General features: G+C 45.6%; 1 protein-coding gene across 1 annotated transcript; it reads left to right on the forward strand.

Moving 5' to 3' along the window:
* The first annotated feature begins 3,391 nt into the window (after positions 1–3,391).
* On the forward strand, positions 3,392–26,291 carry LOC142574793 (techylectin-5A-like). The gene is made up of 6 exons (XM_075683806.1): positions 3,392–3,554; positions 16,308–16,454; positions 17,178–17,320; positions 18,294–18,399; positions 23,151–23,318; positions 25,484–26,291. Exons 1-6 carry the CDS (start codon positions 3,392–3,394, stop codon positions 25,792–25,794), a joined length of 1,038 nt encoding a protein of 345 aa, XP_075539921.1. The 3' UTR covers positions 25,795–26,291.
* Positions 26,292–60,418: the final 34,127 nt, after the last annotated feature.

The raw sequence follows: 60,418 nt of genomic DNA on the forward strand, positions 1-60,418 counted from the left end.
AGCAACTATGATATCTCGAAAGTGAACACACAACATATCGTAATGAGCAGTCACTAAAGTAAACTTTTCGAGCAATACGGCTGGTAAGAAATTGTCAAGTAACATAGTGACACCACCCCCTCGCTGACTTTGCCTAAAAACAAAGAACGTTTTCATATTAGGCAGTTCAAATTCTTCTGAAATATCAGATTGCCAGGTTTCTGTTAGCATAACTACATCAAGACAACCTTTCTCGAGTTCATTTACTTTGTTTCCCATTAATTGTACATTTAAATGGAGGCATCGAAAAAACCTCTTTGTACACTTTCAAACCACTTCACTAACTCACGAAGGGCGATATATTCGAGGTCATCCATTTTAAAGAGCAGTAAAAGAAAGAACTAAGGAACATTTCAAAAACAAACATCAATTGATCAGCGCTGACAAGTCATGCTCACACCTGATGAACTGCGCACGTTCATCACTCTTTCTACGCACCAAGACCTTTCCATTTGAATGCCATGCAAATTCATAGCCAACTCTCCTAGCCCAGGTTTTCGCTGCTACTAAGACAGCCCGGGTACGCTTGGTCATATTCTCAGTTATGTAAACATGATCTCGTTTCTGCCTCAAGGATTTTCTTTCTTCAAGCCACGTATCTCAAAGGTCCTGGTGGACAAAGCGAAAGACCACTCCACGCTCTCTACCTGACCTTGATGCCATCCTGTGAGTAGCGGAAATATCAGCTGGAGGAAGTTCCACCAAATTCAAGGTTTTCGCAAGATCATTTATCTTATTAAGAAGAGTTTCGCCTGTAGTCTCAGGAATTCCATGTACTTCAACATTCAGACGTCGGCTGCGCCACTCGAGGTCATCAAAATCAATTTGAAGCTGGGCGAGACCCTTAGTTGTATCTTCCTTCTCGAGTTTGTCGATCTTGCATTTTATTTCCTTTGTTTCCCTGTCTTGCCGGCTCAAGCGTTCCTGAATTTTATCAAAGTGATCCGACAGCAACTGAATTGACCTATCCATTCCCTCTACCTCTTCATTCAAAGTAAGGAGAGAAGTTAATTTCTTGTCTATGTCCATGATCGTAATCTTAACTGTAGCATCTCCGATTTGATCAGCGGGCCGTGTGGTACTGTTCGATAACCCCAGCCGGCAGGCCTCACACTTCCATGATTTTCTTTTACCCGACTTTTTCTTTTCAGCATACTCCTGTTCACTTATACCTGAGCATATTGCAGCATGAAAACAGAACTCGCACTCACTGCTCAATAGCACTCACGGCATCTTCAATTTCAGCTCTGCAACCGCAGCACTTAGTCATGTTTCATCCCCTAAGTCAATCGTCAGAAAAACAAATCGCTTGGCAGCAGCGGCACCGAATGAAATGTCGTAATGAAAGAGAACGAGAAGTTTAAGCAAACTGCAAAACACTGCAGAAGTTAACCGACGTGCTTTCCTCGCCGTCGCCCCTGCCAACGTGCTCCGCCGAAATCACCCCGCTGTGCGAAGTCTCTTTCTGTCATGGTGTTGCTGCTGTTCGCTGATAATCTGCGCCGCAAAACGACGCAGTTACTTCCAGGCGGACAGGTAGAATGGGTGCGGGAAATTTGAAGTTCAGTGCAGGCGATTGTAGGCAAAGTCTTGGGTCGGGGCGCCACAGGAGATCGAAGTTTTCGAAGTCAGCGCCTGTAAAACAAAGCAGAGGTTAACCAACGTGCTTTCCTCGCCGTCGCCACTGCCAATGTGCTCCGCCGAAATCACGCCCCTTTGCAATGTCTCTCTCTGTCTTGGTGCCGCTGCTGTTCGCTGATAATCTGAGCCGCAAAACGACGCAGTTACTTCCAGGCAGACAGGTAGAATGGGCACGGGAAATACTTTGTAGGCAACAAACAACTAACCCGCACGAAAAAAACTAATGTATCTTGGTACCACCATCTCAAATAACCTCAATTGGAAGGATGATGTAAATAACATATGTGGATCTGCTCAGCGAAAACTTGGATTCTTCAAAAGAAAATTGAGGCGTGCAAAGTCTAAAGTTAAACTTTAGGCGTAATGAGCCGTTGTACGCCCTTCTTTGGAATATGCCAGTGTTATATGGGATTCTCGCCAGCAATATCACATGAAACAAATTGAACGCATTCTGAGGCTTGCCGTACGGTTTATATCTTCAGCGTTTCGCAAAACAGAATCTGTAACCACTTTGCTCGCTAGGGTAAATTTATCGACACTGGCAACACGCAGAAAAACCACAAGAGTGAAGTTTTTGTACAAGCTTTCTACTAATAAATTTAACTTAGATCAGTCACGCTATTTGTTACGTCCTGGCAGAGTCTCTTCCCATGTGAATCACTCTTATGTTTTTATGCCTTACCATGGAGAATTGATGCTTTTAAGTATTCTCCCCTTTTTAAGACAATTGAAGACTGGAATGCCCTTGATGTACAGATTTTTGATGACACAACGACTGTACAATCATTTGAACTGTAGCTGGAAATGTACCTCTCATGATGTATTTATTTTGTTTCATTGCTTGATGTGTTGACAAAATGTGCAAATCCTCTCAGCCTGTACGAGCTCGAAAATGGTGTAACAGTATTCGAAATAAAAAATAAAAGCATTTGTTGCTACGTAACTGCGGCGGTACTGTTGCTCTTTGCGCATAGCTACTGACCGAAGCCGACAGCTCCAAAGCTCGTTTTTTCCTGCCGAGGCGAGACTGCTCGGCACGCGCCATCATAACACCACGGCCTGCCACCCAAAAAGCAACGGTATGGTCGAGCGTCTTCACGGACAACTGAAGGCGTCATTGACCGCCACGCTCGACAGATAGCAGTTGATGGAAAGGCCACCTCCAGCCCTTCTGTGGTTGCGAACAAGAATCAAGGATGACCAGGATGAGAATCAAGGATGAGTAGTCAGTGCCAACTCAGTGTCAACTCAGTGCCAACTCAGTCAGTGTCAGGTCAGCAATGTGCGTTCCAAGCCAGTTTATCGGCACCCAGAAAGGCACTTCCTCAGCGGCCGCACAGCAATTAGAGAGGCTACATTCCTGGCTCGACCAGCTTCGACCTGCACCCCCACGTATCGCCCACACACAGCCTGTGTTTAGTATCCTGACAATGGAAAGAACCACTCGCGTATTTCTGCGGAGTGACCCTATGTAGCCACCACTGACTCCTTCCTATGAAGGCCCCTTTCGCGTGGTTTTGCGTTCAGAGAAAACCTTGAAGGTCAACGTTCCCTACAAAGAAGAGACAGTGTCATGCGACAACACGCAACCATCCTGTCTTGAACCTTAATAATTCATTCTTTCCGCCATTCACACCTAATCCTGTGGCATTCTAAAAGGGGGAACGGGTTAATCCTTGTAGACACCGTCCGTCAGTTCATTGTCTCCGCCATGGGGGCCATGGGGGCCATGGGGGCCACTGGGGCGCTAGCACTGCCCCTCGGCACACCTGCTTTTACTTTGGATAAAGCAAGTGGACTCTCCGTTCGCAAGCTTTCAGAACGTGTATTCCGTGCATCCACCAAGCCGAGCTCCCAACTACCGCACTTGGCCTGTAATTGCTCCCTGTTTGTTATTAGGCTGTTGGAACCAATTGGTTACACTAGCTATTAAGTATGAATATAAATTGACGAAATTCGTAGATACACACACACACACACACATCTATACACATACATACATATATATATATATATATATTTATATACATTTATATATACATATATACATATATACATATATATATATATATATATGTATATATACATATATACTGGCTGCTTTCTAAGTTGGGGGCGTTATGAATACGTTTCTTGAAGAGCTTCGATACGGTGTTCAACAATTACGCACGGCTACTACCGTCTGGCTACACTACTTGTTTCCGCACAGCACTGATCACATGGACGACAACGTGGGGTAACATCGCACGTAATCTTCATCTCATATTCAAGATAAATAGACCCCTGCGATGGAGTAGCCGCTATGGCGTTGGGCTTGTAAGGTCGAAGGGGTAGGATTAAGTGGTTCCGGCTGCGGCGGTAGCGTTTCAACGGGGGTTAAATTGTAAAATGCCCTTCTGCACTCGATTACGTGCATGTTAAAAAAGCCCAGATGGTCAAAACTGTTTCGCAGTCGCGGTTTAAATCGTGGTTCTCGCACGTAAAACCCCATAATTCATTTTGAAGGAATATATAGTACACGAGAATAGATCTAGTCACATTAGAGCAAATCATAACCCCAAGCACAAATTTTAAGGCTACCGTTACGCAGAAAAACTACGTTTCCTTTGTATTTCACCATGAAAATTTTCCATTTCTGCCGCGCCGTGATTGTGATGCCGGTTAGCTCATGCTCACATTAAATACAAAAGCTTAGAACGGCAGACAACAAAGCAATTGGTAGGGATCTATTCTGCGAAAAGACGTCAGGCAAGGCACGGACGCCCGAGGAGAAAAAAATGAAAACATATACGTTGGTTGTTGGCCACCATTAATGTTGTGCGTTTGCTTTACTCTATTTCTCAATAAGGGAATTTTATTGCCGAAGTAGTCTTTCGAATACGCTGCTATGTGTAAGCCACAATTTATTCTTTATTTGACTCCTTCATAAACAATTTTGTAAGTATTTACTAGAGCACGAAGTTTTTTTAGAGCGCGAGTGGCCCTGGTAAGCCGCCGGAGGGCGTAGGTAAAATAAACATTGTATGAGGCTACGCAGGACGCAGAACAGACGCTTCCGAAGACGATAGGCGCACTTCTGGCGTCTCTGCGACGCAGTCATGTATCTCTACAATAGTAAATAAATTAGCGGCTACTGGGAAGGTTCAATGTTTTCCAAATTAATTCTGCTGGTGCATGCTGCGAGATGTTTACTTTTAAAAAAATCTATAAAGCAGGAAGGCGCGCGTTCCTTTGAAACTCGTCATCTTACACAGCCACTCAATGTTACCTGTCTACGATGGAATACGAGGCTGACCAATTGGGAACAGTATTTGGGAAACACAAGTTTTCTCGATGATGCGCAAAATGTGAACGAGGTAAAAGCAGAAGCCAACGTTTCGACAAGTGCCCTTGTCTTCTTCAAGTCTTGTCTGCTTTCACCTTGTTCACGTTTTGCTCCATCGTGTTGAATTTCCATCTCCCGCATTCCCCGTGTTTTCCCAAGTTTTCTCGATGTAACATTTAGGTTAGACGTGCATATTTATTTTCGGGAGAGCTACTGCAGAAGGACAAAACGCCATGAAGTGTAAGCGCTGACCTTTTACGGTCTCACAAAAGTGCAATATGCAGGCTGCGAGAAGATCAGGTGTATTTGTTGCGCTTGAACACAACCAGACGCGCTGTTGAGAGTCGGGTATCTCGGAAGCGTCGAATTCGCGCCTAGCTCGTGCTTGCGCACGGTATGACGCCGACGCTCAAATAAAGAGCCGCTACGTCGATGACCCTATACCGGTGTGTTTAAACACTTGGTACTACCCTGTTCCTAAGCTGTGAACACGATCGCGCTAGTATGCGTTTTGTGCTGAACTGCTGTGAACAGAAGTCAATGATACGCTGTTATTGCGTATCATTGCGTGTTATTGTTTCTCTCTCTCTCAATAATTTCTCCATACTTGTACAAATAGAAATAAAGATAGTATTCGCCTTGCACTGCAGGGGGATGGACGGGTCTTGTGGTTCATTATTTTCGTCCCAGAAAAGCCTTCGGCTTTGTATACTACGCAACAAGTTCAGGGGGCGCAATATAATGATCGACATGTCAAAAAGCTGGAACTTTTTAACCAGAAGAAAATGTCAATTATTGACCTTGGGCCGCCACTTGACTGTTTCTTTTTCTTAAGCAACTCTATTGCACTGGAAGGTCGCTATTGAATACAATATTTTCTTTCCATGATTGTTTCGCCCTTTTTGCTCCAAGGTAGTTTAGCGTGTGAAATCCTCATTCAGCCTGGGCCACTAAGGTGAAAGCAGGCAATGGCAATACGCTATGCAGGGATTTCACGAAGACAAAATATTACTTCGTAAAAAGAGGTCCTAAATTCGCACATGCTCCCGTAAACACCCAGTACTCGTGTGGTACTGCTACTTTGCATAAAGCTGAACAAGAAGAATAGTAAATACTCAATGCTATAGATACAGTAATATTCTATCGCTGAATCAAATTCAACGTGCTACAGTGCAAGTGAAGCAGTGAAATGCTTATAGAATAATCTAGTGCAGATAATAACCAATACGCAGCACAAAATGTCCTGTTCTTTTAAGGGATGTTTGGTCAGTGTATCGAAAACAGTCTATAAGGCTTTGGTTTGCTGACACAACGAAGGGTTCTCGCGAACTGCCCAGCGCAGTGGTGCGAGCGGAAAGGCATATGTCATTTAAATGTTATGTCGAGCGTAAAGGGCACAATTGGGTACATTCACGCAGCATTCACGCAGACCATAGATTAAAAGAAATATTGGTTCGCAGATTCGCTATGGCGGAGTTATTATTGGACAAGGTAAGTTCACCAAAGAGATTTCGATGTCAACCTAGACTATTTTGCTTATCACACTGGAATGCCACCTACTTGTCATTTTCATGTGGAAAGCAGGGAGCTTCCATGTCGTCGACGTTTTCGTGAAATACAATCAGTAGTTCTTACTGAAGTAGACTTGAGTTATATTTCATGTTATGAATAATGACTTACATCATTACGTCACAATTTTCTACTGTAACTTTTCAAAAATTTGTAGCGGACTTAAGATATGCTGCTGGATTTGTAGACTGAACGCTCCCGTTTCCTTTAAGCGCACTGAAGGAACGCTTCCGAGGCGTGGCGTAAATGGCCCAAAGGAAATTCAGCACTCGCTAGTACTGCGGCCGAAATAAGGAAGTCCCGCCATCTGCGGATACCAAAAAAGACAGTAGGGTGAATTAATTGCTCCCATTCAACTCATGGAGTTGTGCCAGTGCGATTCTTCGTAAACTATCACCCTATTATCATTAACTTTTTATGCCGTATAGTCTATCTATATCGCCTTGATCAGGACAACAAATAACTTTTCCATGAAGAATACGTCTTGCCCACAGTGAGCTACATCGACAGCACGGTAGCTGAAAACCATTCCAAGGTGCTGTTGCGCACGGCACCACGAGAACTCTTATGTAAAATCAGTTCTTTGGTTACCTGCTGGAGAGATTAGACACCGATATTAGGCGCAGGCGGACTTTGGGCATTACGTAGAAAGTCGCGCGGTAATCGTTTTGCGGAAGGCACCGCAAAACCACCATCACACCGATATTGGAGGCATGACCACCCGAATGTACATGAACAGGTATAACTTATGAGAAATGCAAATTTGGCGTCGTATTGATTCTTCACGTATAGTTGTATCAGTGAAAAAGTTCTCCTTTAAGACAATTTTTTTGTCCGCACATAAGGCGAAAATGATCATCGCACATTTATTTCCAATGTCCTAGGTAGCACCACATTCAATTTCACAGCAGTCCCCGACAAAGGAATTTATGTGAACTGAATGGAGATTGAGAATTCATATTACCTGTCCCTTTTGATAACCATGAGCCACTAAATGTGATTCCATGTAGTCTGCATGCATTAGTGGCGACCTGAGCTACAGTAGCCAAACATTGAGAGCAATTGAAAATTTATGTTAATTTGGCATAAGCATGATACACAAGAGATAAATGATACATGATACACAAGAGAAAAGGTGCGAACGCTCTCTGTTTCCCTTTATTCATCAGGCGCCGAGAAGCAATGTGATGGCATAAGCCAATGTGTCTGCGATGAATAGATTTCATGAAGAAGACATCCTCGTTAGGCGAACGCCCCTTACACATCAGTCGCAGCACGCCAAACGTCACCTCAGTTGACACACCCGTTGGAATCCGCACCAAGACTGGTTTTTCTACCAACGGCGCACCACAAAATTTGCGCAATGATTACAGAGTTGAAAAGCACGCAACGAGCATCCATGTGCTATGGCCAGCAATGAACACGAGCTTCTAGAGATAGCCTAGCTGAAATCAAGAAGAGTGAAGAACACTGCCAGTATGTCATGTCTGTCTGTTGCGCCTACCTCAATCTGCCGACGCGCGGTAAGTGTAAGAAACTAAAAGAAGCAAGAAAATGTTGCTCAAAGATATGAGGCAGGACTTGTCCGACAAGCGTCTGCCGTCATTTATTGCTTGCCATGGTTCAACTCGGTTACTTGAAACGTAATGTTGCTGCGGAGGCGCGCAACGCGCATTCCCGCATCCAGTTTCAACTTGCTGTCAGTGCTCGTTTCCGTCTCTCTTTGCTTGCGGAAAGCACGCGCAATGTTTATGTTGTCGCTTGCTAACACCCGAGAAGGCTCGTGTTTTCCCTCGGATTGCTAAACACACGCAAGTCTACCTGCACGTTTCCATGCTTAGGAGCAACGTGCGCATGAATGTAAATCAGCACACATCGCCTGTCCAGCGCTAAGGTGTGCGGTGCTGCCCTGACAGCCGTCCTACGTTAAAGCAGATTCGCACGGCATTTCGAAGATTACTCCGTAAGTAGATAACAGTTGCTCTTTCTCAACTGTCATAATTGAAATGTGCTTGAGCATTTCAAACAGTATGTGTCCTTCTAGGCATTTGTCCCGCTGGTACTCTTTGGTTACCGTCTTACGTCGCGATAAAATGCTTTCCTCATATCGGACAAAGGTAAACTTGACGCGAGACCTTTCTATGACTACGATGCTGCTATAAGTTCGCTTGTAATCATTTGGCGCTGAGTGGCCCTTTCCCATGAAGCCAAAGCAGTGAAAAAAAGAGTATATATGGGTAAATTTCTACTGTTCTAATGTTATAAGATGCTGCAGATAAGTGTCGGAAACTTCAAACAGTCAGACCCAGTGAAATACTGATATAACGCGATGTAAACGACGCTTGGCCACCCTGGTGTCGTACTTGGCCACAACCTCCCATATGAATACAACGATCGAACCCGCGCCCTGTCCCCAGCAGCTGCGAAGCAACTGACCACCGCAGCGGTCAGACCTGTGACGCAGAAGGGGGTGCTAAGAATGTCTGCGTCCGGACAGGCCGCCATTGGAATCTGAACCTTACAACGTTTAACGCTAGAACGTTATCTAGTGAGGCGAGTGTAGCAGTGCTATTGCAGGAACTAGAGGGCAGTATATTGGATATAATAGGGCTCAGTGAAGTTAAGAGGACACAAGAAGCATATACAGTGCCAAAAAGCGGGCACGTCCTGTGCTACCGGTGCTTAGTGGAGAGACGAGAACTAGGAGTCGGATTCCTGATTAATAAGGATATAGCTGGTAACATGCAGGAACGCTATAGCATTAACCAGAGGGTGGCAGGTCTTGTGAAACCTAATAAGAGGTACAAAATGAAGACCGAACAAGTCTACGCCCCTACATCCAGTCATGATGACCAGGAAGTCGAAAGATTCTATGTAGACGTGGAATCGGTGATGGGTGAACTCAAAATAAAATACACTGTACTGATGGGCGACTTCAATGCCAGGGTAGGCAAGAAGCAGGCTGGAGACAAGTCACTGGGAGAATAAGGCACAGGTTCTAGGAATAGCAGGGGACAGTTTTTCGTAGAGTTTGCAGAAGTAATATATGCGGATAATGAATACGTTCTTCCGCAACGGGATAGCCGAAAGTGGAGGTGGAGGAGCCCGAATGGTGACACTAGTAATTAAATAGACCTCGTAATCTGCGCAAACTCTCGCATCATACAAGATGTGGACATGCTCGGCAAGGTGCGCTGCAGTGGCCATAGAATGGTCAGAACTCGTATTAGCCTAGACTTGAGGAGGAAACGAAAGAAACTGGTACTTAGAAGCCAATATATGAGTTAGCAATAAGAGGGAAAATAGAGTAATTGTGGATCAAGCTACAGAACAGTTATTCAGCTTTAACTCAGGAAGACGATCTTAATGTGGACGCAATGAACGACAACCTTATGGGCATCATAAGGAGTGTGCAATAGAAGTCGATGGTAACTTCGTAATACAGGATACCGGTAAGCTATCGCAGTAGACGAAAGATGTTATTAAGAAACGTCAATGTATGAAAGCCTCAAACCCTACAGCTAGAATAGAACTGGTAGAACTTTCGAAGGCAATCAACAGGCGTAGGACAGCTGACATAAGGAAGTATATTATGGATAGAATTGAGAATGCTCTCAGGAACGGAGGTAGCCTAAAAACAGTGAAGAATAAACTATGAATAGCCAAGAATGAGATGTATGCGTTAAGAGACAAAGCCGGCAATACCATTACGAATATGGATGAGATGGTTCAAGTGACTGAGGAGTTCAATAGAGACCTATACAGTACCTGTGGCACCCACTACGATAATGGAGGAGAGAATAGTCTAGAGGAATTTGGCATCCCAGAAGTAACGCTGGAAGAAGTAAGGAAAGCCTTGGGAGCTATGCAAAGGGGGGAAACGAATAACATTGCCTACACTGAGCGGCTTCTCTTATCTAATTGGCTCACGAGAGGCGAGGAGCACGCTCAAGTGGAGAGGGATTCTATGGGGCCGAGCCAGCGCACTGAACATCGATAACCGGATGACGAGTATGGTATCGGCGTCTCCAATTGGTCCGCTTTCACTTACTTAGCTTGCGGTGGCTCGTGGACAATCGCGGCGGCATGCAACGGAAGATTAAGGATGATGTTAAACGGTACCACAGCAAAGAAAACTTGGCAGAAGGAGGCGTAAACGTTCCGAAAGTGCTCAAAGACGTTACACGGCCACGCAAAAGCTTTTATTACACGCAAATAAACCCGTGCTCTCCGGCAGGTGCGAGTAGCGAGTGCCTGAGCGATCGGCAGCAGCCATCTTTTATTTCTTTCGGAACGGGGCAGCCTGCGAGGCAGCCTGTCTATTCATAAGAAGATTCAGTTTTGTTCAGCATAATAATGCATCTTTAACGCGTACACGTCCCTTTGACGCGGTGAGTTTTTGCGGTTTTGTGACGTCGCATAAGAGGTAGGTGAAGCGGGTGCGGCCCGAAAACTTTTGACCAATAGCCGAGGGTTATGGTGAAAAACGCGTCGAATCAGAAATAAGCATTTTTTCTATTGCTCGGTAAAATCATCCATAATCAGTGTGTACACGTCATATCAGATGGGGAGCTATCGCGGTTTTCGTGACGTCGCGTGACAGAGAGGTCAAGCGGGGGTGGTCAAAAAATGTTTTTGACCAATCGCGGAGGGCTGATTGCAGAATTGGAATAGAAAAGTTTGGAATAGCTTTACGTTATAGCACCCCACATTCACACTATCAATCAAGTGATAGTGAAATGTGCGCAATATAACCAACCTTTATATACAGCTTTCATTGATTAGGAGAAAGCGTTTGATTCAGTCGAAAGCTCAGCATTCATGGAGGCATTATGGAATCAGGGTGTAGACGAGCCGTATGTAAATATACTGAAAGATATTTATAGCATCTCCACAGCCACCGTAGTCCTCCATAAAGAAAGCAACAAAATCTCAATAAAGAAAGGGGGCAGACAGGGAGATACGCTCTCTCCAATGTTATTGACAGCGTGTTTAGAGGAGGTATTCAGAGACCTGGATTGGGAAGAATTGGGGATAGGAGTTAATGGAGAATGCCTTAGTAACTTACGATTCGCAGATGATAATGCCTTGCTTAGTAACGCAGGGGACCAATTACAATGTATGTTCACTGACCTGGAGAGGCAAAGCAGAAGGGTGGGTCTAAAAATAAATCTGCAGAAAACTAAACGTGTGTTTAACAGTCTCGGAAGAGAACATCGGTTTACGATAGGTAGCGAGGCACTGGAGGTGGTAAGGGAATACATCTACTTAGGGCTGGTTGTCACCGCGGATCCGGACCATGGGACTGAAATAATCAGAAGAATAAGTATGCGCTGGGGTGCGTTTGGCAGGCATTCTCAGATCATGAACAGCAGGTTGCGATTATCCCTCAAGAAAAAAGTGTATAACAGCTGTGCCTTACCAGTACTCACCCCGGGGCAGAAACCTGGAGGTTAATGAAAAGGGCTCTACTTAAATTGAGGACGACGCAACAAGCTAAGTATAGAAGAATGATAGGTGTAACGTTAAGGAATATGAAAAGAGCAGATTGGGTGAGGGAACAAATGCGAGGTAATGACATCTTAGTTGTAATCAAGAAAAACATATAGGGGGGGGAGGCATGGGCAGGACATGTAATGAGGCGGGAAGATAACCAACGGTTTAACGGTTACGGACTGGATTCCAAGGGAAGGCTTGCATAGCAGCAGCCGGCAGAGAGTTAGGTGGGCGGATGAGATTAAGAAGTTTACAGGGACAACATTACCACAATTAGTACATGACCGGGGTAGTTGGAGAAGTATGGGAGAGGCCTTTTCACTGCAGTGGGCGTAATCAGGCTGATGATCTTGATGAAATGACACTTTACCATTCGAAAATGTAATCGAGAAACTCTGTGATTTGTATTAGATTCCACAATTTACCATGGAAAATTGCTGACTGTTTGTAACTGATACAAAACCCTGACTTTTCATAAGTATAGGACAAATCTGCTATGTCATTTCTAGGTTATAAAGTCATGCAAGAAGTAATAATAGCTCATCCAGGTTACAAAGGGCAAGACCAGTGCGATCAGGGACTCTTCCTAACAATTATACTGCAGTGAAGCCGCTAATGTGTGGGCGCGCCAGTTCCTGACAGGTGGCGATGTAAAATTAACTTCTGCATATCTCTTAAGATATGCATATCTGCATATCTTAAGCATGTCTAACTTGATGTAGCGTACAATTGTTAGGTAAATATTACTTGGTCAATTTTTCCGTATCTGTGTTCACTTTAAATGGTTTACTGCGCTGGTAATTTTTTGCTCAGCACTTTTACAATGCTCTATTACGTGCACCGTGTGACATGCTCTTTGTTTCATAACTGTCATCGTTATAGTGCACAAGGTACGATAACTTTTCGGTAGGAACGTGCCGCGGTGGCGTGAAAGCTGCGTTGTTGCGCATCTAAGCTACAGGTCACGGGATCAAATCCCGGCCGCTGCGGCCGCATTCCGATGGGCTCGAAATGTAAAACCACCCGTGTAACGTGTACTGGGGGAACGTTAAAGGTCCACTGGCGGTCATAATTAATCCAGAGTCCCCCACTACGGCGTGCCTCATAGTGAAATCGTGGTTTTAACATGTAAACTTTCAAAATTCCTTCAATTTTCAGTAGCAAATGCTGCACGATGACAAATGTGCATTTGTGCGATAGGAAAGCCTTTTTAGCGGGTAAGACTTTAATGCTCTATCAGCGCACATATCTAGAGAAATCAGTTTTCTTATGTTTTAAAGGTAATGCGTTAAGTTAACAATCAATAAAGACTGGGTTGAACGGTGCGCATACTCGCTGGACGAGGGAACGGAGAAATTTTAGTTTATGAATTAGTACAAGAAGTTGTTGGAAGTCGAGACGTGATCTGTTTTTATTGGGGTGGTGGCCCGATTCTAGGCGAACGCCAGCCCGGTTCACTGATGTCAGGGCGTTTAGTTGTTCTCCTCGCCTGACACCTGGCTCGAGTGCTGGGAGCATGCCGTGGCGCGGGTTCGTCACTTTTAACCTGGATATGAGTGCTCACCACAGGGCCCCTTCTTTCCCGAGAAATCCAGAGGATGCACAAGCTATCGCTAGATATAGTGGGCAGGTGACCACTTCGTCGTGGAAAAGCTTACATGCTCGTTGTTCGTGCATCGATTTTAAATCTAGTGGAAATTGTGTGTGTTACCTTTAGGCAGTCCGTGTTGAGTCTGTTGAAGAGAACGAACTGTTGAAGATGCTCGGGAGGTGAAAGCTGGGAGTAGTGCAGCGGTCTGGTTGCGCTAAGAGCAGGGCGAAAGCAAGTACCTCCATACCAGGTTCGTTACATTGAGCGAATAGAGGGAGGTAAAAAAGTCGCCTGCGGCGGATACGCAATCACTCAGGCTTGTTCGTCGTTTTTGCGTGGGGGTGTCAGAATTCGTGTACGAGGCATGTTCACACTCTTGATTAGAAATCTAGTCCGCCGTAAAAGCGCTGTCGTTAGTTGCCGACATCTGCTTGTGACATGCACGTGTCTCGAAAAGAGGGTCACACGCGCATGGTGTGGTGCTTCGGTGGTGCCATGGTTAAGGCCCAATGACGCGAGTAGCGCTAGGGACAGCAAGTTAGTAAAGTCTGAATGACGCGTCTTCGGACATCGCTCCTCTGTGGCACTAGTGCAGAGTTCTGAAAGGCGGTGCAAGTTGGAGCCGTCCCAATCGAATCATGCTGTTTTGTGAGCTCTGATGGGGGTGCGACACGAAGGATGTTGTGGCTGATCCGAGAGACCATTAGAACTTGTGTGTCGAGGTTGTGATGCCAGCCCATCGTCTTTGTAGGTACAGCGTGAGTGGTGTTGATTGTCGCCAATTTCGGATTGATGAATGCACTCGCCAGAGGGGCTTGATAACAAGTCGACTGAAGGAAAGGATGGGAAGCCTGGGGGAGGGACGGAGAACGCTTCTGAAGCTCCGTCGCTCTCGCCTACAGCATGTTGTTGAATGCCCTCAGCGTCGATGCGGCAGACGGCCCAGGCCAAACAGCGGATTGCAGCTTGGCATGCGGCGTGGTCTGCCGGAGTAGGCACGCATTTAATGTTGGGAGGTGCACGCGTGTCTCAGCAGCAGTGTTGACGAAGTATCAGGCTTTGGTCATGCGTTCCTTGACCTGTTAAAGGCAGCCGGATATTGGGTTTATGGCTCTGGCCACCTTCGGTGGATTACCTGAGCCTTTCCCCCAAAGGCAAAAGGCTGAAGACACTGTTAAATGTGCTCACCGTACCGGCCGTAGCACTCGCAGACTTCGCCCGACGAACGTGCCGATCTTTAGTGACTGAGGCTGTGATAATAAAGTCGTGATTGTGTGCGTTGTCGGTCTGCTTTGAGTGAACTCAGCGCCATGGTCAGCTGGTCCACTTTGGGAGTAATCAGTTTGTTAGCATCAAGGAGCCGTTCCGAGTTGTTGCTGCGCCGCATTGAAACGAATGAAGAAGACGCACATGGTCTCTTGATGGCGTAGACTATGTGTCCGCTGACGTCCATGATCATGTAGGACATTTGATCTCACCAGTCGAGGGATGCGGAGGAGGACACACTCAAGATCATGCGCACCTGCTGCGACAGTGACAGCAAGAAGATTTCGAAAGGTATCGATGTGTCTAGGGATGCAGTACAGTCTCCGATTACATGCATCATACGACGCCGGAAATGCGTAGGTGTTCAGTCAACGAGTTCATTCGCGGTTAACAGCTATTGAAACCGATGCTGTTTTGACTCGGTTGAGAAGCGTACGAGTTGCGGCTTACGATCGCCTAGCAGGCAGAGAGCGGAGAATATTCCTGACTGTTGCAATAACAGCAGATGGCAGCTCGCCGATGAGGTGGTCGTATCTTGGTGTTTGTTACGTCAGACGGAGTCGGCGGAAGAGCAGCTGGACGCTGAGAAACTACAATTAGAAACCAACTGCCAGAAACCTAGGAACCTAAAAGCAGCGAGAACAGCATCGGTTGCTGCTTCGTCCAGCATCCCGGAACTGTCGGGGTCGGTCTCCGTGTCTTTCAGGAGTGGGTAGGCCTGGAGGCATGATGAAGTTGCCGCCGACAAGAAGGCCGGATAATGTCTGGTGTGAGCGCGCGAAGTAACGTGTCGGGTTGCCATCCGCCGTCTGGAAGTCGGCACTTGTGGGTTGCTCGATTCGGGACATTGCGTATCTTGAAGCGTCAGAGGTCACCCTTTGTGGGAAAGTGTGAAGTGCTATGTTTCCAGCACATTTTTGGAGTGGTCGCCCGAATATAGGCGGTCATGAGCCCGGTGCGCCGATGTAAAATGCTCCGATGTTAACCTCGCCTGGTAACTGCTCGAACCCGGGCAGCATGTCACGGCGCAGCTACATCGCCTTCTGCCATGCTAAGACATCTCACCATTCAGAATGCCTTTTAATTGTTTCACATAATGCGCTAGTGGAATGAGTGCACTTGCATCTGCAACAAAGAAATTACTGTAATTGTTCTTAGGTAAGGCAGATGATATTTTCATTGTGTGTGTAGGTAATAACATCTACGGTTTAAATTCATTGTTTTTTTGTTCTTTTGTCTATTCTAACCAAGATTGATTTACGTAAACAAAGACCACATGGAAATCCGTTGACCTGTTGCTTCCTGAATGGTGGTAACACTGGTGAACTCCTGATACTTGCAACACTTTCTTTCACAGTTTCAAAGTGTGACGTGCATCAGTCAAGACGGAAAGATACCTTCCCTTTCTATACGTACTTGTCACCACTTCCGCCGTCGCCGTGCAGTCAACAGTATTTGCGAAGCTATCCCTCAAGCAAGCGGAGGAACGTGGACGGGAGCTCAGCCGGGTCCTGTACGACATTAAAAGTAAAAGTGACTTTTTTATTCTTGCAGCATCGCTCAAATGTGGAGGATTATCGAGGTGTTCATCGCGAAATTGTACTGTATCGCCACATTATCTCTAACGGTGATCACTATTAAGGTGGATTTAATGAGGCTGGCTGACTTCGTCTATAGCGAATAAACGGAAACCACCGCGACTTGACTTATTGTAGCTGTGTGTCCTCATCCTGGGCAAAGCCAACCAAGTGTATTATGACATGCTATGTAAACAAACAGAATCAAGAAATGTGAAGGAAATCGGTGTGTACCGAAAGTTGACTCCACCCTGAATACACGGGCTAAGATGAAAACGGAGCGGTCTGGCATGTAACTATAAGTCAACCGGTAGAACTGCTTACACTAAACGTGCCGCTAAGTTTAATGCAGCTGCAACATTTCTGTGCTTTCATAAATAATTATAAAAAATAATTCATTTCATCCCTAAACAATAAAAAGCTTAGGTGGGAAAAATGTCCAACTCCACAGGACTTTAAGCCAGCACCAGAGAACTGTTTTTATGTCGTTTCATTACTAGATTGCTTTATTTGGTGTGGCGAATACAACTGAGCCGACGATCTGCGGAACTGTTAGGAATAACTGCGTCTAGTTCTCATTTTGTGTGCTACTTAGCAACTTTACTCCTTAAATAGTGAGTCATAGTAAAATGTTTCTCTCTAAGTAATTGACAAAAATATATCTTTCCTTCAGATACCATTGAGCCTCGGCATTGTAGCGACCTTTTGCGTGCTGGTCAGAGGAACAGTGGCGTTTACACAGTATTCCATCAGGCGGCGGGACCGTCGGGACAAAGCGTCTACTGTGACATGAAAACAGACGGCGGTGGTTGGACGGTAAGGCCACTTGCTCTTAATTCGTTTTTTCCGCACACAATACAAATTACACAGCTTCAGGGAGTGTCTCTTTATTTTATTTTTTATCTTAAGTAAATATAGCCCGCATTGGCACATGCTATGCAGGCAGTGGGTTTCAGTGTCAATACAGATATACAATGTGAAAATTATAGCATATTACAACGGAACTGCAAATACGAAAACCCCTGTGTCCCACGACAAGAAAATTGCACTCGATGGTTCTACAATAAATATGTAGGAACAGAAATCCTTGCAATTGCGCACCTTGAATTATATAGACAGTTGGCATTGCTGTTACCAATGGCAAGTTTCACCCTACTTTTTTCATGCGTTTAGGCATTTAGTTTACTAAAGCTAAATGCTGACGTAGATATTTCATTACATGATTAAGTACACCTCGCAAATATCTCCATTGGATGTATCCCATATCCCATAATCAATTACGTGCACATAACAATCGCTCACAAACGTTCACAACAAGAAGGTATACAAAGATATATTTCGCACTCTAACGATTCATATACTCTGTTTGCTACGCCGCAAATATCAATTGGTGAAGCGGTGGCTGTTTTCATTCACTTGTAGACATTTCGTTCTGCCTCTCGTCAAATGTGTTATCTGCTTTATCGCAATCTCCTTGCGTCTGGCGTCTTGGCAAGCGCTATTTGGTGGTTCCGTGTCCTCTGGAAGTATGGCGACTCTTATTTAAATGCCTTATTGGTAATGGGGCTAGAATGACACATCGCACGTATAAAACCATTCGTAATTCTTTAAAAAGTGCACCATTTGAGGTCGACGTGTAATGTAGATGGCAAGGGGTCCTGGTGAATTCGTTCAACCAGCAGCTTTGAATTTGTTTTCAATTTAACGCACATGATAAAGAGAGAATCACCTATTGTTTATGGTGTGGCATGTAGTTTGCGCCAATCTATGAGAGAATTTTTTAACGCAGGTGATCCAAAGGAGAGGACAGTTTGGAAACAGCGTCTACCATTTCTATCGAAACTGGACAGAATATGCCAATGGCTTCGGTGATCCTGCTCAGGAGTACTGGATAGGTAAGTCGGCCCACCTGAGCGCCTGGGAAATTTGACCTTCACCTTCTAGCAACGGTCACCACGGTACTGTGTAGACCGTTTTATTCAGGGCACCGCCATTTTGCGATCACAGTGCCGTCTATCGTCTGGGGCCATGCTTGTATGTGGGATCGGGCTGGAGCGTGCACGGCGAACGTGGTGTTGACGATGAGTGGCAATATTTCGCGCTTGTCCGGGAGGTATCGAGAAGTTGTTTGGATTGGAAAACTTCTTAGCGGGTCGTGACTGAGCTTTTACCTTCGATATATTCGCAATATTGAACGGCGATGGGTCTAGAGACGCTCGCGCAAATCTGCCCACCATAGACATAGGAGGATGGTCAAGTCTGAACATTGTCGATACGCAACGTATACGTGGAACGTGTTGTTATTGTACGTCTAGCCTTGAACTTTATTAAGGTATCATTCAGGAACAACAATTAGAGGTCTCTCCATGTTCCATGCTGTGTGCCGCATCAGCGTACATCCCCATCCATGTAACTGCGAAGCTCCGAGGAAACACGTTTTGCTAGCTTTTGTGTTCCTGAAATTTCTGGTTGTAAGATTTTCTGAACACTGTTTGTGGGGCATCCGGGCATCAAGCTTTACAAAATAAAGAACTGTAAAATACCTCCATCAGAAGCGCTGTTGACATGAATAAAATGAGCTGATAATAATGGTCACAAGAATGTCTCGATCAATCAGACATACTCGTCGCGTTAAAAGATAATACGCACTCCTATGTCTCGATTGGTGCCTGTCCAAGCCAGGGATTCTCGCCTAGTCGAGTGAGCCGAAAACAAACAAATACTCTTTGCAAAAGCAACTTTAATTTCTGCTTTAATACAGCCCGCAATGAGCGGTGTCGCCAGCTTGCCGACGAGATTCAGAAGCATGAGATAGCCCGTATGAACTAGGGTAGACTGGCAACACGGTAGGCATGGCTTTGTTTACAGAATAGAAAAGAACACAATTGCATTTCTGCGCCGGCAGGCACTGTTTTCATAATACGTCCTTGGTGAACTTGCTCCAGAAAATTGGTTGCCAGGCATGATGACCTTAGAACATGTTTGAACAGAACAAGTTAATTGTGGTGCACGAAGTAGTTAACTTCATCCATTCGCAATAGTTGACAGACTCGAATACGCGCCTCTCTTTCATATTCCAATTTGATCATGGATACCGAGTTCCGAGTTCGTCGCCGAGCCCTCACTGGGAACAAAACCTTCCGAACATACTCGCGACGGCATCAAATTCTTTCTGTTTACGCTGGCAATACAAAGCGGACGCTTCTCTGCTACCGTAGTGGCGGTGTCCACGAAGTCGCCGCTTGCTAAATATGCGCTTCACGATTGCTTCCGGAAGTTATTTTTCCAACCGAATACAGCAGAGGGGTAGCCCATCGACCTTGAGTCATCTGGTATAGCATAAATCCCAGACGGAACACGTTAAAATCGCACTGATTCGCAATTCAACCGCTACCTATCCAAGTTGCTGCTGGGAGAAAACGGAATCCGCACATACCAGTGCGAGGAGGAGAGCGGCGCAGCGCGCTGGTTCGAGCCTACTTTCCTCCTCGCCGATAAAACGGTCTATAGTACTAATGAAAATTTTACAGTTTCCATATATAAAATAGAATCTTCGTAAGCAATGCTTGCCCATAAACGTAGATAGGACTACATCGCAACATGGACTAAGCCAGATAAAGATTAAGAGGAAGCTTTAGCTCGAGTGCTCCTATCTAAATACATGTAAAAGGAGAATTCGTTTTTCTCGGCAACCACTGCACCGAATTTGACGAGGTTTGTTGTATTTAAAAGACACACTTAAAATCTAATGACTGTTGGTTTCGAATTTTTGAGTTAGGTCGTCAATTTTTTATTAAAAATTGCCAAAAATCGAAAATTTTCAGAAAACGAAACTATCAAGTTTACAACTCTGTAACTCAACCACTAAAAACGATACTACAATTCTGTGAATGGCATCTAAATGTACATCTAAAGCGGACAAAATGGATATGTTATACATGAATATAAAAAAATTTAATCATAGGGAAATACAACTTTTGCAAAACCGTTGTAACCAAAGTAACAAATTCACGTAAGATGTAAAATGACCTACTGAATTTGTCCGCTTTGAATGATCTAATGGATGCCGTTTAGAGAACCGCGATATCAGTTCTTGATGCAGAGCTATGAATTTGTAAACTTCGTGCTTCTATTTTTTTCAAACGGTCAAATATTTGAAAAACGTTTTAAGAAAATTGAAGCCCTAAATCGAAATTCCGCTTCCAACAGTCACTAGAATTTAACTTTCTCTTTCAAATGCAACAAATTTCATCAAAATCGATCCAGGAGTTATCTCATAAAAACGTTTTTGCGTTTTACATGTATTTGAATAGGCCGCGTCGGAGTTGGGCCCGAGCTAAAGCTTCCTCTTAATAATTGTGCGGCTTTAGTGGTTACCTTTATGTTTTCTGAAACAACGTCCTTTCACCAACACCTACTTTACGTATATTGGTCACTTTTATTTACCTACATTATTTTTTTTTAGAAATTGCTTGTGGCAAATAGCACAGTTGAAAATCTTGATCTAACTTATTCGACGAGGTGGTCATTACTTCTACGAGAAGTCAAAATGTTTATTTGAATAAATAAAACTATCGCGCTTATAATCTTTTTTTATTGCTAATTTCCTACACTTATTTCTATCTACGTATTGTAGCTAATGAGCGTGCACGACATATGAACATATAATGAACTCTCAGGATGGAATCGCCAAACCGCAAGGAAGTAAGCTTTCGGCGTTGCATACCAAAAACCTTTTCAGACGAGGTCAATGTTTTGAAATGCCATTTTTTAAAGTGCGGCCCATTAAGTTAGGTTGGTGTGTAGCGGTGAAATTTCTCACTTGATTGCCACACGGGCAATGCCCTAGATTTCTGGCTATGCAAGTGGCGGAGATGCCACCTCAGTGTCAAATCTTGCCGGGAGTCTAAGCAAAAAGATTACGCACACTGATGAAATCATGATGATGGAGCAAACTGCAGTCCTTCCGAAATATTGGCAAAGTTGAGTGCGCGTTTAGGACGGGGAACGAAGTGAAATTCAGCTGTAGTATTCGTGCCAATAAAAAGGCTCAAAGTAAAGCGGCGTGGATGAAAGTACTGGGAGGAACTCATCCTGAACCAAATAGCCCAAGCAGTGGAATGTGCAAGCATAACGTGAACTGTGGTCATATATGGGAATTCTTGTAGGTGTGCTGACGAAAACGACACAATTTTATACAGGCACAGCAAAAAAGAAATTACGGCAGAAACGATCTCAACATTACTGTCGGCGTTAAGGTGATTAGCCTTTAAGGGATGTAGCCACCAAACCGTTTTGTCTCCTCCGGAAGGCCTCTTGTATGAGAGTCTACTGCTACCGGATTATTCTTTCGCACTTCCCTCTGCGCTGGCAAAGTCAGCTAGCGGCGTCGCCGGTTAGGCTGCGCTAGACGCGTTTCTCAATGTAAATGACGCACTTTCGACTTCCCTCTGCAACAGATATATTTCAGGGGATATCCTTTTTCGTCCTTGATGAGTGGCACGCAACTAGTCGCCCAACTTGGCACGAAATAGGTATGATTTAATAGCGGCCCATAACTTTTTGCACATAAAACAATTACCGAAGCAGGCGTGAACCAGGCTCACTGTCTCAGTCCCGGTGTCAGATAGTGACTCAAGTCGGTCACGGACATACCGCAAACGGAGTGACTTTCCCCGTCAATGGTAATCGCATTGAAACCGAGCTTGGTTGCTGTGTAAGTCAGCAACCATTTCTCTAAATGATAAATCGAAGATGCTGACGCCGAATGCAGATATCCTCATTGCGAAATATCTATATATTAGATATTTCTTTTAATGGAAATAAACGAAGCAAGACATTTCTTTTTATTGATTCAAATGATCTTCATCGGGCCAAGTAGTGCGCCAATTCAGTGCGACAGTTCATTGCGAGAAGTTCGTTTTCGTTGACAGGCACATCATGTTGTTTCGTTTCTTTTTGTGTTTCCTAAGCCTCAATCCTTGTAAATATGAAATTATTTATTGATAATGACAGATGCATAATGCTAGCGCATAAACTTACCTGACTGGGAACCTTTGCTCTTTTGTTTTTGTAGTGCTCTGCTGAGAAAGCAACCATCCAAGCATGAGTTGAATTTTGTATATGTTCGAGATAGCAGAAAGAAAGAAAGGTATGTTTGTAAACTACAAAATCATTCTGCTGGCTAACCTACACCGCTCTCATGTCTCAATTTCACTGCTATCATGAGTACTACTTTCCTTCCAGTGGCGGGATGCAGTAGTCGCCAAAATGCCATGCAATGGCTATAGACATGCCTGATCTTTGTCGCACTAAAATCACTGTCGTCAGCGCAAAAGAGGTGGCTTCTGGCTCTATTCCTCTATAGCTAACGTTAAATATCTCTAAGCCTTATGTTGTGTGACCGCAATAGCAATAGATGGCGTCGCCTTTCCAAGGGAAAAGAAAGAGAGATACCTAAATAATTAATGTAGGTACTTATAAATACACGTTCCAGTTCGCAAACACACACAAAAAAAACGCATTATTTGTCATATTACGCACTTATCTGTACGACAAGTAGCGAAATTTCTGTTCTGCTTATGAATTTTGTGCACGCTGAGATTTGATGGCCTTCGCACAGAACATCGAAACGTCTCGTTTTCAGGAAACAATGCCCTGCACGCGCTGACGTCCGGCGACGACGACATGTCTCTTCGGGTGGTGCTGAAGAATAACACAGAAGACAGTGTTTCTGTCGACTACGAAAGCATTCGCGTCGGCAATGAAGACGACCTATACAAGCTGCACATTGGAAAGCTGGTAGGCCCAGAAGGTAGGTTTACGTCATGTACCACTTCTTCCAAGCAGTACGTCGTACCTTGTTTGTAGCGGTGGTTATTGGGATTATTGAGCCAGACAGCAGTCTCCAGGGTGCATAAACGATGACGAATATTACCTAAACGTTTACTGTATCGCTTTCAGAAACCTTTGTCTTCGGTGGGCTATCAGAGGCCCGCCGCAAAGGCACTGCTATATCAGCCACAACTTTTATACAGCAGTCGCACGATGTTTCCATCATCTATTTATTCAGCCTATTCTTTTCCATGGCCTGACGAAGGCCACTGGCGAAGATCTGCGATTACCCCTTGCTTGCGTCAAAGCACTTCATTCAGTACCTGACAATTTCAACCCACCAAATACTACTCAGCCCGCCATAGCATTTATTTCTCCTTCGCACTCGTGGTATGAACCTAACAGCTTACGGATTATGTATTTCTGATCAAAACATTAAGCGCCCTGCGCGTCTGTTATCCTTAATCTAATCTCTGAAATTAAATTGGAAGTAGGTGTTTTCACTGCACGGTCAACTTCCACTCTTAACAATGGCTATATTACAAAAACGCGTCGTACAGTATATAGCCATGGTTTTCCATACAAAAAAGCCAGAAGTCATGAAGTAGAACGGCAAGGAGGTCTTGTTTGGAGAAAAAAAAATATCGATCCTTTCAACTCTGTAACGATACCAGCGAAGCTGTTCTAGCACACGACACACAGACGACGCCTAATTTTGAAGAACTGTACGATCACATTCATTGTCTTGTTCGGTGGTTACTGTGACAAAGGCACGTACACACATTTATTGTTTTTGAGAGCTTTTATTGTAGTAGCATGATACTTGAGTCTTCTTGCGCATTCTCAGCTTCGCGGCATGCATCGCCTTATGTGCCTTGCCGTATACGCTCGGCATTCTCTGCACAATCTTGGGTGGGGTTTGCCGGCCGTCGGCGCCGTTGACATTACCGTTGGTGCTTGGTCCTTCCTTGAAGGCACGTAAGGTGTTGCTTTTCGGGAGTCCTAACTGCACGTGGCCCTCCTACTCTTACTGCAGAAAACAAATGGAGTGCACTGCTCGGCGGCTGCGGGTCTTACTATATTTTGTTCTTCAGCGCTGACGACTACCGCCACCTCGGGAAGCAGTAAGAAACTAGTCGTGAGCGTGATGGGAAAGCGTATAAAGAGAGGGCAGTGCGCGCATAAAAATAGGTCGCGCGGTGGTATCCATTGCTCAGAGGCACAGCGTCCGTGTCACAGGGGTATAAGCCATTCCTCGCAGGTGTACGAGCCATTGCTTACGCGCTTATGGGCCATTGATGATAAAAGTTTCCGATATGATGTTGTGTATGCTGTATGCGAGACTTGAAAGAATTTAAGCACTGTTCGCTTCACTTTGCTGAGTGCTGGAAGCCTCTGTATCACGGGGTTATCAGCCATTTCATTTTTGATTGCTTGCATAGGTATGAGCCTGTGATGATGATAGTTCTTCGTTTACGCGCACAAAAAATATACGGAACCCTACACATCAACAGCTTCCCTGTAAACAATACAGTCTGGCCAGGACACTCTGCAACATCAACATAACATACACGGTATCTTCAGAATGTTTGTCAATGTTTATGCCTAATAGCAAAAAGCATACTGTTCATAATGCATGCTGCAATGCTTAAGCATAATCTAAAGAAAAAACTTCCTTTGCCTTTCAAATCAGCGTCTGCAAATTATTTTGAGGTCGAACCATCATTTTTCATGCATATGTAGGTTAGCGCTTCAAACGTTGTGCGTTTCTATGAGAAAAGGCCAACACAAAACTGATAACAAGAGAAATAAAACTATATTAATGCACCAAGTGTGCCTAAAGGTGCTGAGCATATATTGCCAGTGAAATTTTACCCATCCACAAAATCATAGCAATGTGTAAAGTCCTTTTTAGGAAAGGAAGATGGTTGGCTACAGGACAGATCAATCTCGGAATGGCGTTGCCGTCATTTTTCCCAGCAGTAAAGCTCTGTTCTTAAACATCTTTAACTTACACCTACGCTGCATAATTTCGCCGCAATTATAGGTCGCGGAGCCATAATGGCTTGGAACGAAATATACCTTTCGTTTTGTGAGCATGCCTTGAAATCCAACTGTTTCACCAGTCTTTTTTCTCCCTCCCAGGCTGGGACGCCATGGAGAACGGCAATGGCCACAACTTCTCCACCTTTGACCGCGACAACGATTCTGGCCCTGCCAACTGTGCGGCCATGTACCGAGGAGGTTGGTGGTACAGCCAGTGCCACGCGGCTAACCTTAATGGGCTCAACCTGAATGGACCGCATGACAGCTACGCAGACGGGATCGAGTGGAGCGTGAGAGACCAACCAGAGCTCCTCTACCATTATTCTTATCCCGCTGTTGAAATGATGATTCGGCCATCCATGTCCTTACTTCACCGCCAAAGCCAGCTGCTGTCTCTCCCGTTATCATAAATTTATAAGGCGCAGATTGGCGAACAAACGCCTGACGATGTGCACCAGCTTGATGGATCAGTCACCTGCATAACTGTTGTAAGCAGTCCCTGATACAGCGTGTCGAATACTTACGACAGGCTTCAGTACGACTGTCACTGTATTGGGCACAACACTGAATAGCTTAAAGGTGCTCCTGAAAACGTTCTGCAGGTAGACTAGACGGGAATGGACTTCACGCGAGTTTGTTTGTTCACGCAATGTGACATCCTGCATAATTGCACACCGAAAAAGTTTTTCATATCAACTTAATGTCTTTAGTTCGTCAAAGTTGCTTTATGGTCCAATGGCAACGAGTAAAGAAGCAGATGGCGATTGACTGTGAGATTAGTTTGTCAGATAAATATGAACAGCCGTCGAACGTAAACCACGATATAACACCCTTGCAAAAGATATCACAGAACGTTAAAGCATACTATAGGAGAAGGTAGAAACGTGTGGATGCTGACTTGCGCCCCCCCCCCCCCCCCAATAACTGCGCCAGTGATCACACTACCGATTTACCATCCCTTGCTACGAATTATCTTGATCTATAAGGTCACCTCGTTGTATGCTCTGCGAAATATATTGTATGCGCAACTACACTACTTCCTGCTAAACTTAATAATGCTATTTGCTACCCCCTTTCGTTTTAATTACACATGGCTCTATTCCTGTATTTCAACGTTACTCCTAAGATTTTTTTTTCGTTTCAGCGCTGATTGCGCGGTATTTATTCTTTGGATGAAGAAACCAAGTTTTTGGATGCCGAGATAGGCTGACACAATTTCAGCACTGATACGCATCCCATGATTCCATTCCGCGTATATTTAATCCCTTGTTTGAAATAAATCAACCTGTTATCAGTCTGCCCTCGTATCGTCCACTTTCTTTGTCTTCGTGCTAGTTGCGCTGCCAGACCACTGGGGACATCTTCAGTTACCAATTCGCCCAGCTTGCTTTAATATGGTTTTTAACTTGCACCGAAGCTTCGTTATTCCCTTGCATATTTCTGCCAGTCATGATATTATCTTTAGTATGATAACGGGAAGCTGGGAAAAGTCAGAATTAACACATGCTGTCTCGTTATTCGAGAGATCTTGACATGCCTGCGATAGCAGGAAAGATTGAACTGCGTTGGCATGTTGGTCTTGAGAAAAATTTATGGCACTCATGTTTGCCTCAAAAAATTTTGACAGTGTTAGTTGGCCTACCATCTCTCTGTGGCGGTATCCGATGTATTTATAATCGCAATAAAGGTGTGAATTCATGCTACGCTGCAATTAAATATTTTTACTGGAGGGTATACTGACCAGTGAGTGCTTTATTTTGTTGCTTTTCCATTTCACGCTCGTAAACGCACACAGGAAGTTGTTCAGACTGATTGCATTGTCCAAAAACAATTCTAGCTCCATAACTCCTACCTGTGCAGAAGCACAGACATTCGCGATTCAATAGTAAAAAAAAATGAGGCGTCGGTCTACCTGATCGACATACGAAGTAGCTGCTTAAAGGGTGTCCTTTATCCTGCAACATCCATAAGAGATAGGTGGATATTTTATTTAGTGCGCTGTTAGCAACTGGTACAAGCTGATGGGTGCCACATGCCTGGGCTACACGGGGTCTTCATTCTTATGCTTATGGAAATTTAAAAAAACCGCCTGTTGCAGGTAATTCAATTCTATACCCTGGGCTGGAAGAGAAACGCGGATATTGTTTTGCACGACAAAGCGAAACACATATCCAAGAAAATAAAAACATATTCGCTGATTACCTTCCTAATTAATTAGTTTACAGCACTTATTGCAATTTAAGAAATGTAGCTGGTGAGTATGCAAGGCGCACCCCACTTGTAGTGAATTTACGGAATGACACCAGTCTAGAGATATGCGCCACGAGACTTGCAGTAAAATTGTACTGTTCTTCCACTTACCTTCTTCGTAACGCTATTTTAGGCACTGATGCACAGAAGTAACTGCAACGCCCATGTATTTCGGCCTCCGCTTTGGGAAATAATATCTAGAAACTGGTGCCATCCTGTACATACATAAATTTCAAGTTTATACGTCTTGCAAGTTCACCGGCTACAACTCGTAAATTGCAATATGTGCTACAAAGAATGTGTGCTGAAATGTGTGCTTAAATATGTGGCAGTAAAACTTTGACACGGGGTGTTAGTTCATTTTTGTATAAAAATGCAGCGCGACTGAGACAAAGACAATAAGAAACGCACAGCTTCATTTGTCGTATGGTATGTCCGCCTCCTCGAATAATCCAGCGCAAGGACAAGAATTATGCTGCCTGCCACCCGCAATAATTAAACCTTCCGGAAAACGCAGAAATGATCACCTTTTATACTGAATCAGTAGCTTTCAGGATTTACCGCCCGTCAAAGTAAGCCACAAGGTGACATAAACCTTACTATATTGAACACAACATGATCGGGGAAATTGATTTCAACAATATTTTTTGTTTCAATGGCAATAATGAAACACGCAAGTACGTTCTTTATTTGAACCAATTTAACGTATGAACTGAGACATAAGTGTCCTTACGTAGGTCTAGGGTACCAAATAGCTAAATTGGATTAGCACTTTTATTACCATGCCTAATTACGAATTATGATTGCCTTAGTGAAAGGCCACGTATCACAGTAAGGGCTAAAGGTTTCGGGCACTGATGTTTTCGGTCACAGCTCACAAGTTTCCGGGAGGTAATACGTGCAGTCTGCTGGGAATGTCACCCATAATGGTCCGCTGATCTCTACTGCTACTACACTTAGCACTTTATCTCCTTCGGCAGAGACTGCCGGTCCTGCATAACCTTCCGGAAGCGTCTTATGGCCTGGGATAACCCCTGATAGGAGCAATTGGAGTGGCCCCCAAGGTAAATTTTCTTTTTCCACCTATTTTTGAAACGTGCGAAAGCCTTTGGAACAAGTTTGCTGCCTCCCAGGAATATATATCCAAAATAAATTCAAAGAGACCTAGTACGAGGGCAGACGCTAAGAGCGCAGTATTTACTTTCATACTCGGTCCACAACGCTGCTCATTTCCAAGGAGTGTGGCGACGCCCGTAGCGGCGCACCGCCTCTGGCGTTACGTCTCCTGGCTTGAACGTTTTGTTTCTTCGTTCAGCTCGTTTAGTGTTGACTGTCTTGATTCTCGCCCTTTTTCTGAAGAGAAGATTTTAGACGCGTCGGGAAGAGTTCACCATGACCAAAGCACCATAACATCACTCTTGAACTTTCCATGTGATATTGGCTTAGACAGTCGTCCCTATAGAACGTATGACTTGACTACACTGTTAAATATTATTGCACGATGACGTTTTGCATGGGCATGCTTACTCCTGCGTGGAGCGTGTCTAAAGAGCACATCCGTGTATTGCACGATGTGTATGTATCAGCTCATTCTATACAATCACAGAGTCACCTGCAACCTACCCCTTTGCCTGTATCTCCCATTTCCCCTTACCACAGTGGGGAGTAGCACGCTCGAGACACTCTTTCTTCGGTGACCTCACCACCTTTATCTTCAATAAAATCTGCTACTGCTCCTCCTTCCCCTCCTTCTTCTTTGAGCGGGAATGGACGGGCGCTGTTGGCCACACATACTTCCAGTTGCTGTTACTCTAGTAACGTTTGTCTGATCGCTTTGCTACAGTGTACTAGACAGCTGCGCCTGGCTAAATTTTCTCTTACGGAGAGGCATGGGCGGAACATTTCCTTTCAAACTTATCCTTTTCGTGACCACACAATGTGCCGGCCAAAATGAAACGTCGCCTTTATTCTCGTTCGTGCGAACACGTCATCATTGCGTACGTCGGCTCAGTGATGGATGACCCTTAGCCGACTCGCGTCGAAAGAATGCCTAACGCAACAAGCTGCGGCAGTGAAGGCGTCGCAGCTCGCAGGTGTTCAGCTCCGGAAGCAAAGGATTTTTTTCCCGCCAGATGCCGGCACTCGGAGTCGTTCGCATCGCCGCGCCGTTCCCAACACACGGACCAATCACGTCACGAGGTTTCCCGACAGCCTCGACGGCGAGAGGGCTCTTCGCGGCACTCGGCGGCGGACTCGGTATCAACGCTACGCAGCAGACTCAGCTGCGCGCAACTGCATTCCACAATCCTTCCTATGTACGCGACAAAGCTGCACTGTGTGCTAGCGCTCGTGTGCTTGTAGGGGGGGTGCCACATTGTACAAAACGACTTTGTCCTACAGACATACTTTCCAAATCTATATTGCGTATTTTGAAGCGCTGTCTATAGCTCAATGCCAAATGACATCCACCAAAGCATTCAGCTGGGAGTGAGGGCGCGTGGGCACGCGTCCTTTAGGGATGCTAGCAGCCTTTTCAGGGTTAGCGTACGTGCGGCCTTGACTTCAGTTTTGACTGGTTCGAGGCTAATTCAGTTTTCCCAAGTAATCGTAAATAGCGAGACACGATGGCTACGGCCCCAATAAGCGGTGTGTGAATGTTTAATTCCTAGGTCGGCAGGCACGGCCGACTGGGAGCAGGGGATAGTCGGCTTTTTCCGGCAATGCGTAATTATTAACGAAATTCGAAACACAGATCATGGCTCACTGGAACCTGCACATGCTAACATAGTGGTAAAATAGCTTGGTAACATATAATTCATAATCATTTGAAATGTAACACTTTCTTTTTCCGCCGTCGAGACGGTTTCAGAAAAGGATTTTCGTGCGAGACACAGTTACTCGAATTTACAACAGATATCAACCGTGACATCAATCACTACTTACAGCCCAACTGCTTGTTCTTTGACTTTTCCAAAGCGTTTGATCGTGTTGCGAATTGCCGCCTCATATCAAGAATTTCCGCGTTAACATTAGACCCCAGTGCATTGTCATGGTTACGTAACTTTCTGCCTACTCGAGAACAGTTGTCCTCTGTTGATGACTTCAACTCCCCAAATCTAACATTACTTCTGGTGTGCCACCCGGAAGCGTCCTTGGGCCTGTTGCCTTTAATCCGTATAAATGAGCTGCCTAACAACATATAGTCTTCCATTCGAATATTCGCCGGTGATTGCATAATCTACCATCCAATAATCAACAGGGATGATCATATAGCGCTCCAACGAGACATAGAGATAGTGAACCAGTGGTGTACTACATGTCTCATGACACTAAACGTGTCGAAGTGTAAAACAATGTCTTCCACTCGTAAATTTGTTATTTCGCAGTTGATCCAGGGGGGGGACACTCCCCGGTTCCGGTGGCACAGGAAATTGGCGCCATCTCTGTAATGGGCGACGCAAAAATCCGTTTCCCTTGCACGGCCTCGTAGATCGTCGCGCGCACGCGCGCCGATCCAGGTGGCCAAGCCCTTCCCCCCGCTCAACTCCTCTCCCTACGCCCTCTCTCGTAATACCCTCTCAACTCCCTCACCTTCGACTGTCTACGCGCCCGCGCCGCCGTGCCATCCCCGCCGGCCCGGCTGCTGCTTAGTCCGCTACGTAACGCTTTATTTTTGTTATCTACTGTCATCGAGATGCGTGCGCTGCTGTGCGTTGACCGACGTGGCTAGTTTCGTCAGTTCTGTGGTCCTCGGTAGCTGTGTGCTTGTGCTCCGCGATGTTTCACCCGTTTCACCACTCGTACCGCTCGTGCATCGTGCAGTGGTGCACAAATACCTCAAAAACAAGTCCTGCAAGGTTGTTCCGGGTGCCTAAAGACAACAGGTCAGCGCTCAGACCCAAGGACATCAGAAGGCGCATGTACACGAACACAGCCCTGTCCATTTGTGTACTCCATGAGGCTCCGGACGTCGTTGCGCCTTGATTGTGCTACACTTGCCTCTTCCCGGTAGAGAAAGCTGACAAGTAGATGTTCCTCCTCATTGTCACCTGGTCTGTGACTTGTGTTTTTCTGTGCCAAGTCTCATTCTGCAACTTCAGTAACTTGCCCAGCTTTCCATACCGCTCTCAGTGCTTTTTCTGTGTATCACGTTCTACAAACCAACTAACAGCTGAAAAATTACTGTTAGTGTTTGTGTACTATCTCAGTAACCCCCGATGGGAAAACCGCGCGAACCTTCATGTGTAGACATGATACGCTTTTTTTTCCTCTGGAAAGCATGAGCATTGGAAGTGTCCTACATGCAGATTTTTGCAGTTCGTGTTTATTATACAAGGGAGAGCCCAGTAGGTACGACTTAGTACCTTAAGTGACGTAATTTTATTGCTAAGCATTGCATTCGGGTAGAAAGAAAAGTCGTGTTGGCCTGTTTTACCTGGTCTTTGATTGAGGAATAAGCCTTTCTGCGAATGTTTTCTATGTGCTGCGGCAAAAGCCGAATATCTTCTGTTCCCCTTGCCACCGTTACTCAAGTTGTGGCCAAGTGCAAAATAATTTGATAATGTGTGTTTCAGTATTTAGTACATTGTTATTTTTTCTGTCATGTTTTTTTCAATTTGTTCAGCAGTAATGAACATGTCAAGCATTTCATATACTTTCGTGCAGATTTATAAGTAAGCTTTCTTTTGGTTTGGCTCTCAATCAAACAATGTTAGCATTTTATTCTATCTTTCAGGTATTTTGCGTGTCATTGTTTTTGCCATTACTAGTGAGTTTTCCCTTTTTATAGTTGTCATGACTATGTCATACACGTCGTCCAATTTTGTGCAATATCTTAGTGCACATATCAGGAGCTCGTCTACATTTAGGTCTTGAGGACGTTATATAAAAATTTTGTTTTATGTGTACATGAAATGGCCTTCGCGTTTTCTAGCACTTTCTTTTGTTATTTCACCATCTGTGAACTTTTGTCTTTAGTACTCTTGTATATGTCATGCACCTCTCACTTTTGCTCATTTTTTGAGCGTGTATCACACCACGTTGTAAGAAAAATCTCTTTTCGGAAACGAAGTCAATAAAGCGAGACTAAACATCTGTTGTGTTGGAAGTGGAATTTTTTTATGTCCCGGCACATGCTGGTATAATATAAGTATGGGCAAGACTGCGTGTGTGCCAACGCATAGACCACGGCGCACCACGCGCCAGCTCGCAAGCAATGCCAATGCGCGGCGTAGTTCGCGCATTGCTTGCGAGCTGGCGCGTGGCGCGCGGTAACAAGCGCGCTATAAAAAAGAAGAAAAAACGCGCCGCTTACGGGTAAAAACAAAAAAAAAAGTGAGCGGCGCGAGCGGCATGGGGGAAAGGGGGAAAGGGCGTGGAGCGGGTCGGCATAATAAAAACAAAAAGGAAAGAAAAACGTTTGGGAAAGGAGGTGCCGCGCGGCTGCTGTTGCTGTTGCCATGACAACGTAAACAATCATGTGCGCCGCCATTATGCTTAATGCGTCGCCCATTGGTTAGGGCCGTAACTGAAGGGGACCTTGGCGCTAGCGTCGAAAGAGCGTCTGCTCGAAAACGGCCAATGGGATGTATACGGAGTGTCCCCCCCCTGGTTGATCCACTACATTACCAAAAATATTATATCCCCGACTGCACAATATAAGTATAGGCGTGCATCTTACACATAACCTATGATGTTCTGAGGACATTACGTGTGTCTCTGTGAATGCATCTATATCGTTACGGTTTCTTTTTTTTTTTGCCAGAACTTGCGTAGTGTTCCATCTGCCTTGCGTAAGATGGCATACTTAACGTTCGTGCGACCGCAGCTTGAGTGCGCGGCTGCCATTTGGCCACAACATCAGCAATACGTAATTGAAGCGTTCTAATATGTCATTCATAACAGGGCAAGTCGTTTCGTTACTCATAATTACAGTGCCCAGTCTCACACAACACAGATCAAAGCCGAACTCTTGTTTCATTCGCCAAGTAATCCCCGTGATATTGCATTGCTGTCATTATTCCGTAGATTCACTCAGTCTGACGGAGTATCCCTACCGCGTTTGAAACACCACGTCTTAGCATCGCGCAGATTGCGAAATAGTTTCAGCTACGCCCGCGCATATAGCGCGACGCAAGCACTTGACTTTTCATCACTGCCTCGAGCTATCCGTCTCTGGAATAGGATTCCGGATAGCATTGCTTCGCTCAAAAGACGCTTCAAGTAGGGTCGACTTGGTGCATGGGTGCTTATCAATCCCATAAGCTTTCAGTTTCCATTCCATTGTCACGCGTTGTGAAATGCTATTTTTTAAACATTACACAGTGTATACCGATCTAACGCGAAGTAGTTTGCTCATTATTGCAATCATTTTTGCTTTTATTGCTTTTCTGGCTATCCTTAAAGAATTCTCATCTGTTGATTTCATTTTCTCTTTTTTAACACCTTTATAGTTTCTCCAATATGCAAAATTTCTTCATTTTGAACCATGATTTAAATGCTTGCATGCATCGATATCTCCTTACCCACCGTACTTGTGATAAATCGTACCATACGCCCCCGTCACCCTATCAATGCCTCTTCGTAGCCTGTGAGTTCTCTCTAAATAAAATCAATAAATAAGAAAACCATAGTAACAGTAGAAAGAAGCGAACTGATTCACACACCATTCTTGAGTGATGCCGGATATCGGTCAATTCCGGCTGTCTAGGGAAACAGTTTAAATGGCGAAATATAGCAGTCATTGGCTTCATTGAAACTGACCAGGAATAGACATCGGTGTGATATTAGAACTTTTGGGAAAACGATGAATTCGCGCTCTGCTTGTAAAGAAGTGCCGCGCACGCAGGTCTATAAAATTCGGCGGAGCTGTTCACAGCCGCCAATGCTATCCGTGCATTGTGACTTTCACTCAACCGAAGGTCCTGTTTAGGCCCTTTAATAGGCAGCTTTAGCTCAGGCCAACTCCACATTTCGTATTTAACTACGTTTAAAAAAGAAAAAAAAATACTGTCATTTGAAACACAGGAACAGAAGCCACTCGACCTATTTCAATGAAATATGCTGAATTTCAGAAAGAAAGTTACTGGTGACTTAACAGTAGTGACTCAAGTAAGCAGCAATTTAATTTGTGGCATGAATCGTTTTTTTTTTACATTTCCGGAAAACTCGTAAAATTAACAAAAAATGATGCCCCAAGTTAAGAAATACGTAAGCTTGCACTGAAATTCATATTGTAGGTCTGTAATTTCCACCTGTTACAGCATTAGTAGGGGATTAATGTGATTTAGGAATTTGCTTTTTTATTTAACTTGTCACCACGTTTGCCAGAGATTTTCCAAGATGTTAAACATTAATGGTATTTGGCAAAGCAGTGTACAACGCATCAGTTGTTGCTGCTTTAGATGTATCCGGTTTACAGAATTGTGGCATCGCTTTTTTTATTCCCAAAATAAACAGCTGTAAGCTTGATATGTGAGTCATCTGGATTTTTGATATTTTACACAACTTTGCAAATCATTCGCATCCTAAATAACATGCTCTTGAATAGTGAAATCAGAGTGGACCCCGAGATAAGGGTTTTTTTAACGGATGACAGTATACAAGAAAGGTCGGCGGCGCTGTTATCTACTCAAGGTTCAGTAACGTCTGACAATGTTATAATAGGCGTATATTGTGATGCGTCTGTGAAAAAAAAACAGAAAAAAACATTACGCGATACTCAGACGTGGGTCTTCTACTAATGCCACGGAGATCGCGACAATGTGTGCTGCCTTCACCCACGTTCTGGACGAGGATGCGAGTAAGTAGCTAAACGATTTGTAGACCTTCGACTAGTCATTTACTCATTGACGTTGCCCCATGCCAAATACCACTTTGTTCGGGTCATCCACAGCGAAGGCACTAAAGAATGTATTATTCAGTCCAGTATCGTGCTTTAGTGGTTCGCTGACAGCGCACCATGGCAATGTGGGCAACGGTGAGGGTCACTGTATTGCTGGAGTGGCGTGGGGCGACCTATCTCGAATGCGATCTGCGGCTATCTCTAAAAGGGACGGGTGTCCACTATCGTGAGTGCACCACGCTGCGTTCACAACGCAGCCTTGCCGAGTTTGCTCGGCAGCTCTTGCCATGTGTATTTCAGATTTGTGCAGAGCTGCCATGACGTTTGGCAATGAAGATATCATCATACCACCTTGCCTAATCAAGATGCCTGCAACAATATCGCTATTCAAATAACAAAACGTAGTGTGCACTTCTTTTTCTTCTGTTTCAGAGAAGTGCTACAAAAAATAAATCGGTGTGTCGTGGGTAAAGAATACTGAGGGAATTGGGTAAATATGTTATGCATATTGAGCCAAGAAAACAACGAAACTTAAATGCATGTGCATTCAGGTAGACATACGAGAAGTAAATCGAAGCGCTTCCCGGTCTATAGACGTTTCAACGTTTCTGCACTTGTTACGCAAGTATGCGAAACTAATGCGCTCGAATTTTCACACCAACGCCTGACTCCCCTTAGGGACGTGTGTGCCTCATTGAAGTATTTCACGAAAAGCACGCTTAACTTAGGTTCGCGAACAATTGCAGGTTTGTAAACTTAAACGACATCTGGAATTTTATAGATAGATAGATAGATAGATAAACTTTATTAAAAGAATAATCAGAAAAACCGCTAATGGTCGGGGCCATTAGTCCAGGGCTCCGCTGGCTCTTGCCATCTTCTCAGCTCTCCTAATCAGCTTGAGCTGGTCGTCGAGGGCCGAGCTGGACAGCAGTGCCTCCCATTGCTTCCTCGTTATGTTCGTGTCTGGGTGTTCTATGTTGTGTAGTGTGCACTCCCACGTCATGTGGTATAGGGTTGGTGTGGCCCCACATCATGGGCATTCGTCCCTGTAGGCTGTGGGGTGTATCCGATGTAATATGTGTAGGTTCGTGTAAGTGCCTGTCTGGAGCCTACGCCAGGCAGCGGCATCTTCTGTCTTTAGGTGGAATTTTATAGAAGCGCGTCATCTTTTTTAGTTTTGTCTGAGGTGGTGCAGTAATTCGTCAGAGGGCCAGCGATAAAATGTACCTTGAATTTGCTTCAGGAAATGTAGATCCAGAATTCGGACAATGTGGTTCTTGCTAACGCAGCCTTGAAATGTGCGAAGGAACGCGTCCAAGCCAGGAAGACACAGTATACCAGACAGTGCATAGAGTATGCTCGGGGCCAGGAGTCATACTATCTGCGTACTGCGTTCATGTATACCTGCTCTCTGCGTGTGCTCTACCTTCGCGCCATAGATATCCTTTTGCAATTCTGGAGCGCGCGCTCTTAGCGAAGGAAGTGGCTTCTCACGCTCGGATGACGGCCTCACTCGAAAGAAGTCGGGCAGCAAAACAAGCACCCAGATCCAAGGAAGTCCTCAACACATCATCAAAATAATGGTCTGTGCAGTCGGGCCTATGTCACCTACAGATATAGAAGATGTCCCAACTGTCATACATCAAGATTTAAAAATACGCAAACTCCACGTAGCTGGACAGTACCATGGTAATGTTGTTTACCGTCGCTTGGAGATAGTCAAAGTATTTCTTGCCTTCCGCCCAATTGCATAACTAGCTTATTTTAATTATTCAACTTTTACAAATACAATTTACAATTTATACAAAAGTGTCAATGGGAAAATCGTAGAACAACATTAAAAACTCCCGATACAGCTTTTTGGGTTGCTTAATACGGGCTACTTGAAAGTGTTTCTCCCAGCGTAATAGGGCCCGCGAATACACGCAAGATTGCCGCGCGACTTGCCGCTCGAGGTACGTAGACGCCGAGGGACGCAAGCGTAACGCGTTGTTAAATATGTTAGACAGATGGGCACAGAAAAGTTTTCAGCCACAATAGTTGCACACATTTCTTAATCCGATAAGACGTGGCCTGTAGTGAAATAAAAATATTTAGAGGCTCTTTTAGCAGTGTGATGTGATTGCCTTAGCGCCAATACTTATTCGTGTTACTCGAAAGTATTTACGTCTCTGTGAGATAATCCACACAATCTCACACTATTGAGGGTGCCATGGGGCTGCATAACTCAAGGAACACCTCCGAAAAAAAATTTTAAACGATAAATTTCGTTTTTTATGAGGCCAATTTCTGAATACTGCTACCGGTGGGCTGGAAAAGGCTCCCGGAGGAGCTATCTTGTGGCATGCCGGTTTGCATGACAGCGCTTTCTTTGCATAAAACACATGTCAAGAGAATGAACACACACCGCTGTGCTATTGTGCGTACACGGCGACATTGGAATTGCAGTTTTGGAGCTAAGAAAGTATCCAACTGAGCAGCAACAATATTATCTATTCTTAGCACTTGTGACATAGAAAAGAGCCACCTGCATTTCCAATACCGGAAGAAAACACCCGCGGACGAAACCTTGGCATCAACCACCATTCAATGCTCCATCATGTCGCGATGCCTGCACATTTTTATGGTGAACGGTGTGTATTTTTTTTAAATGTGACGTTTCACCATAACCAACGCGTGCTCAAGAATCACAAACTTAGGACAAGACTTCATTACCAACATTTTTATTTTTGTGCTGAAAAAAAAAGCATAAAACACATGTCAAGAGAATGATCACACACCGCTGTGCTATTGTGCGTACACGGCGACATTGGAATTGCAGTTTTGGAGCTAAGAAAGTATCCAACTGAGCAGCAACAATATTATCTATTCTTAGCATTTGTGACATAGAAAAGAGCCACCTGCATTTCCAATACCGGAAGAAAACACCCGCGGACGAAACCTTGGCATCAACCACCGTTCAATGCTCCATCATGTCGCGATGCCTGCACATTTTTATGGTGAACGGTGTTTATTTTTTTTTAAATGTGACGTTTCATCATAACCAACGCGTGCTCAAGAATCACAAACTTAGGACAAGACTTCATTAGCAACATTTTTATTTTTGTGCTGAACAACATGGCTAGAATTTAAAAAAAAATAAATGCGGATCCCAAGCACAGTGGCAATCGATCTAAGTGAACTTTTTGTGCTGTGTACGTTGATTGATGATGATTGGCGGTTATCTTTAAGGCTAATTTTAAGAGCATCGGCTCTTAGCGCAATACCAAAGGGGTGAGATGTTCTTAAACTCTGAATGTTAAACACAAGTGGTGTAAGCCACTTTTGTCTGTATACGTAGTATAGTACACAGAACGCACGGCGAGATGGGATTGCTTCAATTATTTTTGTACGCCATTGTTATTAACCTTCGAGTAGGTTAGCACTGACATTGCCTCGCTAAGCGTAATGCATCCTGGAAGAAGAGTTAAAATTCAATTAAATCATGGGGCTTTACGGGCTGAGCCCACAATCGGATTACGAGGCACGTGACACTGAGGCAGTGCGTTTTAAATTTGATCACATGGGTGTCTTGTACGTGCAAATGAGTTCACGAGCATTTTCGCATTTCGTCCGCGTCGAAATGTGGCAGCTGCGCATAGGATCGGACCTGTGTCCTCGAGGAATTCACTTGCCAAAAATGCTACCGTATCTGGGCCTATCATAGACGATTCAGGAAAATCACTCAAGTGCTCGGCTACGAGTCAGGTATCCAGTGCCTACTTAACGTTCTCCTGGCTACTGGAACAAGCCTTGTCCTCGCAATGGACGCCCTTCGGAATGGCCCCTCTCTGTAGACCGGCAACGGCCTCGCTCTCGACACGCTGTGTCTCTGAGGGCTTTGCCACCTCGTACTTTTCGAGATCATCGTTTACTCGCACAACCTCAGTCTCTTCGAAAGGAGAAATTTTCCACTCGTCATTTGAGCTTTCCCTCACGCGCTCAGCAGGAATGCCTAAATGTTGGAATAATGCACTGTTGCCTTTATCGTAATTCCGGAAATTTTTGTCGGAAAGGCGAGCCAAGCAACAGGACACATTGCAGGCAAGTACCTCAGCAACCCTACCGACCAACAGTCACGGTCCAGCTGCACCTCTGCGCAAACATTCTTGAAAAATTCCAGAAAACTTTCTATGTTTTCGCAGTCCTTCAATACGTCCAGCTTAGACAGTGCCTCCAGCACCCTTAGATACTGGAGTTCCCTGTCCATTTCCTCCAACCGCATTCTGTGCTGTCGAGTTCGCTCCTGATCTTCGCTTTCGCGTTCTTCCTGCTCTCGCTTTGTCTGGTACTCTTACCTTTCGCTTTCGCGTTCGCGTTCATCCTGCTCTCGCTTTCTCTGGTCCTTAATATCATCACAAGCCTCCACGTTCTCATCGTCATCTCTGGCGCTTGCCTCTAGCGCATCGATGTCTTCCACCTTTTTTAGCTGCTTCCCACAATCAATCCCAAATTCCCCGAATATCGCGTTTAGGTCTGTTCTACGCAACTTCCTCCAATCCATGGCTACCTCTCTTTTGTCTACAACTTTCTCAATGAATACGGTGTGGAAGCAAGGTATCTTTCAACAAGGCCTCCTACACCCTTGTTACCAGGAAGAACCAGGTTAAGCCTGGCCACTCTAAAGGAGGGAAGGAGAGAAGCCAACCGATGGTCGTTAAGGCGCACTGACTGGATTCCAAGGGAAGGGAATGGTAGCAGGTGGCGGCAGAAAGTTAGGTGGGCGGATGAGATTAAGAAGTTTGCAGGGGCGACATGGCCACAATTAGTACATGACCGGGGTAGTTGGAGAAGTATGGGAGGGGTCTTTGCCCTGCAGTGGGCGTAACCAGGCTGATGGTGATGATGAGAACCATTTTGACCAGGCCGTCGGCCCACTCCCCATAATCGTGCGAGCCGTGACCGAGGTGTGTCGCGCGAGGCGGGGGGGACGGCTGATCACAACAATCGCAAGAAAGGACAAATCACCGGACGTAATCTTTCATGAATTTCCACCGGAAACTGTGAAGAATATTGCGTTAAGTTCGCCAGAACCCGTCGCGCTCACCAGAGTCCGGAGAGCCATGATAAATTTTCAAGATTTGAGGCATCATTTCCTCTGGTACGAGGAACTTTCCATCCGTGAACTTCAGTTCTTCAGTTCCCGCCCACAGGGCAGTTGCGCAAATATTTCCCTGATCTCGGGCTACCGCAACGCTCGAAAGTTCGTCGGTCATCCTTGAGGTCTGTGATCGACTACAAACAAAAACTGCTGGAGCTCACTCACGCCCCCCCCCCCCCACCTCACAATTTTTCCTCTATGCTCTACGAGGTTGAGGACATAAGTTAAGGATTGGTGATCGGTAAAGAGCGTGAAACTCTTGCAATCCAGGTAAGGTCTCAAATAGCATAGGGCCATTATGACTGTGAAAACTTATTTCTCCGTAGGTAGGTAATTGAGCTGCGATTTCGAATATGTATACGAATTATACCCCACGACTTTCTTTTGCCGGTTTTGTGGAGGTCCTCTAACCTTTGGTATAGCACTGCGCTTATGCCGTGATATGAAGTGTCGGTGTTCAACTGAAAGGACAACTTGAAGTCTGAAAGCGTCAGAATCGGATAAGAGGAAATGATAATTACAAGGCTTTGATAATCGGGATAATATTCTGCTGTCCACCGAAACGGCACATTCTTCTTGGTCGTTACCGCAAGGCACTTTGTCTTCGCCACATAATCTCTAATAAATGGCCGAAAATGTCCCGCAAAGCCGAGAAGTACCGGTAAAGAATGTAGGTCATACGGCTTCAGCAGTTTTGAGATTTTTTAGGCTGATTGTTGCTTTGTTGTCATGATTTGGCCATCGAACACTCTACCTAGGAACACAATTTTTTGATTGAAAAGCTTACTTTTCTTGTAGTTATTTTCAGCTCCGCTTCACACACTGCTTCAAGTACACTAGCGACGTGCCCTGAATGCTCCTCTTCATTCCAAGAGTAAGTTATTTGATCGTCGACCAATACATTACAAAAATTCCCAGGAAACGGTCGCACAACGTCGTTCATCATATTCTGGGATGAAGCAAGTAACTTCTCCCATCCAAACGGGAGCCGATTATGCTTATAGATGTCGAAGGCAGTTATTAAGGAAGAATATTTATTGTGTTCTTCAGAAAGTGGAACTTGCCAAAATCCTTTACATAAATGAGCACGCGAAACACTCTGCATCCACCCGTCTCATCTAAGACAGTCTATTCGTGGCAGAGGAAAAAGAAGAAAAAAGCTCTGTCTGCTTCTTAATTTGCCAGCATCTTTTGAGAGGGCACGGTACATGGCCTGTAGAAAACATGCCTAAGCTGGCATTACTGTCTACGCAGGTGTCGTCGTGCATTATAGTAGCAACTACTACGAGCGACACAAGCTGGCTACCTATCAACGGAGCTTATCGAGATACTAGGAGCACTGCGTGAGAGGATCGGCTATCATCAGCGATGACGTCACCTCCGGCTCGACTACAAGAGCAGCAGCACATCCAGGAAGCCTTCAGAGGGCACGGCACATGGCCTGCAGAAAACATACCTAAGCTGACATTACTGTCTACGCAGGTGTTGTCGTGCTTTATAGGAGCAACGACTACGAGCGACACAAACTGGCTACCTATCAACGGAACTTATCGAGATACTGCAAGCACTGCGTAGGAGGATACTGCGTAGGAGGATCGGCTATCATCAGCGGTGACGTCATCTCCGGCTCGACTAGAAGAGGAGCAGCACATCCAGGAAGCCTTCAGAGGGCACGGCACATGGCCTGCAGAAAACATACCTAAGCTGACATTACTGTCTACGCAGGTGTTGTCGTGCTTTATAGGAGCAACGACTACGAGCGACACAAACTGGCTACCTATCAACGGAACTTATCGAGATACTGCAAGCACTGCGTAGGAGGATACTGCGTAGGAGGATCGGCTATCATCAGCGGTGACGTCATCTCCGGCTCAACTAGAAGAGGAGCAGCACATCCAGGAAGCCTTCAGAGGGCACGGCACATGGCCTGCAGAAAACATACCTAAGGTGACATTACGGTCTATGCAGGTGTTGTCGTGGATTATAGGAAAGACGACTGCGAGCGACACCAACTGCCTACCTAGCAACGCAACTTATCGTGATACTGCAAGCACTGCGTGGGAGAATTGGATATCACAAGCGATGACGTCACTCACCTCCGCCTCGACTAGAAGAGGAGTAGCAGATCCAGGAAGCTTTCAGAGGGCACGGCACATGGCCTGCAGACAACTTGCCTAAGCTTGCATTACTGTCCGTGCAGGTTCGTTACCACTCCAATGCTGCATGTTACCGAAAATCGATTTTTGTTGGTATTGCTGCGCCCTCATAACTGTATTGCTATTGTCATTGATTACTGCTCTGCAGTGCTGATGCTTTTGACCCCATATCATTGCCTCAAGCGAGGAGTGGCCGCCATTGCCACGGCTAGATCCACCATCGGAGCGACAAGATGTAGCACGCTCGCCGAATCATGCTTCACCTTCTGGCAGCAACCAAGACAACGACAAACAAGTTGTCACCATGATAAGGGCCCTTATGAACACGCTACGAGCACTGCTGACCGCCATACACACTCCGGCGGCTCGAGGCGCACTTCAAATACTGGATGCCCTGTATCCGGTACTGTCCGGTCTTGAGAAGCACCATGGCTGCTCCTCTACATTCGTTCCTTAAAGAGGTCAAGGAAGCGTCTATCTTTTAATGGAATGTCAGAGGCATTAAATCGCGTATTTCGGACTTTCGTCCGTTTGTTTTTAAGAACAAATTTCCAATCATCGTCATTTGTGAACCCAACGTTGAGAGCGCCATCCGCCTATCAGGATATGAAGCTTTCATGTCTGCCACCTGTACCGATCGCAGCAAAGTGATCGTTTATATCAGATGCGATTTCACATATGTTTTACACCCAGTGGCACCTGATGACGACAATCAGTATGTGTGTTTGACTATAAAATGCAAGAACGTCGCACTCACGCTCATAGGTGCCTACATTTCACCTAATAGTCGATTTGACAACGCACGACTGGGTGCAATTTTAACAGCGACACCTGGACCATGGGTTATTACCGGCGACTTCAATGCGCATCATCCGCTATGGGGAAGCTTAAAGATGGACTGTCGAGGCAGACGTGTACTATCCTTCGCGTCGGACCATGAGCTTTGCTGCCTAAATGATGGCAGTCCCACTTTTCTGCGGGGATTGACATACAGCAGCTGCCTGGACTTGACATTTGTTTCAAGATGCCTCAGTGCCAGTGTGCAATGGTTCACGGACAACGAAACGCATGGTAGTGACCACGTTCCAACATATGTCAAAATCGACGGCATACGCAAGTCACACTCTACTACAGTTCTTCATCACATCGACTGGCCTAAATACACATTGCTCATGGAGAAGAATTGCCAAGAGATCCAGGACTGTCTGCCTGGCAACATCGAGAAGCTAATTAACGCTGCTGCTCAAGAAGCCACAAGATCTTTCAGGCCTATTCCTAAATTTTCTGAATTCGAAGCAGAATTGGAGCGGCTTCGAGCAATCCGCCGTCGCGCGGAAAGAAGGTACAGGCGCACCAAGTCCATCTACGACCTACGGGAGGCGAGACGCATACAGAAGAAGATCCAGCGTCGGATCAACTCCCTGCAGTCTCTAAGATGGAAGACCTTCTGTGATACCCTTGATCCACGTAAACCCCTGTCACATATATGGAGAACAGTGCGTGGTCTTCGAACATCACCGCAACAACGCCACCCCTTCAAATGCCTGGCTCTCTACCAAGGTCGCAGAGAGATCGACGTAGCGGAGGACTTCTGTTTCAAAGTTGCTGGTTTACCGCCATCGTTCGCTATACGTGATCCCCGTGATGTTCCAATCTCGCGGGATTCTCGTATGGACAATCTGTTTTCCATCGAGGAGTTGCAGGCGGCGTTGGCAGCGTGCAGACGTTCCTCATCGCCTGGGCCTGACGGGGTGACATACGCAGCTCTTGGAAACCTCGGTCACACAGCCCGGCATGCACTTCTAGACGTGTACAATAATTCATGGCGTGATGGAGAAGTTCCAGCTGCATGGAAGTCCAGCCGCCTTGTGCCTTTGCTCAAGCCAGGTAAATCACCCCTAGATGTGGCGTCTTATCGTCCCATTGCTCTGGCCAGTTGTCTAGGAAAGGTGATGGAGAGGATGGTGCTGACGCGTCTAGAGTGGTATCTAGAACACTACCGGTTATATCCTGACGCTATGGCAGGCTTTCGACGCGGACGCTCTTCTATAGACAACGTTATAGATCTTGTCTCGTCTGTTCAGCACGAAAAAAGCCTCAGGAGACTGTCAGCGGCGATGTTCCTGGATGTCAAAGGCGCATATGACAACGTAACCCATCAAGCCATCCTGGACGCCTTGGGTGAGGTCGGCCTAGGCGGCCTTGTTTTTCGGTGGATATCCAGCTTCTTGAAGGACAGGTCATTCTTTGTGCAAACAGAGGACGGTGCGTCATCACAACGCAACACGTACCGAGGCGTACCACAAGGCGGAGTTTTGAGCCCCACTCTATTTAACCTGGTGCTCATCGACCTGGTCCATACCCTTCCGGAATCCGTCCATGTGTCGATCTATGCAGACGATATATGCATTTGGTCATCAGGAGCGACGCGTCCTCAGGTGCGCGCCAGACTTCAAAAAGCGGCCACACTAACATCAGGTTATCTTCGAGCACGAGGTCTGGAGCTGTCCTGCGAGAAGTGCTCTATAGTCGCTTTCACGCGTAAAGCAATGAAACCGTACGTTATCAGAATTAATGGACAGCCAATTGCCTACGAGAAGACGCACCGGTTTCTAGGAGTGATAATAGATCGCGACCTTTCCTGGAGTCCTCAAATATCCTACCTAAAAAGGAAATTAGTCATGATAACCCACGTGCTCAGATTTCTTGCGGGCAAGTCATGGGGTGCGTCTGTGAGTGCGATGCTCCAACTCTATAACGCACTGTTCCTCGGTCTCCTGCGCTATAGCTTACCTGTACTGGGTGGGACCGGCAAGACCAACCTCCGTGCCCTCCAATCTGTACAAGCGCAAGCTCTGCGAATTTGCCTTGGTCTTCCGAGATGTGCGTCCACGGCTGCAACAATAGCCATTGCGCATGACCACCCCATCAACACGTATCTTCAAGTCGACACTTTAAGGATGCATATCAGGCACTTCGCCCGCCTTCCATCGCATCATCTCGCCTCCCTTCCTGCCGCTCGACCTCGTTCAGCGTTTAGCAAGATTATTGCCGCCAACCATGGAATTTTACCGTCAAACTTCACGCCTGCAGCACGACCACCTCAACCGCTGTGGTGCCTCCATCCACTCCAGGCTCTTCTTGCTATTCCCGGTATCAAAAGGAAAACGGAGATGTCCACTTTCGCCCTCAAACAAACCGTGCTTTCAGTGCTACATGAACAGCACAGAGGACGCATCCATGTTTACACAGACGGTTCTGTATCCTCTAATAGTTCAGCTGGAGCAGTGGTGATTCCCGCAGAGTGCGTCACCCTCAAGTTCAAGACATCTCACATTACGTCATCGACGGCTGCAGAACTCGCAGCTATCCGTGCTGCTCTGGAGTTTATAGTTCACAAATCATCACATTCATGGTCCATCTTATGTGACTCAAAGGCAGCTCTTCAGTGTCTGATGTCTCCTTTCAACCATGGACCAAATGAGCACCTAGTCGCAAACATCCGACTGCTCCACCATCACGCAATCAACAAGGGACACAACATCATCTACCAGTGGATACCGGGACACTGTGGAATTTCAGGAAATGACAGTGCGGATGACGCTGCCCGGTCGGCTCATGATGGTGCCCAGATTATACCCATACCGCTGTCAAGAACAGACGCAGCCACAAGTCTTCGCTCCCTCGCCCGCGAGCTTACGCAGAATCTGTGGAACACCAGTGATTTCACGAACGCACGTCTCCACAAATTGGATCCACGTCTGCAACTCCGCCTACCACCAGGGTTGCCACGAGCGGAAGCAACACTTCTGTGCCGCCTGTGGCTCGGCGTGGCATTCACGCACTCCTATTCATTCCGCATTGGCATGGCCGACAGCCCTACTTGTGACACCTGCGGCTGCGAGGAGACGATTCAACACCTCCTATGTGACTGTCCCCGTTACGCAGTGCGAAGAAAAGTGCTCGTGACCGCTCTCGCAAAACTGGACAATCGCCCCTTTACAGAGGAAAAAGCTCTAGGACATTGGTCCAGACGGGCTTCGGCACTCAAGGCCTTAAGGGCTTTGTTGAAGTTTTTAAGGAACTGCGAATTGTGCGACCGCCTTTGAACGTTGTAGCGCGTAGTTTCGCGTTACCGTGTGAATTTTCTCTTTTTTTTCCATTTTTTTCCCTCTTCTTCTTTCTCCTTTTATTCCCTTTACCCCTTTCCCCAGCACAGGGTAGCCAGCCGGTACTTACACTGGCTAACCTCCCTGTCTTTCCTCTCCTTTGTCTCCTCCTCCTCCTCCTTGACGTGAGGTGACGTTGAGGAAAACTCCTGGCCAAGGACAGCTGAGATGTTGGAGCAGATCTTACAGAATCAGGCTACATCTGAATCTAAGACAGATGCTATGAAGGAGGAGGTATCCGATTTAAATACTAAAACTGAAAAATTGACCGGCTATCTTAATGTTATGAGGAAATCAGTGAGCGTATTACTAGCCTCGAAACTGTAGTTCGGCAACAGAAACAAAAATTAATTGACTATGAAAGAGGAGCTGACGCAATAACCTCATCGTTCTCGGCCTACCTGAAACTTCTGGCAAAACCGAATCAGATTTGAGGGGAGCCGTTGTTGGTAATCTGTTCGAAGGAAAATTGGGCGTTATAGTAAAATCAGTAGACCGAAGTCCCCTGCTTTGCTAGGAAAACCCAAGTAGCTCAAGACAAGTCATTATGAATTTTTATAATCACTCGGAAAAGAAAAATGTGCTCAAGAACTGTGGAAATCTGGAGAGGTCTACCATTAGTATCAGCAATGATTGCGCGAAGGAAGCCGCCGATGTCAGGAAGAAGTTGTGGCGAAGCGGCGAAGCAGAAAGAGCAAATGGCGCATAAGTGAAATTGATTCATGATAAGCTTAATGTAAACGGTGAGCTCTGCGAATGGGATCGAAAACGGAACATTCGTTGTGAGTGCAAGCATAGACAAGATAAACAAAGCGTCACGATGGCTTTGAAGCTTCCGCTCATCGCGGATCGCATATGCCTGGAGCGGTTGATAGTAGTGGCCAGCTCAGCCGGTGCGATCATAGCTCAAATTTATTTCTATAAATTCGCGAAGCATTGTAAACAAAGCCACAGATTTAGAATACTTACTGATTACATACACTCCCCATGTTATCGTCATAACAGAGACATGGCTGAATAGTGTCATAACGGATAAGTGCATTGTATCGCCGGGATACAATATTTTTCGATGGGATAGGGACACTCGAGGTGGTAGTGTGATGGTGATAACTAAAAGCAGAACGGTGGCAATAAAAGTGGATTGCCATTTACGAGAAACATTGTGGTGCAAGGTGAATTACGCCAACATTACGTATCCCATTGGAGCCGTCGACAGACCCCCTAGCATTCCGCCCGAGTATCTAGACGACTTAAATATATATTTGTGTAATCATGTAAATGGAAACAAAAGACTAATAATGGCTGGAGCCGACCACTTACCACATATTAACAGGGAAATTTTTTCAACTCTTCATGTAGAAACCCGTACCGCTGATAGGCTATTAGAGCTAATGTTTCCTCATAATCTCACACAATTTGTAAAAGATTGCACAAGAATCACCGCTACGTCACAGTCATTGTTAGACTTGGTTTTCATATCAAGTAAAGTGGCCGATTACGTCGTATCAGTTGAGGACGGTACATCGGACCACAGAATGGTTGTGGTTCACGCCTTCTGTACCACCAGCATTCGAGAAAGCATCATGTTTATGCAAATGTTAAAGACTACGGTCGTGCTGATGATAAGACTATCATTGACTTTTTAGTTCAGTTCAGTTCAGTATATTGTCCTTAAAGACCCCCGGAGGGGGTATTACATAAGGGGTGGGTTTAACATAAGTTCCACATTTGGTACACTTCATAAGTTATATTCAAAGCGATCAATCACACGCTGTAGGAATGAGGACAGGCAAATGATGCTAACAATGTCAGCAGGAAGGCCGTTGCAGTATTTAACTGCTCGAGGAACGAACGAGGCGGAAAAATGAGTGGTTCGGGCACGCTCGGGTTAGAAACGCTGCTTGGCGAATTTCAGATTATATCAAGGCTTGAGTCGTTTGAAGAGCTTTGGAAACGTTTTATGAAAATTGTGCAGTACTCTTTAGATAACTCAAAAAAGAAAACGAAGAAACCCATGCATAAGCAGAAAAATAATTCAGATGAAGCGCAGAATAAGTAGACTGCGCAAAAATAAAAGGGTGCACAAGAAAACTCGAAGGCAGAGATTGCGCAGTCTAAAAAGCAATTTTTAATAACACCTTCTCTAACTTTCTGAAAAGCTATCACGAAGGTTCTGGCTGTTTTTTAAGGAAGCGAATGAAGGAATTTAGCAGCTTGTAGAAGAAGCGGGAGTAATTACGAGAAGTCTGATATTGCTGACAGATTCAATCGATATTTCGAGTTGGTGTTTTGTACGGACCAGGATGATAACAAAGAATGTGAATCAGCTTGTACATTGCCAGTTCAGGCAGGTAATATTAATATTAAACGAGAAGGCATATTTGATGAGCTGCTCGTCTTGGACACGAAAAAGTCACGTGGGCCTGACAGTATACCGAATGAATTTCTGCGATGATTCACGGAGTGGTTGTCGTATTACCTTGTACTTATATTTCAGAAGTCTTTAAAATGCCACTCGCTACCTCAAGATTGGCGTGGAGCAATTGTTCTCCCAATTTTAAAAGGCGGCAATAGAACAATGTTGAGTAACTATAGGCCTTTGTCTCTCACGTCGGTGTGTCGTAAAATATTTGAGCATATTGTCACGTGGTAGTGACGGCTGAAGAGACAGCAAGAACACTGTGAATAACGAAAGTAACTTTATTGGGCGAAACTGTGGCCAGAAAAAACAGGCTACACTCGATGCTCAACGAAAACGGCGAACACAGTCGGCGATCGTCGAAAATCTGATCAGCGAGTGAAGCGCGTCGGCTTTTATAGATCAGTCATCCAATGTTCCAGAGTCCCGCTTTTCTTCCACAAAGTTCTACGCCATTGGCGTCGTCGCGCATGCATGCAATAAGATTACACAAGGTTCAGCGACATAGACAGCGGATAGAAGCAACGATAACATTCTAGAAACTTTCTATACATGTCGACGCGTCCTGCGCTGAGCGATAACATTTCTTACACGGAAAAAGCACTCATCCGTAAACGATAAACGAGTTCACGTGTCAATTTCCCCCTCTCAAAAGGCATCGTCCCGATACTACAAACATAACGGGAGGTGAAACAAAAAAGGACACTTGTTAAACAAAGTAACAAAACAACAAAGAAACAAAGTCTAAGGTGACACAGTCCAAAAAAAGAAGTCCAAAGTTCAGCTATGCCACGTCCCCAAAGTTCATTAGCGCTGGTGGAACGGCTTAAGTCGCACAACATGAATTCAGGTCGTGAGCGGCCAGGCTGTGATAGCGAAACGCCGTCTGGCACGACCTCATAGACGAGTGCGCCAATGCGTCGGATTATCTTGTGTAGTGCGAAATAGCGGCGTAAAAGCTTCTCGCTCAGTCCTCGTCGTCATATAGCCGTCCAAAACCATACCCAATCGCCGGGTTGGTACTCGACGTGGCGTCGTCGAAGGTTGTAGTGTCGGCTTTCGCTCCTCTGCTGGTTCTTGATCTGCAAGCGGGAGAGCTGTCGGGCTTCTTCGGCGCGCTGGAGATAGGCGGCGACGGCAAGATTACCTTCGTCGCAGACGTGCGGCAGCATGGTGTATAGAGTAGTCGTCGGAGTCCTGCCTTAAACCAGCTTGAACGGCGTGATCTGTGTTGTTTCTTGCATTGCCGTGTTGTAAGCGAAGGTTACGTACGGCAGGACGGTATCCCAGGTCTCATTTTCGACGTCAACGTACCTTGCTAGCATGTCGGCGAGGGCCTTGTTCAGGCGCTCGGTGAGACAGACCATTCATCTGCGGGTGGTAGGTAGTTGTCCTGCTGCGGCTTGTCTGGCTGTATTGCAGAATGGCTTGGGTGAGCTCTGCTGTAAAGGGCGTTCCTCTGTTGGTGATCAGGACTTCTTGGGCACCATGCCGCAGCAGGATGTGCTCGACGAAAAATTTCGCCACTTGCTGTGCTGCCTTTCGGTAGAGCTTTAGTTTCAGCCAAGCGGGTGAGATAGTCCGTCGCCACGACGATCCACTAATTTCCGGATGTTGATGTCGGAAACCGCCGGAACAAATCCATCCCGATCTGCTGAAATGGTCGGCGAGGAGGTTCGATAGACTGTAGTAATCCTGCTGGCCTTGTCGGTGGTGTCTTGCGTCGCTGACAATCTTGGCATGTATTGATGTAACGGGAGACGTCGGCGGTAATACGCGGCCAGTAATACCTTTCCTGTATCCTCGACAGCGTCCGGGAGAATCCGAGGCGCCCAGCGGTTGGATCGTCATGTAGGGCATGGAGTACTTCTGGACGCAGCGCGGACAGAACAACAAGAAGGTAGCTGGCACGGACCGGCGAGAAGTTCTTCTTCACGAGCAGGTTGTTTTGAGGCGTGAACGAAGACAATCGCCGCTTAAATACTCTAAGGACAACGTCGGTGTTCTCTTCCAAATACTCGACGAGGCCTTTTAGCTCCGCGTCTGCTCGTTGCTGTTTAAGGACGGCTTCCGCGCTTATTATTCCGAGGAAGACTCGTCGTCCTCGTCGTCTGGCGGCGGGGGATCGATGGGGGCGCGTGATAGGCAGTCGGCGTTAGTGTGTTTTCGTCCGGTCATGTAGATTACCGTTGACTTATTCTTGCAGTCTGAGGCCCCACTGCGCCAGCCGTCCAGAAGGGTCCTTTAGCTAGCCAACGCAACGCGCGATGGTCACTGAAGACTTTGAATGGCCTCCCATATAGGTAAGGGCGGAATTTTGCTGTAGCCCAAATGGTGGTGAGGCATTCCCTTTCAATCATAGAGTGATTGCCTTCCGCTTTTGACAGCTACCAGCTAGCATAAGATATCACCTGTTCAAGTCGGTCTTTCCTCTTGACTAGGACGGCACAGAGGCCTAGGCTACTGGCGTCATTGTGGATTTTGGTAGCGTCATCTTCGCCGATGTGTGCAAGTACCGGCGGCGACTGCATGTGTCCTTTGAGTTCTTGAAATGCGTCGGCCTGTCGAGCTTCCCACTTGAACTCGACACCACGTTTGGTTAGATGTGTTAGCGGCTCCGCGATGCGTGAAAAGTCCTTGACAAAGCGCCTATAGTAGTTTAGTTTAATGGGGTTTAATGGCGCAAAAGCAGCTAAGGCTATGCTGCGCCAAACACGAGGTGTTCTAAAATACAGTTTATAAAGTGAAAGCCTGTGTTAATAATCTATATTTTATGTAAAAATCCAGTGTCGTCTAAAAATTTACGGACGTCACATAATGGGACTAGCGGGTCATCACCTAAAATTAAAGCAGGGTGTAAAGGTATGTGTAGTTGATATAATTTGTGCAAAAGTGTTCGTCTGTGTGTTTCAGTCTGCGTACATGTGAGTAATATGTGCATAACTGTTAATGGCTGTTGACATTTCTCGCATGTTGGTGTGTCTTCTTTCGTAAGTAAGTAATTGTGTGTGAGGTGTGTGTGCCCAATGCGTAGCCGGCATAAAACTACTTCGATGAACCGCTCTTGATGATAACACGACTTCCACTCGCCAACTATGGGTTTCGTGAGATGTAGCTTGTTGTCAGCACAATGGTCCCATTCGCGTTGCCATTTTACCGTGAAGGCTTTTCTAATTGCACGGATGCTATCACTATATGGGAGTGTCGTGTTTGTAATATCTTTGTGCGCTGCCATCAATGCACATCTATCAGCTGCTTCGTTACCTGGTATCCCAACATGGCTCGGGACCCAGCAGAAACGAATTGACCTCCCGTATTCGTTAAGCACCAACATGTTTAAAATGTCTCCTATCAGGGGTTCACACTCAGATTTCAGATGTAGTGCCTTCAGTGTGCTTAAAGAATCTGTGTATATGACTGCATGTTTGTGTTTATCAGTTATAATCTTTTTAACAACAACCCAGATAGCGTAAACTTCAGCCGTGAAAACAGCGCCTATAGTAGGCACATGCCAAGGAACCTGCGCACTGCCTTCTTGTCAATTGGCTGCGGGAACTTTACGATGGCAGCTGTCTTCTGCGGGCCTGGGCATACCCCAGATTTGCTGATGACGTGGCCTAGGAATACAAGCTCATCGTAAGCGAAGCGACACTTTTCCGGCTTCAGAGTGAGCCCAGATGACTTGACAGCCTCTAATACGGTCGCAAGCCGCCTAAGGTGATCGTCGAAATGTCCACCGAAGACAACGACGTCATCAAAGTAAACAAGACACGTCTGCCACTTGAATCCTGCTAACACCGTGTCCATGACGCGCTCAAACGTTGCAGGCGCCGAGCATAGTCCGAATGGCATGACCTTGAACACGTAGAGGCCGTCTGGCGTTATAAAGGCGGTTTCTTCGCGATATCTCTCATCGACTTCTATTTGCCAGTAGCCAGAATTGAGTTCCATCGATGAGAAGTATTTAGCATTGCAGAGCCGATCCAATGCTTCGTCTATCCGTGTAACGGGGTACACGTCCTTCTTCGTGATCTTCTTCAGTCGACGATAATCGACGCAGAAATGTCGGCTTCCGTCCTTTTTCTTCACCAGAACTACAGGACATGCCCACGGACTTTTCGACGGCTGGATGATGTTGTCGTGCAGCATTTTGCCGACTTCATGCCTAATAGCTTCACGTTCTCTCGTCGAAGCTGGGTAAGGGCTCTGGCGGAGTGGTCGAGCGCACTCTACGGTTATTATGGGATGCTTTGCAACTGGTATTTGTCGCATCCTCGATAACGTCGAAAAGCAGTTCTTGTATTGTCGGAGAGGAATTCTGAGTTTTTGCTGCTTGCTCATGGGGAGACTTGGATTTACGTCGAAGTCTGGTTCGGGGACTATGGTCGGCGGGGTAGATGCGGCAGAATCTGAGAGGACCAAGGCGTTGCTCGTTTCCACAATTTCCTCAATGTACGCGATTGTGGTGCCCTTGCTGATGCGCTTGAACTCTTGGCTGAAGTTGGTTAGCATCACTTCCGTTTTCCCTTCGTGGAGTCGAGCGATCCCTCTTGCGACGCAAATTTCACTGCCTAGCAGTAGACTAGCAGTCTAGGCACTAGTTTTCCTTGCAGGCATATTCAAAAATGTTAATCTGAACTCAGGACTAGCGGATTCTTCTTCAAATATGTCTGGCTTCACGTGTTTAGGATTCGGTCTATCTATTCCTCTTTCAGTTACGTTTACAAGCAAAAGTGTTCATTGATTTTGCTCTCTGTTCCGTTCCTGTTGCACTTCAACAAACTTAGCAGTCAGGTTGACGCTTCTGTAAGACGAAGCAACCCTAGCAGGTGTCATGCAGTTTCGATTTGGAGTCAGAACAATATTCTCATAATCGTCAAGTTTCATATTCAGATTCACTTTTTGCTTTGCCATTAAATCATCTGAAGTGAGCTCTTTTCTAGCGGTTATATATGAGACAAATGCATCGGTACTGACTGCTCAAAGAAGAGCGTGTTCCTCTTTATCTTGAGAGGTTTTAGCCAAGATTCGGATGCCACCGCGTTGATTTGTTCCAATGATGAAGCTCACGAACATCTCGAATGTAATGACCACACAGAAACTATGCGGCTACACCAAATTGTAATATTACAAAATAGGGCTAGGCTATTGTGTCAGCTACGTTCTTTATTCTGAACCCGCTGGCAATACGTTATTTATTCTGAAGCCCCTGGCAATTCCTTCTATGGGTTCAGACCCTCCCTAAGTTCCCAGCGTCCACGTACCAGAAACCCTAGAAGCGTGCCTTGCCACACCTTGAATTTAAATTCATTCATTTTGTCTGCAACTGCTGCCGCGTCAAGGAGTAGCCTTTCCTCAGCTTCCTACAGCGTATTTTCTATCTTCTGCCCTCTGCCCAGGTAGAAGAGCCATGACTGAAAAGTGGCGAAGCAGTTATTCACTGGTTTTGTGACTACGTGAGTTCAAACTATACTCTGTCTCCTCTGCTTGCTTCCTCCCTACCATTACATCTACCTCCACTCTGCACTACTGAACATTAGTAGAAATGTTGGCACAGCAGTTTCTGCAGTGCTGTTGCGGGGAGTCACTGTCAATCACAGCTGCCGAGAGGGTATCGTAGCCAGGGTGCACCAGAGGGCAGTTTGTTGACGCAATAGAAAGGCCTAAGCTTTCTCCGCCACGTTCCTGCCGTGTATATACATGCTATGAACCGCTTCCTGACGCGGCTTGCATGATAGCAGCATCAGCACCAACAGGAGTGGAAAATGTGAAGGAAAAGGCAAAGAAAGCTTCACTTTAAATATAATTATGCGTGCGTTTCTGGTCTGTCATAACTTTACTATCCTGAGTATTATGAGCGGGAACACAGGAGGGCGTGTCAGACAGCCTCGAACCCTGTTATGGGCGATATGCAGCGGCCGCCGTCACAAACAAAGTACAAATGAGGAAGCTGCTCTAATCGCTGTTGGCTGTTTATAATCGCTGTTTATACGAAGTGCAGAAGTTCACATCGCCAGTACACATTGATAAACCTGTTTGATATTGCTCTTACTGATAACTTTGTGCACCGAAGCGTGGCCAATAGAATCACTATTTTCGAAAGCATTCGAGAGCTACTTCGTTGGGAAGTCTATCCGTCTCTTAGGAAAACCTGACATGATGTGCACCATAGTATGTAGATGAGGTCCTTTGGGGGTATATATGAATATACCTACTGACGCCAAAATACCGACGCTAAAAGTAAGAACTGGTGCCTAAGACCAGTGCTCCCCCCAAGAAAGACCTAACTGAAAAAAAAAAAATTACTCGCTCTAAGTCACCACACGTGTTAGCGTCCTATCGGCTATCAGTTGCCAGTGAAATGCCGTAAGCTGCCGTTTTCGACAAACGCAAGCGTGCTGGGAGTGCCAACAGTTAGCGGAAGAGCGCCCCTTTCCCCTCTGTTTTTGAAAGCGCCATCCGCCTATGGCTCTAACTCGGATTCGAGGCTATTTGCCGCGCGTTCGCGTGTTCCCGCTCATATTGCTCACGATAGTACATGCGACCGTGTTGTAGCTTTTGTAGGTGGCTGCGCATAGCTCCAGATAATGCCACATCGACCAAAATGGCGGTTGTCTAAACGAGCGCCTTAGAGAGCATTTGAATTTAATAAAAGGTTGCGTTGGCAGCCACCTAGCCAATCATAGGTTGCGTTGTGATTGTCGAGTACTGCTTAATCATTGCAACATACTTAGGGGCTGCACAGGCGTACACGTGAGATATACGAAGTATCTTGCATCTACAAATAATTGATATGTGCGTTAGTGCGATTTCGATATTGCTTCTTACCAAAGGAACTCACGCGTCTTCCGATTAGATGATGGCAACAATGTAGCCGTTCTATATGTATATTTACCGTCGTGGATATCTTCGGGACGGTGTATTCCTACTTTGGTATGTTCTCTCCCTCCTGCATATTCAAGCTCCCATGTGTATTGTTGTGCACGCAATAAAATATAAGTTGATAGCCACCACGTCGTCTGTCGCAGTATGCACGTCCCGTTCTTCGCGGTGTTAGTCATTTTTTTCTTTTCTTTTGGACATGTAGCGACCAGCCCGAGTTAGCACCTAACTATATGAAAAAAAGGGGTGGGGGGGGCGAGAAACGTTATCTGGTTCAAACGCACATGTTGGAATCTATGTGAAGTGAAGCTTTAGTAAAGCGGGTATTTAAATGCTTTAAACTAACTCCGATGCACACAATTCTGTTTACTTCGACCTTGTCAAACTTTTAATGTGGTGCAACGCTTGCATTTATTCCACACAAGGACTGCGATTTTGCTATCATTTAATAGTTGTTATTGCATACATCGCTCACAAGCTACGCGGTGATGCAAACTCGAAATCCGGCGGGTGAACAATGGTACATGTCCACGAAGCAATGTCACGAGGGCGTAGGACGCTCGTCGAGGGAACAATGGTGATGGCCGGTGTATGCATGGAAAACAGTTTTGAACTGTACTAAGCGTGCGCATCTGTCGTTAAGCCTACAATTGCATTTCGTTGTACCTGATTGTCATGTTTAGGTACCATGTATGTTTTTGACTTTATTAATGTTATTATTATTTGCTTTTAAGAAATTATACTTTAAGGTAACAAAAGAGAGTCTTAGAACAGGGGCCACAAACGTCTGGGGCGCCGAAGAAATGGAGTCGAAGCCACTGAGCTTGCGCGAGAAGCAAACTGCGCTTGGGCTTTGCGTCGGGCACGCTATTTCACTGATTTAGCGGGAGCCAAAAAAAAAATGCCCCAAAAGCTTTGCGTTAACAAACATGGCGGCACCCATTGGAGTGGCGGCTGTAACCTAGCACCAAACTGGGCTTGATTTGTGGTAACGCATGGAGTTCGCAACCTAGGAGAAGTGACTGGTGTTTTCGCTTTCTCTCAACTAGTGCATGTTATGAAGATTGATTCATTAGGCGCCGCTGATTCCGAATGCGATTGTCAATTTTGTGGATCGTAGGCCTAACACGGCTTAGCTTAGCTGGTGAAGGCACGTAAAGCTGGTTACTCAAAACTAAGCGCACCTAATTGATTGCTGCTAATAGAAGAACCTCTAAGTAGTCATTAAACGAGGAAACACGAATTTCAAAATTAATCTTATCGTAAAATGGTATATTTCATTTAATTATTTGTAACAGCTTTTCTTTGAAGTTGTAGTGCGGCTTCAAGCGCACGACGCTATCCGCAAACGCAAAGCCCTATTCTAAAACTCTTCACTCCTGCATGCCTCAACACTAACACCCGCAAAGCTCTTTGGGGCCCCTAACCTTTGGGGCCCCTAGTCTAATGCTCTCTAACGTGACGTCATTATTAAATTTGTTACTTCTAGTAAAACCCACACACCCTAAATGTATCTATCGGTTGTCATTATCGGTATTTTATGGTAATACTTTTTCTATTCTTGTTTAAACAATTTTGTTTGTTGTGTATGCTATCTTTGTGCATGTTATCCATAATATTCTGTGTATGCTGCCTTGAGTACGGGCCCCCGGACACCTAGCTGCATTCGGCCGCTATTAGCTAGGGGGGACCCCCAACTATTATGCTGAAAATAAAATTGATTGTTTGACTGACTGATTGATTGATTGATTGAGTAGGACAAATATTCAGTAGTATTTCAGGAATCTGTACCTCTTGTGTTAGTGTGGCACATGCTGATTCTAGAGAATAAGCCATGAAAAGGCGCACACGCACAATAAAAGCAAATAAAGTAAATTGAAGAATCTCCTAGATATTGCTCCTAGGCTCTATCCAGGCGACAAAGACAACGACGGGAGTTTTAGCGGACCCTGTCTTGTACTGTAGAAGATCCAAAAACGCAGACGGATCGACGCTTGAGCTTGAAAGATTTGAACAGCGCCATTGACATCTTAAACACACTGTTTATGAATTTATTGCCGGCGTATTCGATCGCTCTTTTTTGTTCCTGTACATTCGCCATTGTTGCTCGCGGTACCATATATAAACCAGCTAGACAAACCTGATGAATTCATTGTTTGCTGTTTGACCTGTTCTAACATTCCTGCGCTTGGGTTGAGTTATTGCAACGTTTAGTTAAATATATAGCTCACCGCAAGAAGAACCCGCCATAGCGGCTTAAGGGCTATAACGTGGCGCCTGGTGAAATTAATGCAAACACCGACAAGGGGATAACAAAAAGAAAAAAAAAACGGCGTTTGAGAGCGCCTACGGGTTCTTTGTTCACAATGATAGCCAACGCTATGATTCTTGTTTAACTATAGGGGAGATGGCGCAGTGCGCGTGAGTATATTTTGAGCAGATATTCGCGTGTCCTCTTAATAGCTTAGTTGGCCGTCTGAATGTGTAGTGATCTTAACAGTAATTACGAAGCCAATAGCTTCTCCGTGGCGATGGAGTCCGAACCTATGGGATAGCATCTTCTCAAGGTGGTGAGTTAACGCGTTCGAAACAGATTTGCCTTTAGCGACGTCGTATTGATGCTGTGTCTCTCGAAATATCCGGATTCGCCAGCGTAGGCTTCGCCACATTCTTCAACTGGGACTTCATACGCAGCAACAGGCTAGTTCGATCTTTCCAAGCGTTTATTACGCGCACAAGTTTATCACGTAACCTGCTGAAAAGGGCATGTTCCAGCCAACGCCGCAGTCAGTAAACGCTCTGGCCAATGGCTCGCTCAAGCCGCGCACACAGGGAAAGGCATTGCACTTGTTTTTTTTTTTTTTGGCATCACGAGGCGGCTGGGCGCTTAGGCACGAGGACGCTCTTGCTCCCTCAGCCGTTGAGTTGTCTACCCTTTACTTGTCTGGTCCTTTCCGTACCGAGATCAACTCCGCTTTGAGCGCCTTGTAGTACTACTCGAGCAAAGACGAAACACGTGGCCGTGCAGGGATGAAGGCAAACCGGGCGCTTGTGGCCCTTGGGATGTAGGGAAAGCGTGCAGCGTTGCTCTGCCAAGAACGAAGTCGTGTTGCTAACACAGCGGCCGTGTTTTTTGTGCGGCCAAAACTCGAAAAACGCCCGTATACCAAGTAGTGGGTGCAAGGTAAAGAACCCGAGGTAGTCAAAATTATACCGGAGTGGTCCACTATGGTGTGTGCATTATAATCACACCAGTAGTTTTGGCACGCGAAGCACGAGAATATTTGCCCTAAGGAGAGAAAATGGCTCTTGGGCATGTCCCCAAATTTCATTAGTGGCCTACTGAGAGCACAAGCTGAAATGCGAAAAAGAAGATAACTGATCAAAACGCCTGTTCCCCGTATATGCATAAGTGCGACGTCCAATTCCTTTGTAATCAATTCCGATGGGTGGAATTTCCCCAAGTGACCATTTTGAGGCCTCAGTTTATCCACTGACGGTTACAGGTGAACATTACTCACGCTAATTAAAAGCGCTACGAATCTTGGTTAGCTGGGACACTCAGAAAATGATGTTCATATTTTCATATTCTTATATGAAGTACATACGCAAACTTGGTAATTTAGTTATGGTTTTACGGCAAGTACTGGGAGGCAAAGGCGAAAACCAGGCAAACTATATAACGTCAAGTAAAACTTGATGCAGCTGATTTTCACTTGCACGCATTTTATTGTTAAAATGGTTATGGTAATCACCGTTTAGGTCCCAGCTGTGCCAATATTTGTTCTAGGCTCACGTAGGGGTGTTAACGATTGGTCTCTTAAGCCAAGTGGCTTGATTCTTTTTTTACCTCTATCGGTTTCCTTAGCAGCGGAAAAGTATCTTTTGAGCCGTGTATAGTTACGAACCGTGCTATGGCGTTTTCCTTGAAAAAAAAAGAAAGCCTTATGTTTATTTCCTGCACCACATTACACTAATGCGGTGGCTTTTTTTATTTGCCTGCGAGGCTTCTTCCAGCCATTGCAGCGACACTTTTCTTCGGTGCGTTTCTTCATATTGTGCATTCAGTGCATATCGTCAAGTCTCTGACTCAACGCGGTTTGAACTATTGATGTCGTGTGAACTGAGTATTCATGGTGCTTTATTTTCCAGTAAATCAGAATAAACTGAGG

Source organism: Dermacentor variabilis, chromosome 3, assembly GCF_050947875.1.
Source record: "Dermacentor variabilis isolate Ectoservices chromosome 3, ASM5094787v1, whole genome shotgun sequence".
Classification (NCBI taxonomy): Eukaryota; Metazoa; Arthropoda; class Arachnida; order Ixodida; family Ixodidae; genus Dermacentor; species Dermacentor variabilis.

Coding starts and splice junctions, on each gene's coding strand:
- LOC142574793 (XM_075683806.1), top strand. CDS start 3,392: ATGGGGGCCATGGGGGCCATGGGGGCCACTGGGGCGCTAGCACTGCCC. Junction 3,555..16,307: donor CCAACTACCGCACTTGGCCT/GTAATTGCTCCC, acceptor GACGTGCATCAG/TCAAGACGGAAAGATACCTT. Junction 16,455..17,177: donor GGTCCTGTACGACATTAAAA/GTAAAAGTGACT, acceptor TCTTTCCTTCAG/ATACCATTGAGCCTCGGCAT.